Source organism: Coloeus monedula, assembly GCF_965178545.1.
Source record: "Coloeus monedula genome assembly, contig: HAP1_SCAFFOLD_290, whole genome shotgun sequence".
Taxonomy (NCBI): Eukaryota; Metazoa; Chordata; class Aves; order Passeriformes; family Corvidae; genus Coloeus; species Coloeus monedula.
The window spans coordinates 80,552-151,105 of record NW_028120648.1 but is presented as its reverse complement, the minus strand read 5'-3'; the positions used below and the strand labels follow the sequence as shown (position 1 = coordinate 151,105).

The window sequence follows — 70,554 nt, the reverse complement described above, 5'->3', positions numbered from 1 at the left end:
CGACCCCAGCCAGCCTGGGTTTTGTAGAGTAATTTTAGGGCTCCGTGTTTCTGACCAGATCTCATCTACCGTGACATGTGACAGAGCCCAGTGAGTGGAAGGCTCCAGCCCACAGATCCCCAAGAAAATCTAAGATTTCCTTGCTGCTCATGCAGTTTTTTCAGACTGTTTGTCAAAAGTTATTGGTGGCTATTTTTTAAATGAAAGGAGTAGAGGGAACATAGCTTTGAGGCATATTGGGCTAGCATATTGTTCAGACTCTGTACAGGGACAATAAAGCTTTTAGGATCTTTTGATTGACATATATAATGAAGGTAGCTGTCAAACCTTTGTGCAGCAATTTTATTTCATATTGACAAGCTATTTCACTGGCCAGGGTTTTGCATAAAAGGAATCATTCACATTGTTATGGTGCTGCTATTTACAGAGCCTAGAGGACAGTGGCATCACTACAATATAAAGATTAATATTCAAATTTCTTTTGAAATACATAACTCTGTATGCAACCTATCCTACGTGCACATCTTCATACAGGGAGAAAGGCATTGTTCTGCAGAGAGAAGGGGGCCTGGAGCTGCTGGGGGTTGTTGTTCATTCACTGAATCATCATGTAGCCTTTGAAAAGCCACTTAGTCACTCTGCAGTTGAATGTTTCTCTCTGGGGAGCAGAGAACAAAGCCTCAACACAAACTGCCATCACTGTTACCAGTCAGTGGCAGAGCTCACAGAGCCAGCATGGGGTCAAGGGGCTGCTCTGAGCAGCCCTTGTGTGCACAAAGCCCAGGACAGCTGTGCTCCTCCCAAAGAAGCTTCTTTCTCCTGCCAAAGCAGTGGCAGGGTCAGCTTGGGCTACCTAAGACAGCAGTTGCTGCTTGCCCACTACCTTTCTTTGATTATGAACAATAACTTGCCAAGAAATCACTAGCCTCAGAGAAAACAGGCAGAAAGCAAACGAGAGGGCAAAGCAAAACATAAAGGAGAGGGGGGAAAAAAAAAATACACATAAGCAAGGATGACTCTCGCACTATTTGCTATGCAGTCAAGCCCACAAGTGGGTTGTGTATCTGAAGGTGGAAATACAAAGACGTGTCCTGTTCCCTGGGGAAAGGTAAGCAACTTCTCAAATGATCTTTAGAGGCTATTATCAGTCTCGCACTAGCACTGACATACTCTGTGCCCAAAGCCACAGCATGCACACACTGTATCCATAAAAAGAGATATTCATAGCTCTGCAGCTCATAGAAGTGCTGTGCCCGTGCTCTGGTACCAGTATTATTTAAAACAAAACAAAAAAAAGTTTGAGTTGCAAGTGAGGGCATGGAAGAACTTGCACGGCAAGAATTTGGAAAGAGCATGGTAATCCAGCTTGGTCAATGGGCACACAATTTTTTAAGAGTGTACCAGGTTTGTTTGTTCAGTCATTCCTATATTCATTTTCAAGTCCAGAGACAGCAGCTTCATGTCTAGCCCCAAAATAACAGCACTGTCTGAGACAAAATCAGCTTGGTCAGGGGTACCAGAGCTTTTCCCAGCCCGTTTATGTAATAAAGCATTATATACAACTGTTGGAAAACATACCAGTTTAAAAATCTTTTATCTATGACTTTAGCCGGGTTTGCTCATCTTTGCCCCAGGGGAAGGGAACTGAAGCTTCTTTCCAGGGCATTGTTTCTCTAGGTGAGGCCTGATGGGCTTAGCATTTCAACAGACTGGGAGTAGCCCCAACAAGATAAAGCCATCGATGGAACATCAACAGAACCAACAGAACGTCAGTGGCCATCTAGGAACATCTACCCCAGACTCTGCCTCCGGCAAAGACTGATAAGAAATTCAAGCAATGAAGATCTAATTAATATCAGAAGCGAAGAAATCCGGATCTAATAGGAGAGCAGATACTAGGAACTACACAACTTGAGACCAATGAACACTGACCCAATTCGTTTCTATGAGTTTTGACTGCAAAAAAGATCTGAAAATTCTAGTAAAGATCATGTGTCATGGAATGATTCTCTGCACACCCGGGCTATGTGCGGATGAGATGATTTCTGTGGTACATCCTGGCCAGAGAAGAAAGTAGTGCCTTGACTCTCTAACATTAAAAATGTTGTTGGAGGGTTTTTTGTTTTTCCTGCAGTTTCAGTGACACAACCAGGAAGCAGAACAGGAGCTATATGTCCCTGTTACTTGGGTCCTAAAATACAGAGAAAGAAGACAGGGCAGAGAGCAAAGAAGAAAAACAGAGCTTTGTCCTCATTCACATGATAGCCCTGTAAGGCTTTAACCCAAAAGATGTAACTGTATAGTGAAACATCTATGGGGGACTCTCTTGCCTGGCACAGAGGGGTTCTGCAGATAGACTTCCAGGGTGGGGAAAGAGTACCAAGTCGGCAACACAAATTACTTCAGGCCAAACTCCAATACATAACTAGAGATTCCATAGATACATCCAGCCTTAAGCCCAGGAGCAATACAGGTGGAGAGAACGGAGCCTGGGTGATTAAAACTACCTATTTAAGCAGTTCAAGGTAGCTGGAAGCAGCACTGGTGCCTCTGGGTTTCTCTGTTCATTATTTAAGGTGAACATAAAAACACAGAGTGCAGGAGCCCAAGGATGTTCCTCACTGGCTTCAAGCTGGCAGTTTGCTAAAAGCAGCGCTCCTTGGTTTCCTTGGTTTGCCGACCAGCAGTGCCACCTCCCCTCCCTGCTGCCACGGTGCTCAGCCTTCCCCAGGGTTAACAAAAGGGCACGTTACTCTGCTTCGCCAGATTTCAGCTCTGAGAATTTCATTCTGAACAGTTCAGCATCTGCTTTAGCCAAAACAGTTCCGCTATTTCCAGGAATATTATTAAAGGAAAAATAAACTGCTTGGCACACGCTACCTAAATTCAGGCAACCTTTTATATGAGGATCTCTAGCTTCGGAAGGGAAATTTTGAAATCTGGCAGAGAGGTGACCTTTGTGGTAGAAATGTGTCTATCCCTATCAAAACCTACCTACCTTTGGCCAGATTACAGAGCAGGGAAATACTGCAGTTAAGGGCACAGTAACGAGTTCTGAGAACTGCAGTTACTTGCTGTTTCTGCTGTGGGCAAGAGGTCCCTGATCTCCTGCAGAGCTGCAGCTTGTGCTCACCCACTGCCTTGGCCAGTTATGGCTGCACAGGTCCTCCATGGCTGGATGACGAAATTACAGAGCCAAGGGTGAGCGGAGAGACCAGCATTCCATCTGACGCCTACATACATTCCCGTAACTTTCGGATACGGGACAGCCCCATCTGCCACACAGCCCAGGGTCAACGTCAGCATCACGAGTGCTGCGCAGGCACGAGGGCACTGCAGGAAACAAACTGCGACCAAAAAACCCAGGGCCATTACAATACATCGATGCACAGCTGGAAGAATTAATGTCAAGCAGACAATGGCATTGCAGACGTCCCCTAATAACGAAGGCTTGAATCTGCTGTCTCAGTAAAACTCTCTAAACGAGGTTTGTGTGCAGCTTATGGGGAGTTTATGAAAGAAATATAAATATAGGCCATCATTCTGCAAAGCTTCACAAACCCAAACCCTTGCATTCAGGTGCCATCTCTCGGACTTTGCTGCAAAATCAAGGCCATTCACGTTAAAAGCACAGACAAGAACATCTGCTCAAACTGATGTGTTTTAACTGTATTAGTTAATTATCCAGACAACTCTTCTTATGTCATGGAAATGCAGTTTGAACACTGGCAGATAAATGCTCTTGCATTAAAAAGGGAGAAATCAGTATTTGCTGTTGGATGTAAGCAGCCATTAGAAGAAACAGTCCCACCTTTCACCCAAGCATACCTTCTCCCCATCTTCAGCACATTATGCAGTCCTTCTGTGTATCCGTGTGTGGGATCTCAGGACTCATATCCATATACCGAGAACTGGCATGTCATCATCATCCTGGAGAATGATTTCAGTTCATTAAGTGCTGCTAGGAAAAAGATATAATTCCTCTCACCAAAAGCCTCAACAGGCTACAAAGGAAGAGTACAAGGAAAAGTTAACTTCTTTCTTCATTATATGTATGCCCTTTCCTCATGCATAAAGCAGGAGCAACACAGAACTTCTATACATACAAAGAAGTTCTATAGATAGATAGATTATATACTTCAGTACATATATGTACGTAGATAGATATAGATCTATGTATTATTATGTACATACTTCAGGTCTGGTTAAAGCACAGTGGCGAGCAGAGGGGGTCTGTGGTGCTTTCATTCCGTGAGAGAAGAAAACCGTACCTCCTGCAGAAGGCAAACTGTCCGTGCAGACTGCAGAAGGCACTCAACAAACAATTTTGGTTTGTCACTCAAGTGCTTGGTTAATGATTCACCCTGAACAACCAGGCAAGGAAGAAGCGAGCTTGTTCTCCTTCAGTGCACTGGCTGCATTAAGAAGAAAGAGCTCAATGTGGAGCCAGTGCAAGAGAGAAACTTCCCACCTGCACTGCTGCAGGAAACTCTTCCCAGGAGTATGAACTGGGATTATGTATCACAACAGCAGGTATGGCTGGAACTATGGAACCAACCCAGCCACACACGGACCTTGTGATATATTTTTCATTAGCAGAACCCAGATCCTTTACGCAGTAGTTGCTTCCCAAATGTGGAAACTGCAAGATAAAAAGCACATTTGGGTGACTTCTTGATGGGTGACTGCAGAGCCACAGGCTCATCTCAGATCTCCCACAGACCCAGCCTTGGAGTGCCTGCAAATTCCTTTTTTCCTCTTATGCTTCTGAATGGTTAAGGCAGCGTGGCGAGCCATTTTACAGGGGATTTCAAGAAAATGACACGCTTGATGTTTACATGTTTTTGCCCATGAGACAACTTTGATATGCCTTGTGAAACACATGCTTTCACAGAAATCTGAGGAGGAAAATGACATCACCAAGAATAGTAAAATCTTGTTCTGTTTGGAACAGACAATTTTAACAAGACTGTTTTAACGGGAATAGCATTTGGTAGATATTTTTAAATGTTGGCAGCAGGTTTTGCTAGACAAAATTTTATGATATCATTCCTTGGATAGATTGCTAATCTGCAAAAACCCATCATTTGAGACCCATTCTAACATTACAGAAGTCCCTTGATTTCCATGTACACAAGGTCAGGCCATTTATGAGTGTAAAGTGTCCCCAGTACTTAATTTTTCCAGGTGACACCCGGTGCCACTTGGCTGTTTGAAAGACAATTTGAGCCAGTACACTTCCACATAGGACTGCACAGAATGGCCATGTTCTTCTTCCCTTCTAAGAGTTGCATAAGCAGATATAAATGTTTCTGTGTTCAATAACTAAAATTAAGATTCCCTTTGCTTGTAGCCTCCTTCGAGAATGTCACTATTCTGTTTGAGAAACCACATCCTGCTCTGCATCCTATGTGGATTCATTCTGTCAATCCAGGGAGATCAAGTTCAGCAGCCTCCCCAGGACTGCTGATAATCTCCTGAAAGTCCACAGTAAACATTTCTTTACACACTGGATCAGATCTGATGAACTATACAACTTCACACCAGCCAGGAAAGTGTGTGGGACTGACTTTTTAACCAATGCAGACGTGGGGGTACACTTACAGGCCAACTATAATTTTCCCTAGAGAATGCTGAGCATATATTTTTTCCACTCAGAGCTATTGTTCCATGTTTTCCCAGGACTTCAGAGTGTGTCCAGCAGTGACTGGAACCCCCATGCAGTAAACCCACTCAGGCTTACCAGGAAGCTTCTGTGGGAGCCTCAAGTTTCGGTGCAGCTCAGAAGCTGCACGCGCCTAAAGCATCTCCACGGGAACACGAAGCTTCCCTCGTGCATTTCATTTCTTTATCCGAAATATTCTTCCCACTCAGCCACAACCTAGAAAGGAAAAAAAAGGAAAAGAAGGAAGATCAATTAATTTTGACATAAGGAGTCTTGACTATCCCAACACACTGCAAGGTGAAAAAACATCCCTGCCCCTCTAACAAATCCCCCTGATACTGTCTCCATCAAGTATCAATTATTTAAACGCTGTATTAAGGAGAGTAAAGACACAATGCTTGGAATTCTCAACAACGGCTCAGCTTGGCTACTCCAAGCACTTTCCCACCTGGGGAGCTGAGCAGTTCCAGATTTAAACACCACATTTAATACAAATCTGACAGCAATTTGATTTGATTTGGCTGCCAGCATCGGAGCTGCTTCCACACAGACACACGAGGCTGCTCCGAGCTGCCATTTCATCGGCGCCTGGGGACAGGAACAGCACCCGCACCGGCCACCTGGCTCAGCCCGGGCTCCATCCAGCACCCACCGAGAGCCGCTGCGAGCTGAAATCCTCCCGGCCCCTCCTGCCGGGGAAAGCCTGCCTCCGGCTCCGGCTGCCCCCAGCTCCCACCTCCCGGGGAAAGCCTGCCTCCGGCTCCGGCTGCCCCCAGCTCTCACCTCCCGGCAAACAGCAGCTCCATCCTTGGTGGCTGCTCCCGGCTGCGGGCAGCCGCCGCCCTTCGGGCAAGCCGATGGCTCGGGCAGCTCCGGTGCCCGCTCTTCCTCGATGCTTTTGCGTTTTCCTGCAGCTCCCCGGGCCGGAGGGAGCGGGGGGCGGCGGGGGCGCCGCGAGGCGGCGGCGGCGGCGCGGGGGGGGGGGGGGAACGAGAGCCCGGCACGGCACCGCGGGGCGCGGGGACCTCTCGTGGGAGAGGCGCGGCGCGCGCGGCACGGAGGTGTCCCCGCCGATGCCTGCTGGCCGGCGCCCACGCGCCTCCCGCCCGCCCCCGACGCCGCTGACCCCACAGCCCGCAGCAGCCCCAGGTGTGAGCGGCCAGGATGAGGAGGGGGCGGCTCCTGCCAGAGGCCGTTCTCCGAGGGTTCCCCGGGCACACCTGTGCAGGGAGCTGCTGGTCCAGAGGGGCAATGGGGGCATCCCGAGTGTCCCTCCAGGGACAATGGTCAGAGCATCCGGCAGGAGCTGGGGAGCAGCCGGAGGCACCTGGGCACAGAGCACTGCTCCCAGAAAATGCCCAGGGAAAACCCCTCGTGCCAAGGGGCAGCACCTGAGCAGGCAGGGCAGCATGTGGGGTCCCAGGGAAACATTCCACTTTCCCCTTTCATCTTGGCAGCCCTTCCCCAGTGCCCCCCCCCCAAAAAGGGGGGTTATGAGGAGAAAAGGGATTTAAACGGAGGGAAAAAAACTTCCTTTTCCATAATTGTCTGTGTTTAAATTGAGGGGGAATCCCCTTCCTCTGCAATTTTAAGGGCATCAGTTGAAGAAAACCCTGACTTTTCCATGCTCTTAGGGGTATCACTTGACAGGGAATCCCCATTTTCCATTATTCTCCAGTTTAAATAGAAGGGGAAAACCTTGACAATGCTATTTTATTGATTGGAATTGAGCATAACTCCCCCATTTTCATCATCCCAAGGTTTAAATTGAGGGGAAAGCCCGGTTGTCCCTCCTTTATAAGGATTTGAATTGAGGGAGAAATCCCCCTTTTTCCATCACTGGAGAGACCTGAAGCAAGGAAAACCCCTCTTTTTCCAGTATTTTAGGGGATTCAGAGGAGAGAACCCATTTATTGCTATGGCATCTATTTAAGTAGAGACAAACACTCCCTAGTCTCTCATTTTAAGGGGTCCAATTGAAGGAAGCTCCCCCTTTTTCAGCATTTTAAGAATTTAAATCTGTACTTCAGGGCACTTCTAGCTGTGTACTGGCACCTAATCTCTCACAAGGGAGCAAGCCCAGCACTCACAAAACCTTCCTGCTGCCAGAGAGCCCATTATTTTTTCAGTTTTATTTATAATGAATACATCCCTAATTAGAGACCCCAACAGGAGTTACACCATGTATATTATTACTATTCTTCTCCACCCTCCATAGTCCTGTGACTCAATAGTCACTAATGAACAATTACAGAACTTAACAAGGAATCATGCAACTCATCTGTCTACGCTGCCAAAACAAGAAGCTTTTTTACCCTTTCAGTGGATGCAGCTGTAGTAAAACAGAAGGCATCTACAGAGCCCTTTAGTCACCTGGAATTTAAGGCAGAACAGCCAAACAGCTGCAGCTCCTCCCAGTGCTTTTATCCCTTCTGGTAAAATTGCCTCCTCCCTTTTCCCGGGCATTGTGGGAACGAGAGGCGGGCCCGGCCAGGGGTATATTAACCCCAGCCCTGGGTAAAAAGAGGCCCATTCTTTCTGTGGGGTTAGTTGGGTTGAGGGTGTCTTTTTATTTCCATGAAGGGGGGGGGGGGGTCATTCAGGTTTTCTCAGCTTTCTTTCAACAGGTGCTTTTGGCATCTAAAGCAATAGAGGCTTTGAAGACACTGTGAAGAAGATAGCATTGAGTGCATAGTTCATGATTTTTGGATCGAGTGTTCAAGGTTGTTAAGGTGCTTGGTGCTTTTTGTATTTTTTTTTCTTTGCCTTGTTTTTCTTAGAAGCACTGCAATTTCCTGAAATTCCAGATTGTGTCAGTATTACACTCCAAATTTTTCAGCAGGTTCATTGTGCTGCAAGAGGGAGCTACCCTGGGTCAGAGATGACATCGGAGATGGAGGCTTCTGATAGGTAAGTTAAAGACTGCAAGTATGAGTGGGAGCGGGAGCAGGGTCCCAGTTAGTAGCTGACTTGTTAGGATTTGGCTTGTATGCCACTACACCGGTGCATTGATTTTGGTTTTCTTTGTCATAGCTGACTAAGAGGCCAACCTGGTGATCCCAGTGCCTTTGGAGATGGCTGAGGTGGACTCCTTTGCATCCAGTGTGGATTCTCATCACTGGTCATCTGAAAGCTAAGTTGGGGGCTGGGGCCCGGAGAAGGGATGATAGCAGGATAGTGGGTTGGAAATTCCTGGGAGAGATTTAAAAAGTAGTGTAGGGGAAAGGGATGCTCTCCAAGGGGCTTCTTAGGTAAGCTAAAGGGAGTAGCCCTACTTTTGACTGCAACTGTAGGGTGTGCAGTGCAGAGCAGTTCCAGTGTGTGTTGTCTTGTCTGGTGTGTGTTCTGTGTCTTTGGCTTCCCTTGGATCAGATCTCTCTGCCTTTTACCCTTAAGGGGCTCATCATAAGCATTGGCCATCATCTCTAGCTTCTTGAACTTTTGTACTTCTCGGTAGGATGCCAATATCACTTGTTCTTTTACCAGTGGGCTTGGCCACATCTTGGAATCACATCTTGAAAGCATTGAGTTAGATCTCTTTGGAGGCCTTGTTCCCGGCTGTACTGCCATCCATCCTTTCCAGCCATGAGCTGTAATGTCCTGGGGCTTGTAAGATTGTCAGGATATGGGAGCATTCTAAATGTGGCCTTGTCTCTCACAGCCATCTTGATCATTGTGACTGACAGTTCTTAGAACAGGTCACTGTTCCAGTCTTTTCTTCTGCTTCTTAGAGCCTCTTTCATCCACCATTGCCATACCATCAGTTATCTTTTTTGGCGTCGTCCCTGTCCTTGCTATCGTTCTTCTTGCCGAGAGCTTTTTTTATCATCCTCATGTCACACTGCTTGTAGTATAATGTGTTGTTTGAGTTTGTGTCTAGCCTGGAATTGCTCTGCTCTGTAGAGTAGTCCTGGGGGGGGGGGGGGGGGTTAGGTGGAGAAGAAAGGAGACTTTATAGGGAGCCTTTTGCTTTGCTCAGCCACCTGAGCCACGCCTCGGATGGAGTGACTGTGGCCAGTCTGTGTGGTGTTCAGTGGAGATGTGGGAGTGGTGCAGTGGTGTCTTGCAGTTTCATAGTAGTTTGTCCTAAGGCCGACTACTGTGGGATCCTAGGCAGTTTGCTTTGAGGAATGAGAACTTGGGAAAGGCTAAGCTTTCCCTGTCTGTCTGGGTAACTTTTGACAAATAATTCTTTTGCAGAGGGAGAGCATGTAAACCTGATATGAATGGAGGAGACCAGAGGAGCACAGCAGCGAGGTGGGTCAGTGCCTGAAGTCCAAGCTACGGCCTGACTTTGGGCTCTATGTTTACCTCACTGTTGGGATTTTCATTTTGAAGATGCGAAGCACTTGGCACAGCAGGGTATTGGCACTGGGGGGACCATGAGCTGGATGAGTATTGATTCCAGCACAGAACTGGATGCTACTGGAGTTGTTGTATTAGTGATGAAACTATAAGTAGCCTTTGATTTTTTTTTTTTGTGTTTTACAGGTGGTCTGCAGCATTCAAATTGCTACTCCAACATGACAGACACCCTTGCAGAAAGAGGTCACAGTCAAGCACTTTCAGGTGGAACCTATCTCGGCAATGCAACCCTTTTGGACACTACATGGGCATGTGCCTTTCCATTTTGTTTTGCCCCTTCTCCCCTGGGAAGGTTGGTCATCATTCAGCTTTTCAGGGGTGGTGTTTCATTTTGGTTATGTTGCAGGGCTGTTCTTTGTCTTTGTTTTTAGGAAGTAAACCTGGATATCAGCAGTCAAGGTCAAGTGAGTGAGGTAAGCAGTGACCAGTGGACGCAACCAGTTATTGCTTGGGTGCCAAATTCTGGGGCAGCTCAAAGCATGCATTGTCTGAGCATCCATTTGTGTGTTTTAGGTGGCCCACTTGTATTATGCCTACAGGGGCTGAACCCCCCTCATGGACCAGCTGATGGAGCCAGTTTATCACCCTTGAGCTGCCTGTCCCTGTGAGCCTTCCAGAAGTATTACAGGGCTCTGCAATGAAGCCTGTACCTTTTCTGTTTGAAGGTGCCATCTGGGCAGCCTTTGGCAATGGCTGAGGAGTTGTGGCGAGTCGGGGAGGGAGGGAGGAGCGAGGGTCCCCTCAAGTTTCAGCAATGCCACATCACCTTGTCTCCCCTTAACCCAGGGATACCCTGCGACGTCGGCCTCGGAGTGTGGCCACAGAGTATGAGCCAAGGACCGGGGCGTTCTCAGGAGCCGGTGAGTAGTGGAATTGTTGGGTTTTGGCTGATGTGCTGCTGAGTTCAGGCACTGATGTTTGGTTTTCTTTATTGTAGTAGACTGAGAGAGAACAGCCCTCTGAGGGCAGGAACTTCCCAGATGATGAGGTGGCCTTGTTTTGCACCTGATGAGGATTTGCATCCCTGGATATCTGAGAGCTAAGTCGAGGGCTACACCTCAGGGAGGGGGATGAGAGTGGGGTGCTGGGTCAGGACTTGGTGGGAGGGATCTTTGAATTAGCTTTGGAGATGGGGATGTCCACGAGAGGGGCCCTTAGGCCACGTAAAGGCAAAGTCTCACTGTTGATCGCAATGCTGAGGTGTGCACGGCAGAGCAGTCCTGGTGCGTGTTGTGTCACTTGTCTATTGTGTGTTCTGTGTGTCTATTGTGGGCATCTTGTGTCACATGTCTTTTGCCTTACCCCTTTGAGGGGCTTATCAGAAATGCTGGGCATCATCCTCAGCAGCTCCTTTGCGTTCCTTGGCCCGACGCTGGTACCCTTGAACCTTTGACTTGCAAGCTCGGACATGCATCGGAATCGCATCTCTCTTTAGCACTATTGAGTCAGACACCTTTTACAGTCTTGTTCTGAGCTGTATTGACAGCTGTGCACCGCAACGATCCCTTATAACAGATTAGGACTTGGGAGAATGTGAGGATAGGTAGAGGATTCCAACCGTACGATTCTCGGGCATCCATCTTTGCAGTGCTTGGCATAAGTCCTTCTGTTAGGGTCTTTTTCTGCCAGAGTTCTTTGAGCCTCATCGGCCTCATCTAGGTCATGTCATTGGTAATTCTTCTTGCTGAGACTTTCCTCTCCTTGTTGCATCCCCTTGTTTGTCATCTCCTGTGTCACAGGTGTCTGTGTGTTTGGCCTGGGGCTGCTTTGCCCTGCTACATAGTCTGGGTGTAGGTGTAATAGGATAAGTCCTAGGGACTTGACATTTGTAATGTAGGGATTAGTTGGACTCAAGATGGTATTTCTAGATTAACACAAAATGTCTGGAGCTGCTAAGTTACGATGCAGTACTTTGACTTTTGTCATAACTTTCTTTCAGATGCAGATGGATTGAATCTGTGGCAGAGTGCCCCATACCAGGTGAGGTGGTTCCCACAGGAAGGTCAGTCACCGTTTGTCTTTGCAGGGCAAGTGTAAATGGTGACTATGTTACAGCTTTGTTCTTCATCTTTATTTGTAGGAAGTAATGCTGAAGATCAGTGGTCAAGGTCGATGGAGCAAGGTGAGCGGTGACTGGTGGCCAGAATGAGTTGTTACTGCTTGGGTATCAGTTTCTGGTGCAGCTCTAAGCATCCGTTTTTGTTTGTGCATTTTAGGTGGTCCACTGGGAAGGTGTCCCGGCCCTGGGATGCTGGAGGCCAGGTGGGTGCAAGCTTAAGCTATAGGTGTGGTGTACTTGAGTTGGAGCGGGGAGGCTGTGGTTTCAGTCTCTCAGCATGTTTTTTTGCTTTGCTTCTCTGCAGGTGCTGCTGCTGCCCTGGGCATGCCAAGGGACAGAGGCGAGCAGGTGAGTTGGCATTTAGGTGGGGCGACTGATAGGTGAGAGGTACGTGGCAGCATGCGAAGCGTGTCCCTTTTCGCTTTGCGGGTATCGTCCGGGCCACCTCCGGAGTCGGATGGAGATTTGAGGTGAGCCTGGGCCAGTGGTGCAGAGGGAGCCCAGCCCGTGCATTTATTCTTCTGGAGGGCAATAGTCGCAGTTTCTGTTTTGTTGTCTTAGGTACTACAAGCAGGTGCAGAGCCTAAGTTTGGAAACGGCTGGTGAGCGATGAGCCTCAGCAGTTATGAGGGAGAGAGGCATTGTGCAAGGGGTCACTTCTGGGACGTGTCATCACAGTCTGAATTTTGTCATTATTCTCCATCTTTTGCAGCCACCCAAGTGGGCTGTGGGCCATGTATTGACATCCACGGTGCTGAAGCATTCTTTTCTGTTGAGGATGGATTTCGTCTGCTGGTCTTCAGAGAGCTAAGTGTGGGGACTGTTGGTTGGGAGAAGGCAAAAACCTTTGGAATCACAGGAGGCAATTTGAAGTTAACTGAGAGGAGAGGGCTGTAGTGGGCCAGGCCCCTTGGAGGTTAAGGGAGAGAGGGTTTCTCTTCAGCATCACTCGAGCCTTTGCCGGGCCGGGCAGTTCCAACCCATCTCCATGTTCTCGTGAGCTTTGCATCATTGGATTTTGAGTCTCGATGTCATTGTCCATCTTTTCACCTGAGGAGCCTGCCTTCGGGTCTGGCACGATTGCCATGGTCTAAAGTTTGCCTACTCTTCAGTGTAGCCATGCTTTTGAGCACTTTTGAGCATAGCAAGCACGTGGACATCTTGCATCTTGGCCATTTGTGGGTCGGTCATGTTTTGTGATGTCACTTCAGCCTTTGGCAGCAGAATCCTTCTCTAGGGATCCCTTTGTATCAGCTGGCAGTCGTTGCCTCCTTCTCTAGGCCTACTGCACTTCTTGAGCATCCTCTTACCAGCTTTGGCACTAACTTCTCATAAGGAGTTTACCTTTCACTGTCACGTACTACTGCCGTAGAGCCTTCTTTCCTTTGGCGTCATCAGCCTCTGGCTCATCTTGCACTAGCAATCTTGGGTCCATCAGGTAAAACTGCTGGGCAGTTTCAGTTTGTGTCTATGTTATGTGGTCTGTGTCCGTTGTCTTCAGTGTCATAGGGCTTTGTGATGTCTCAATGCTTTACAGGCATCGTTATGGGCCATATTGGCAGCAGGAGCACTTGCATACTTTCCTGGATTGGGCTTATTCTGGCATCTTTAATGGTTTTGCTTTTTGAGACCAGAAGAAGTACACAAGGTGTTCCTATCCATCTTCCTTCTCAGTTTTGGTAGTATCTTTTTTTTCATGTGCTGTTCCCTTGGACTTCTGTATGAAGTGTACTAGACCCTCCTCACTACAGTAGTTTTGTAGCTTCTGTCGCCTCAAAGCATCCTGGTCTCAAAAATTTATCTTCTGAAGCGTTATCTCAAGTCTTCATGTCATCTTTGCTTATATTTGATGCACTGTGTGTCCATGTGCCACTTATGCTTGGAGCTGCCCTGCCCTGGCACATTCAGTCCTGGCTAGTTTGAACAGTTTTAGAACTCTCCTCTCCTGTCTATGGGCTTTTGGGTAGAAAGTTTATGGGGCTGGTGTGGGGATAACTCCTAGGTGTCAGCTACTTGCAGACTGCCTCATGCTGTCTTGCAGGTCCCTGAGGCAAATTTTGATCCCTATGGTCACTGATGCTACCAATTTTCCCAGGATCTACTGTTCCACATCAAGGAGCAGCAGATGGAAGAAGATGTTAAAGCATCTTCTTTAGGGGGGAGTGTTTCTAGTAAGGGCTGCAGTCAGCGTGTAAACTGAAGAAGGGGTGTCTGAGAGTGTGTCTGTCTGTGTGTGTTGACTGGCTCTAACCTTATATGTGTGTTGTTTTTTGCCTTTCAGGTTCTTCAGTTCATTTTAAAATTTAGAATACGAAGAACCCAGCTGGTCCTGCCCATGCTGTGGGGTCAGTCAGAGGGACACAGGGTTCCTCTTCTCCTTTCTGCTGGGATGAACTGCCTAGGGAATACCATTTCTGACAGCCCAGTCCTACCTGTGTCCTTTGGAAAAGGGCAGAGGTGAAGAGGCGACTGCCAGAGTTCCTTGGGGATGATGGAGTTGTGGTGTTTGGCTGTGCCCAGAGGGGCAGGTTGGGCATTATTTGTGTGTCTGAGGACTGGGGAGCCGAGCTCTCAGTGCATTCCCAGCTCTCCCAGGGGTGGGAGCAGGTGCAAGGCTGGGTGACAGCCTCTGGTCGGGGCAGGCCCTGGCCCCGGCACGGACACGAGGTGGTTTGGGGACACTTGGGGAGCAATGGGAGGAAAATGAGGGATGGTGCTGGGCAGAGCGATCGGCCTGTGCTCGTGTCAGCGCAGCTGTGCAGGGCGCTGGGATCTGGGTAAAACACCAGCTCTCCTGGTGTTCAGGAATGCAAGGTCTGAGGGACTGGATTTACCTAGGGCTTTTCAGGAACAAGGGGAAATGTGGTGCCAGAGCTGTGCCCTATCAGGTTGTGTTTCCCTTTGGGGACAGGGAGTCTCTGGGCTGAGGTGAGATTGCTGTGTGAGTGGCAGGGAACAGGGAGCTCAGAATTGCAGGCACTGATGGAATAATTGTCTTAGGTCTGTTTGGTTTGTGTTGGTGAAAACTGGGATTTGGGCTGGAGAGGTGCTCTTGGGAACAATGGATAGAGTACATTTGCTCCATGGATGTGTCAGGAAGGACAGAGAAGGGGAGTATTTATAACCTGTTCTCAGTATTTCATGCAAATTTGGGGTGGAGCAGCAATGCAGGTGGGTGGGTTTGGCCTGGGCCTGTCAGGACTAACCACAAAGAATCCAGCCAAGCCCCTGACCCCTCAAGGCATCTGTGAAACACTTCCACAGCAACCCAAGTCAGAAATCCAGTGATTAGGGAGGTAAAATTATAGGTAATTGCCTATGATCTGTGGGGAATTTCCTTTGGAATTATCAATCAAGGCAGGGCCTATCTTTCAGCTCTTTTCCTGGTGTGCAGTTTGCTCTCTGGTTTAAATGAGTTTGTGTGCTCCTGTTAACAAGCAGTGTGTTTTCACCCTGAAATTTGGGGTGATAGGCCTTCTTTAGCGTTTTTCCCACAACTGAATCATCCCTTCCATGAGTAGTCCATGTTGTTCTACACAGCTGCTTTGGCCGTGGGTCAGAGAGAGAGAAGGGAAATGACTTTTTAGGGCATTGAAATTTCTCCAGGCAGGAGTGGGAGGTCGTCTTCCCCCTCCCCAGAGCCCTGCAGGCGCATGGGAGTAGCTCAGTGCCAGCGCAGCTCTCTGAGCAATAACAACGCTTGGGAGGTTTGAGTGTTGATAGCAGCTCTCCTGTCTCCTGGTAGCAGTCCTAGGCGGAGGAGGGGAAAAAAGGAACTTGTGTTATTCATGGAAAACTTTCTGCTGTTTCTTGTGCAGTGTTTTAGATCTTTGTATGATTTACTATCCAGTGTCTGTAGGTAGAGAATGACTTATTGGAGGTAAAAATTGAGATAATCACTAATGGAAATGTTAGGGAAAACTTTTGAAGTGAACTTGAGGTGACCTGTAATGGAGAGCATGAAGATTTTGAAGTAAACTATAGCAATCAGTTGTGCACAGGTAGGGAAACCTTTGGGGGTAAAATACAAGGTCACCTCTAGGTGAGGGAATGAACACTTTTTGAGGTAAACTGAGTGAATCAGTTGTGGAAGTATTAGTAAATTCTGGGGGTGAAACTTGATGTAACCTCCATGGTAGAAAATAAATCAATCTTTTGATGTAAAAAGGAAGTAATCAGTGTTGGAGAGGCAGGGAGATTGAGAGTAAACTTGAGTCTGTAGTCCAGAGAATGAACATACTGAAGTTAAATGGAGGTAGTAACTTGCAGACAGGGAAAAAATGTGGGGGTCAAGTCTGAGGTAATCTCTAGGGGAGACAACATTTTTGAGGTAAACTGAGGCAGTCACTAGGTGACAGGTTGGCAAAGTTTTGGGGGGTAGAAATTAAAATGACCTGTTGGGCAGAGAATGGACATACTGAGGTGAATATCAGGTAATAAGTAGTGGACAAGTAGCAATAATTTTGGAGGTGAAAGCTGGGGTGATGTGTGGCAGGGAGAGCGTACATCCTGAGGTAAAGTGAGACAGTACTGGAAAGATAGTGAAATATTTCAGGGTAAAACTTGATGAAATCTCCAGGATAGAAAGAGAATATTTATAGGTCAAAAAGAGTAAATAGTTAGTGGGCAGGTAGGGAAAATACTGGGGGTAAAACCTGAGGTTATCTCTAGGGGGAGAGAATGAACATAGTGAGGTAAAAATCAGGCAATGACTAGTGAATGTTAGGGCAATTTTGGGGGGGTAAAACTGGAGCTAATCTCCAGAGTAGTGAATGAATACTTTCTTGTAAAAAAGAAGAAATCAGAAGTGCACAGACAGGGACAGCTTGGAGGGAAAATCTGAAGCAATCCCCAGGGAAGAGAATGAACAGCATGAGGTAAACTGAGGTAGTCACTTGCAGAGACACAGTGAAAATTTTGGGGATAGACACTGAGACATTCTGGAGGACAGAGAAAATTACTTTTTGGGGTAAAAATGGGATGATGGGTAGGGCAAAGCTTGTGGGAAAAACTTGAAATAATCTGTAGGAAAGAGCATGAGCATTTTGATGGAAAAATGAGATATTTATTCTTTGCTTCCCTTTGGGATAACTTAATCTGCACCCTTCCATGAGCAATTCCTTGGCTTCTCCTGGAGAAAACCCCCATGGCAGAGGCAGTGTGCAAAGGAGCCCAGAGCTGTGCTTGGAGCAGAGAGTGCTGAGAGCTGCGTGTGCCTCTGCTGCCCCAGGCTGGCAATATCCCCATGGAACAGACTGGGCAAATGGGATTAGAGGAAGCACAATCCCTTCCTGGAAGAGGTTTTCTCCTGTGCAGATCAGGCACAGGGCAGGAAGGGAACTTTGGAGATCAGCTGCTTTCCCCCAGAAAGCATCACTCACACCAGCATGGATGACATGACCTGTGCCTAGTGCTCATGATGCACCTGGCCAGAATCAAGAGCAAAGGTTGGTTTGGGTGTGAGCACTTGAAATAACTTTGAAAGAGAAGCAATCACCTTTTGCTTCTTCTTTCTTTCTTGCAGATGCTGCGATTGCCTCTGGGCACATGTGCTGAGCTCTCCCTGCAGGGAACTGTCAGCCCTGAATGCTTGTGCAATAACTGCAGCTGCCCAGGCAGACACAGGAAACTATTCCACACATTAAATTGCCATGACCCAAGGCACTCCTGGAGAGAGAGTGTAGAGAGTTACAGCACTGATCCTGCTCCCTGCTTTCCCAGTAGTGCATGAACATGATTTCATCCTGATCCTGAGAGCTCCAAGGACAGTAACAACTGAGGTGCCACTGATGCTGCCACTTTTCTGATGGGCCTGGCCCAGAACCATAGCCCAGCAGGGGTCTGTGGGAGCAGTTCAGTTCCCCCTCCCTTCCTGCACTCTGGGCAGTTCCAGGAGCCATCTGATCCCTTTCCAAGGTTGCCACCACAGCCTAAGCTCCCCCCCCCCCCCCCCACTGGGCCATGATGGCATCTGCGTTCCCAGAGCCAGCGAACGGCTCCGGCCCTCGCGCCACTGCCGCACATCAGGCCCGGCTAGGGGAGCTGAACTAAAGCCTGGAACTCTCAAGGGTAAACTGGCACCACAACCACAAACCTCCCTCAGTTGAGAGTAAAGAGGTGTCCCTGTATTTACACACGTCCAGGAACAATACTCCTCTAGAGCAGTCGTGGATTTACTTTTTTATCAGTTGAACTGGCACTGCTGCCACCTGATGCCATTAAATTCTCCATCCCCACAATCCCTGGTTACCCTTGGCTGTGGGGTTTTTGCTGTCCCACAGTGAGTTAGGAGGGATCTCTGGCCAGCCTTGTTGCCCAAGAGCATTCAAAATCCTAATCCTCACTTCTCTGACTACTGAATACCTTAAACGCCACTCTGCGTTGTGCAAAAAAGTGCCTTGGTCCCCCTGGGAACTGCACATCTCTAACAGCTGTTCTCAGTTATTCCAACTGAGTAAAATAATTATTAAGGAAAAGAGGAACCAGTTAAACCTAACAACTTTTGCCTGATGTTTTCCTCAGGAATGAGTTAGGAGCGCAGTAGCAAGGCCTTCAGACAGGCACAGTGTCTGATATAAACTATATCTGGGCACACATAAAAAATAGGTTATAGATAAATAGATAGCTATATGCCCTAATATATAATACATATTTATATTACAGAGTTATGTAAGGCATAAATATCTGCCCTACATATAACCAAAACCTCTAAATTACCCCCTGACCCCTGATGCTAGGAATGTAACATTTTTAGGGATCCTAAAATCAAACAGATGCAGGAAAATAAACCATGATTTTATGCCATTAATTCCAAGATGTTTTCCTGGATGTGTGCTGCTGCGTCTGTTTTTCTGTAAGATCTTGTGCCTTATCCCTGAAGTGCACTCAGAATTGTCAGGATCATGAAATCCATTTGGGATTTTACTGTTGCTGCAGTATCCAGTGAGATGAGTTTTTTCAAAATTATTTCTCTTGGACCGAGCACATCTCCTCAAGTTCGTTCTCACTTTCTGCATCCTGGAAATGCAAAAAGGGAAAAGATCAATGTACAGCTCAAGTGAAACAAATAAAAAGCATCATTTCCCTTCTTTCTCTCCAACCCCAAATCAGTTTTTAAGCATATCATGGAATCCTGGAATGGTTTGGGTTGGAAGGAGTCTTGAAGCTCATCCAGTTCCACTCGCTTCCACTGGGCCAGGCTGCTCCAAGCCCCGTCCAAGCGTGAGTCTGAAAAACCCCAAACAAGTCCCAGATCTAGACAGCCCACTGGAAGAAAACCCAAAATTAATTAGAACAGCAGAGCCTGGCTTCAGTCTGGCACTTCTCCTTGACAGCACGCAGAGCTGGACGGAGTGGTCAGGGCACACTCGAGGGCAAACTGGGAGAAATCACGGCGGGGTCTGCCCTGGGATGGAGACCCAGCGCCGTCCCGCTCGCCCCCCCTCCGGCCCCAGGGTGGGTCGGTCCCCGCAGCGCGCGCCCCTTCGGCCGGGCTCGCCCACTCTCCGTGAAGAGGGGCGGGAGAGGGGGCTAAGCAGAAGCTGCGGAGACAGGATCCCCTCATGCCGCTTCTCACCGTTGAAGTCCCCGGTGTCGGCCACCACCGTGGTGTGGTGCTTGAGCTGGTCCAGCGCCGACTCCACCTTCTGCCGCTTCACGGGGGACACCGACACGTCCGCGGCTCCGGGGGACTCGCGCGCCCAGGAGGGACGGTACGTGCCCGAAGGCCACCGGCCCGCGCGCTCCCGCCGCCCGCCGCCAATCCCAGCCTGGCTGGGCGGCAGCGGCCAATCAGGAGCGCGGACAGGAGACGGACGAGGCCGGGAGGAGCCGAGGCGGGGCAGCGGGAGGGAGAGCGATTCTGATTGGCTGGTTCGTGAGGGCCGGGCGGGGGTTCGCCTTGGCGACCGTGACGCCGCCATCGTCCCCGACGGAGCGTATCGGGGGAGTCTCCTGGCCCCGAGATCTCTCGGGCCCGGAACCTCCTGTCCCCGGAGTCTCCGTGTCGCCAGAACCCCCGGCAGTCTTCCCCGCGGCCGGTACGGCGCCCGACCCGCCCCTGAGCCACCCGTCCCTCGTGGCCGCGCGGGGCCCGGGCGCGGCCGGTGCCGCAAGGTGGCGGCGGGCAGCCCCTGAGGGAGGCGGCCGTGAGGGAAGGCTCGGGGCCGCGTCGGTGGTGCCCCGCTGCAGGAGCTGAGCGCTCTGGGCTCCCTTCCCCGCCGTTGTGGCAAGGTTCGAAATGGCTTATCGAGTGCAGCTCCAGGCGCTGAGAGAGCCCTCGGCCCAGTAAGGCAGGTGTTTTGGGCTCGTGGTTCGCCTGAACTTTATTTAGGCTGTAAAAGAGGTGATCTTGTTAGTGTGGGCCCACTTGGAAATTGTACTCTCCAAAACATCTACAGAAGGAATTACCAGTTATTTCAGCTGGGTAATTTAATTGTTAAGGAAAAGAGAAGACAAACTTTTGCTTCTGGAAACAGGATGGCTCTTGGCTGGAAATGTTGGAGAATCCGTGTAACAGGCTCCTAGTCATGGGGTTATGCTGTTCCCTCTTTCTGTATGGTTCCACTTGGGACAGCTGCCACAGTCGTTCCCCTTCCAGAGAGGCAAGAATGTGCTTTTGTGCAGCCTTCTCATGCTTTGCCCCTATTCTTAAGACACAGCTATCCAGGCCGTAACATCCTTCCTGTTGAATGTCAGTCCCCAAACCCAAAAGGAAATGTGTGGTTTCAGACATTCTGCTGAGTTTCTGAGACTCTCAGTGACAAACCATTATGAAAACCCAGTGAAAGAGACGGAGATGGAGTTATAACTTGACTATTTTAATAAATCTTGTACAGTGCATGGTTATATATATCATTGTCTCCTTCGCTCAGTTACATCAATGTACAGTACTTTATAGCAGTGTCTGCAGGCAGTACAAACAGAACAGATGCACAGCTCAGTCGCGTGGAAATTTGTAAAAGTGGCCTCTGCAATAAGGTCTACTGAGCTATTTGTTTTAGGAAGTGCTCCTGTGGCTCCCGGCTTTACAGAGCTGTCATGTACACTCCTGTTAAAATCCCAGATAACTGTAATTCCCTGTGATTTGCTTTCCTCTACACCCCAGGACTAGAAGATGGTGTGTTTCCTAGCTCAACATTCGTTTTTATTTTCATTTTAGAAACTTTTTCGCCTCCCGTGCTTGCCATCCTGCCTCCCATCTCCACCCTAATCCGGAGCCAGGGCTTCTCAGGAGGATTGTCCTCTTCATCCCTCCCTGACAAGGTGAGTGCCCTTCTCAGATCCTAGCAGGGCTGTGACTAAACCCAGGATCCTCCCCTGCCTGCACCCTAATTCTGCTGGTGAGAGCAGTGTCCTGTTTCAAATGAAGAAAACAGATTATCCATTGGAGACGCTTAAGAATGAAGCCAAAACTAAGGTGCACTGGTGTTCTCAGTTTTAGACGTGAGCTCCCCAGATGCTGTTTTAAAGCTTTTTCCATTAAATGTGCAATGACAGGCACAAATTTGGACCAAGACTCAGCATGTGCTGAGAGAGAAAACCCAGCTGTCCCTGGGCTGTGGGCAGCTCTGGAGCTCTGTGTGCTTCACTGCTTTGCAATCAGATTGGTCTGTCAGTCAAACAGAGCTAGAAATGCAATGTGCCAAACTTGCTGTGGACAGGAACTACGCTGCTTGCTTGAGTTTTGAAATGGTGAGTAAATTTTGGAAGCATAATCACTTAATTCTGCTTCTAGGGAGAGGGATTTTCCTCACCCCTATTTACAGATTGCTATATACAAATGCACATAACTTTATGAAGGAAAACGGGAAGTAAAGAGCAACACCCTGTGCTAAATTAGAGGGGTTTTTTTCTTGTGGCCATTTAATTTGTGTTAAACCTGCCTTTCCCAGTGTGCTTTGGGGTTTCAGCTATTTGGGAATCATTTCAGCTGACTTTTTGCAGTGAAAATGTGAAGATGGGGACAAGTGACCAACACCCTGGGAAGGGCTGTGGGTGTGCCTGGGTCGGGAGCAAACGGTCAGGGCTTATCTTCTCCTGGTTTGAGGCCCGGTTTGGCAACACCACCACAACATTCCAGTGCAGGATCCGTGCCCCAGGGAAGGGCTGCACAGCTGCCCCGAGCCCCAGCCTCTGCATCAGCAGCGGTGGGCGGGTGGAACTCACCTATTTCCAGATTCAAATCCCTTTGTTTGTCACTCCTGCTCATTTCTAGGCACTGAAAGCTCATTTCAGCTGTTCAGAGATAGCACTAGCTGGTCCATGGATTTAAGGAAGCAGCCAGACTTTGGGAATGTGTGTTGCCATTCTAGCCTTGTCCAACGAGGGGGCACAGGGGGACAGGACAAGGACAGGCAGTTGTCACCGGCCCTGTGCTCGTGGGCTGCAGGGGACACCTGCACTGAGGAGGAAATGGAAATGGAAATAGAAAGGGTTAGGTTGCCCAGAGAGGTCATGACTCACCATTCCTGGAAGTGTCCGAGGCCAGGTTGGACAAGATTTGGAACAACTTGGGCTTGTGACAGGCATTCCTGCCCATGGCAGGGGGGTGGAATGGGATGAGCTTTAATGTCCTTTCCTTAAACCCAAACCATTGCAGGGTTCTAAAGCCTTATTCCTCTGGTCCAGGCTCCAAGCCTTGAGGCTGGCCTCTCTTGTGCTGTGTGCCACGCCTGCTCTGCCAGGGGAGAGTGGGGAGCAGGGGACAGCCCTCGGAGAAAAGCTTTGGGGGTCTTTTTTTGCTTGAAGCCAGCCCTTGTACATCCAGCCCCGTGTGAATCCTGCTCTGATCGCATGCACGGAAAATTTCAGTATAAAATATATAGTTATAAAAAAAATACTTCATGCAAAATTAAAACACCTTTCCCAGTGGGACATGGTCTTATTGTCAACCCTTCCCAACAGTGTTCAAGGAATTGTCACTCTGATGGCAGCTGGACCCCAAGGGGAGCTCTGCTGCATCTGGCCTGGGCCAGGAATCATTGCTTTCATTCCCTTTTTTTCTGCACTACTTAGGGCTAAGAGCTGAAATAAAGCAGAGAGACTTTAATTTGCAGAATCAATCCTTTCCTGGCGGCGCTTCGTGATTTCTTGGAGCTCCGACTCCCCTCTGCTTTTCTGGAATGGAAACAAAACAGGCAGTTTGGATTTGAACTTCAAGCTGCAGTTAAGTGACAGTATTTAATTAATGCTGTAAAAGTAGAGCTAGTTTCACAGAGATAAGTGATATCAGTAAAAAGCAGATTAATTAGTGGAAACAGGGGGATCTTACAGATTTGCTCAAAAGACACTTCGGAATTTTTACGTGTGTTTTATTGCTGGTGTAGGTTTGGTTGCATTTTTTTTCCCCACAATTGTATTTTTTAAAATGCCTGTTTAATGAGCTATCTGACGCTGCTGGTACAGCCCCCATTCCAGCAGGAATTATCCAGAAAAATGCTTACCTCCAGCTGGTTTTTCTCCACTGTGATCTTGCTGTAGACTCTATTTCCCTCATCACCGCACACCTTCTTCAGCTCCTCTCTGTTGAGGGAGAAGAGCTGAGCTCCAGTGAGGATGCCCAGGTGTTCCACGGTCCTGGGGAGACACAAAGTAGGGAGGTGACGATTGTGCTGCACGTGGCCTCGTGCCAGAGGTGAGGAGTTGGAGATGGGAGGCCAGGAGCTGCAGTGGGACCATATCACGGGGCCCTGGGGCTGTTCCAAGGTGGCAGCTGCAATTCCAGTAGCATTTCAGGCCTTGGATTTAGTTAGTTAACTGTTTATCTCCAAGAAAATATTTATACCAGAGAAAGGGAGTGACTTTGGGCTCTGAACATTCTGGTTATAGAGCCTGGATTGAACAGGGTTGAAATCTAATTTGCAACACAGGCTCTGTAAGTAAATCCAAGTGGCTTGTCCCAGGTGAGATGGTGCCGGTGGCCTCCCCCGCTCCTTCTCCAGGGAAGGACGAGCATTGCACGTGGCAATAGGGCAAATCTTACTCTTTGCTGAATGACTTGGCCTCCAGCCAGGCTTTGACTTCTTCAGTGCTGGATTCAAAGGTGAGGGGCACGAAAACTTCCTGAGGCTTTTCCACTTTGAAATTCCTGTGGGGAGGCTGAATTTTATTGTTTGTGATCTTCTTTAGCAGCTCGTCGTTCAGCTCATCCGTTTGGTGAATAAGTTCTGTAGAAACAAGTAGGGAATGAAAGCAAGTCTTCAGTCAAAAATGCCATTAAATGTTTGTGGGGAAACTGTAAGGCAAATGGGGATGTGGCTCAACATTCTTATTTAAATTCAGCCCAGAAAAGTGATTCCCATTTTCCTGTGCCCCTGTGTTGCCATTTATTTTGCTCCCATCACCCCTTGGCTGTTGCCTGATGTGGAAGCACAGTTCTGTGAGAATCTACAATTGGAGGTTTGGAATTGAGACCTTTTCAGTCCTCTCTGCTGCTTCTAGTCACTAATTTGCTGATCGCAGAGCTCCAGGTTTTGCTCCGCAACAGAACAGAAGCGGCAGGAAGCACAAACTGGGAATGAGCAACACACTCATGATGGGATGAGCTTGAAGGTCCCTTCCAGCCCAGGGCATCCTGTGCTTCTGTGAAAACTCCAGTGACTCTTCATCCAGTATCGCTTTCCCCATGAAACTCCTGAAGACTGTGGAGAATAACTCAGTGATACGAACAGATTTGTGTCCTTGTATTGTGGGGCTTCCTGTCGTCCCAGAAGGGCTCCTGCTTCCAGGAGTGGACAGGGTGGGATAAGGGGTGAGGTGAGCAGGGCCCCTGATCTCTCTCCTGCTCTGTGAGCCCCACAGCATGTGCAGGGTGAGGGAGTGATGCGGATCTCCTGTTTGGCCGGGAACTCTGTGGAACCACATGAAGGAAGCGGCCAGGCGGGCACTGTGTGTGTGCCGGGAGATGAGCAAAAGGAAGTGAGAGAAAGGGATTGACCTGAGCTGTTCCTTAGACACACTTAAACATTTTGGAAGAGAAAGGAAACTCTCTCCTTGGGAGGAGGAGGAGGAAGTTAGAACTGGAGGAAGGAGGCATGGGGTGATCACTTATTGCCCTGCTCGGCCCGGGCCGCCCGAGAGCCCCGGCGGTGTCACAAGCCCCAGGGCTGCTCTCTTGGCTCTTGTCCTGCCTGGAATGGCCTCCAGACACAGTGCTGCTCCATTGCTGTGATCAGTAAAAGGTGCAGGGGAGCCCCTTGGGCAGGTCTGGTCCCCCGAGCGCCCAAACCCAGGGGAGCCCAGAGTGGGACACACACGTGCGTTCTTTGGCGTCCTGTGCAGAGTGGCGCGACAACATCTCACTGCCCCACTTATCCCCGGCGTAGCTGGCAGGCAGCTTGTGGGTTGGGCTGGATGGGCCATAGCCCCTGGGGCTCAGGTCTCCTTTGTACCTCTGGTTAGACTGGTTAGAAAGGGAAAGAAAAGTAAGAATTTTTTTTGGTCGTTTTTAATTTTCTTAAGCTTTCTGCCTCACACCCACGGAGGGACAAACTGCCGTGTTCTCCTTGTGCTGATGTGGGGCTGGGGAGACCTCAGGTGGAGCTGCATGGAAGAAGTTAATTTCTGGGAATGAAGAACCCAAAGCAAAGTCTGAAGTTTGCGCAAGGGAATTCCTAGTTGTGCCAAACGTGTTCGATCTCATTGGAAGGCAGAGCCTCACTGCTCCGTAGCTGGGATGTGAAGCGGGACCACTGCCAAGGGCCTGGAGCGGACTGGAAAGTTTTTTGACGTTTTGATTAAACTAGCAGGGATTTATCCAGAAGCCTGCTGGGCCGCCTTAGGCTTTGCCCAAACGCTGCAATACCAAAATGGGGAAGCAATTCCATGCTTCCCTAGGGTGTTTAGAACACTCCAGCTCCACATTTCTGCAGTGCAAGTTGCAGTATTCAGTTAATTCTCACTTAGATGGTGTTTCCATCTGCCTCCACTCCAGTAACGTGTTCCTGGTGCTGAACTGAACTGGCTGAGGGAAGTGTCCATCTTTAATTTAACCCCCAAGAAAAATCTTGATGTGGAAAAATATGGAAAGCAGGAGGCTGGTGCACAAATAGGAAGGATAGGCCTTATTTGGGAAGACGATCGTAGCAAAATGTGAGTTTTATCATAGGAGACTCAGGAATCTCCTGGCTTTGTCTACTTCTGAAGGTCTGTCCTGATTGGTGCATAGTATCCTAAGAAATCAGGGAGGTCTAATGACAACATTATTCCCAGAGGCAGATTGTGCCCTGCAGCTGATACCAGTCAGGTATTACCTGACTACAGACCTGTTTGAGCTCTTCCAGTTTCACCACATCCAGGATATTGTATGGAACATAACCGGCCTGCCCACTCCGGTTGAGCAACTTCCACCACTGCTTATTATCTTCCAACACCTGAGAGAGGGACAAAAATAAATCTGCTGTGGGAAAATGGGATTTCAGGCATAAACAACCAGGATATAGCGGGGCCGAACCATCCGAAAGGTGAAGTTGCCAGAAGGACATCACTGAGGCCAGGAGCTCTAATCAGATCTGTTGCTCTCAGATGCAATCCAGGACTGAAACTTTTCCTGGAAAGCATCAGAATTTATCGTAAGGATGAACAGGAGAGCACCTCTGCGTGCTGAAGAACTCATAGTTCCTACATAATGTCCCTGTTTCTCCAGCCCTTTTTTTCCTAATGACTGAGTTTCTGATGTCTTTTTGCATTAAAATAAATAATTAAATAAATAAAAAGCCACATTTTGCAGAGAAACCTTTTCCTCAGGTCACAGATCAGTGTCAGCCCAAGTCACGTCCCACCTTGTCCAGCTGCCAACAGTGCTGCAGTAAGAGAAAGGTTATGAGAAAGGTGCTTTTCAGAGAAAACAAATCCTCGTGGAGGAGGAAGTGGTGATAAGGAACCGACCCAGCGGGGGATGAGCAGGGCTCTAGAGCGAGTTGTTGTCCTCCCTCCTCACTGTGGTTAAAATGGGACCGATGTCTTTGAGCTGAGGAAATGACACAACACAGCACAGGCAGCCTGCTCCAGCTTTGGGTTTGAGCAAAGCTTTGTGTCACTGCTGAGATACCACCAGGGAAAATGGAGTTGGTGCTTGTTGCTATCCCGAGCTCTCTCCTGCCCCTGGGGGACACACCTTTTCCAGGAACGGTCACGTACCTCCAGGATTTCATCCTTCAGCACCGAGAGCTCATTGGCGTTTCGCGCGGTGAAATCGTAGCGGATTTTGGCAAATCTCTTGGGCACAGCCACCCCCTGGGCCTCGAAATTCCTGCAGAAGAGAAGTGGCCTGAAGTTCATTAACCTGAGCTAGACTGTTGGAAGGACTCTGTGTGGAAGCTGGAATTGTATTAGAGGATCATCATAAACTAAAAATATATGTGACAATGTGGCCAGATTGCAATGAATCTAAAGACAGGACAGGGTTGGCTCGAGCTCACAGAGCTGCTGCCTCCAGTGTAAACTAACCGCCTCGTGAAAGCAAATGGTTTTTCACAGACATTATTCAAATAAAAGGGGAAAGGGGAAAAAAAACCCAACCAAGAAAAAAGGAAGGTTCCCATTAGCAAAAAAAGCCTACATGAAAAAGTGAGGTTGTGAGCTATGGCCGAAGGGCGGAGTTTGGTGCTGATTCTCAATCAATTCAGCAAATGACAGTGCATTGATGCAACTGTTTTTTTAGTCAAATTTAGTCCTGATTCTTCACAGTAATTTGCCTCAAGAAAATGAGCCCCATATCCTTTGGTGAGTTCCCTGTTGGCTGAGGCCCAGACCTTCGGGCCGTGACTTCTCAACATACTTGCAGTGAGACTGGCTCCCTCTTAATTGCTTCTTTTTGAAGTATGGTTTGTCACTATCATCCTGCTGAAGATGAACAGGGCTGGTGTCTCATCTTCATATATTCTTCCCCCTCGTCCCCTCTCCTTCTTTTCCCCTTTTTCACCTCTAAATAAATTTCTTCAAGGCGATTTAACCCTGGGATAGTCTAATCCACTTTAGTCCTTCGTGGTCCACCCTCAGATAGATGTGTTGGCACAGAAGAAGTAAGGGTGTTCTCTTAGGATCTGATACTGTAATAAAGGGAAGAGAAAGATGAAAAAGGCATTTAATGTTTGTCTGTTTTCTCTCCATGTCATTTCGTGAACATGTACTCACACTTGGCCAAGAGTAGTGCATTCAGACACTGAATATGAGTATTGAAGAGGGGACTGAGAAGGAAGAAGCTTAGTGTTCTGCAATAGGAATTATGCTTTGGGGATTTTACGAATTGTTTCCCTCTTTTTCACCATCATGCTCTTCTTGCACACTTCCTTGTCTTTTGCTATTGAGCGAAAGTCTGGAGGCTCAGAAAGCCCAAGTTTCATCTGAGAAAGATTTCCTGTGTCAGAGAGAACGGAAGGGATTCTGTTTCCATCCTTTCATGCCAGGAAGGATGAACTGCCTGTATCAGGAGGTGCCGAATTGGTTCTGGGTGCTGCTGTAGCTCACAGAATTGCAAGACCCAGTGCTGCAGGAGTTCAAATAACAGACCAGTGGAAAGGCTCAGGGGCCACAAGCTGTGCTGCATCTCTCATGGACTTGCAAGGAACCTCTCCTTTGGTGTCTGTGCAAGTGCTGGCTGATGTGGGCACTAGGATTGCTCTTTTAATCAGGCAGCTCCAGTACCTTTCAGAAAAGAATTTTCATGGCACATCATGAGCCATTAATCTCTTGACTAACCATAACATTTCCTTACTCCTTGGTTTTACAGCATTACTCAAACACTGACATTTGTCATTTCACCAGCCATCTCCCTTGACCTCTAGCATCAGGCACTTGCAGGGGGAAGGATCTGGTCTCACAAATATTTTCATACTCTGATCTCTGTGATTTATTAACCATGAAGTTTTGCCTTCAGAACTCAAGATGCCATTTCAAATAATTTCATGTGCAAAAGTCGAGTTATTGGGCAAAAGGGATCCTTGATAGCTGGGTACAAAGGACAGCAGGACTGCTGTTGCTGTTTTCTTTTCAACTACTGTGCTTGCTGTGTGACCTTGAGGAAATAGGTTCACTGCAGCTTTATGGTTCCGTTTTTGCATAGGGAAAATAAGGGCAGTGATAATTGCTTTCAGTTGTAAAACACTTCAAGATTTATGGAATATGAATGATTCTTACTAAGTGAAAAGTGTTGCAAAGCTGGCTTAGTTGCACACTGTGCTAACAAAATCCCATATCAGCCTATTGACCCCAGCCTGAAACACTCATTAAAGTTTATGGGACATTTTGGTGGATGAGTTGAGGCAGTTGTTCTGCTGGAAATATCATACTGAAAGCACTTTTAAATCCATCATCCGCTTTGACTTTTTTCTCTATTAAAACTAAACACAACTGCTTGCTCTTTCCAGTTTTCTTAGTTTAGTTTTTGATGGGTAAGTACTCACTGTTAACTCAGCTTGTACCCCCATGGCATCTGAGACATTACAGTTCATTCTAGTCATAGCATAAACACACAATAGCTGTTGTACTGAGACAAAAAGAGTTATAAAACATGTAAGATATCCAATGGACTGGTATTAACTATCAAGTTGCATGGTCACTTTTGAATGTCAAATGTTCTTTTTATGGATACTGCATTAATTTAATTTGTGCTTAAACGTTAGCTAGGCTAGACATTGGTGTCTGAAAAGTTTACATATTTTTCCAATGTCAAAATGTGTAAATTTAGTATTAAAGAAACAAAACATATTTACTTGTACTAGAGGAAAAATACTTTCGTAGCAAAGAAATTAACTGAGGTGCTCTTTAGAAATAGGTCTGGCTTGCTTACAGAATTGTTGCTTATGCAGTAAAGCAGATCTACAGATGTTTTCTTTTTTTCTTCCAGATAAAACTTGGATTGTTTGAAAAGTGGGGAGATATTTCACCATAGTACAAAAGAAGATACAGAAGAGGAGAGCAGAATGAGAGCTTTGCAAGTGCCACATGCCTGCAGCCTGCTGTCTTTAGCGATGCTGTTCCTTCCAGTCACTGGAACGTCAAAACAAAATATCCCAAGACTGAAGCTTTCCTATAAAGGTAAACTTTTCAGTAGTTTTTCTGATTCTGCCACTTTCGTTTCGATGTGATACTGCCAGCAGTTCTTTTTGTATTACTAACCAGGAAATACATAATAGAAGCCTTAAAGATGGATGAATTCTGCCTCGGGGCAGTATTAAAATCTGGGTTTTTTGTTGTGTCGGGGCACATGTTTCTGAAGTATAAATGTCTTTTAAAAGTATTATTTCTGTTTGCTCCAAGAGGATGTTAACAGACTATACATAAATTAGAGGGGAGTGGTCCTTGAAAGGCTCTGAGGTGCATTGGAGACATTCCTGTGTGGCTGGTGCGGATGATGTGACACATGGAGGACATTCACACCTTCCTACAGCATCAGAGAAAGTTGAGAGCGCTGACTCAAGTGTTTCAAGGGGACTGACATTTATTTTTGTAATAATTCTTTTTCTATCACTAAGTGGGTATGTTAAACTCTTCATATGTGGTTTTCTTTCTCCTTGCCTCTTTGGATCACAAAAGCGTGATTCTCTGCAGAATTTCTTAGTCTTGTGTGTAGTTCTTGTTAAGAATGGTACCGTCTGAGGGATTTCAACACAGACATATTTATGTATTAATGGCCAATTTTTTAAAGAAGGTGGATTTCTTTTTGCTTTGAATGTACAGTACACCTCCACAGGCACAGAGATGTGTCACTGACACTTCCTTCTTTAGTGAAAACAAATGCTCTCCAGTTAGTTATGTTTCAGCTATGTCAGCCCCTTGCCCTTAGGGGAGCTATTTCTGCTCTGTTTTTCAAACTTATGTCTTCCTATGCATTGCAGAGTTACACTCAGGATGGTGTGATGGGACAGGCTGTAGAGCCTTCATCGGGGCTTATGATATGTTTATCATGAGTTTAACACCCAGAGAAATGTATTGAGTAAGCAGAATGACATGCTATTTATTTACAAGCTTCTCTTTTGCTAGATTTGCATGCCACTGTGCATGCTATTCCACTGTGTATATAAATGTGTTTGGATGTGTTTGTGCGAGAGAGACAGAGGAAGCAAGATCAAGGGATCTTGACAACATTTTTATAAATTCAGGGAACAGTTGCACTCCCTGAAGCCAATGCATACAGAAACTGAAAGAGCTGACATGAGTTATGAAAGTTAGCAGTAAAACCCTCCTGACATACAGCCAGCCTTCTCACAGCTAGGCCTTTTGAGCTAATTCCCAAAAGCAGCATATACCATATGGCCATGGCATTTACTGTGGATTTGACACTCACGATTAGTGAATCCCTCTCAACTTCAAAAGCAGATAGCCTTTGGCAAAATCCTGATGGATGCCTTTGGCAGGTAAAGAGGGGGAGAAAGAAAAATTAGTGAGGTCAACACAGGGGAAAAAAAATGGCTGAAATCTTAGTTTAAAATAGTGGCAGAGACCTGCTGGGAACAGTTGGGAAAATGCCTGAGCTCGTTTAAAAAGACAGTGAGCAGATGATTGATATTTAGGCCCTGACCCAAACTTTTCTTAGCAACTTTATAAACCTTTCAGTTTGGCTTGAGGGATACCGTTTCCTGTCCAAACTTATTCACCTATATCCCTGTAGGGGGGGAAAATCAACAACAGATACAGATGCAAAACAGCACGTAAATCTTAGTTTTGAGAGCTGTGATGGAACTGAAAAGTCAGAAGAAAGAGAATTACCAGAATTTATTGTGCCTTGTCTTACTTTCTTGGGGGGTTGGAAGGTGTATATTTTTCCACATGGAACAAGAAATAATTTAATGCTGTTTTTTCACATTTATGTATTGTAAATGATTCCAGTATAGCTTATCATAATTAAACTATATTTTGCATGTTGACAACAGAATATCAGATGTACTGAATATTTAATATAGTTGTGAGAATTAAGCCCACCTTCCTCCCCCCAAATCTTTCAGACAAAACAATTCCAAGGTTTCTGAGAATAAGATGTAGGAGAAATGAACTGTTTTGCCAGTTCTCATAAAATTGTTAGTCATGTCACTGACAAGTCCTGGCATCTCTGTTCTTTGGAATTCATACTTGAACTATCATGAAGAGGAGAATACAGGGCTCTTTTCCTTCTTTATGGAAAACAGATGAGAACTGGCCACATCAGGCAGTTCCAAAAACCTGGTCACATGTGTCTTTGAAGGGAAGGTTTCATCTCCTTTCAGGTGCAATGTGCTTATGGCATAGCTCCATCTTCCCAGAAGAGCTGAGCATTTGCTGGGGCAGGAGAGCTGGAAGTAAGCGGGACTTTGCTCTGCAGTTACTGAATCTCCCAGTTGCATCAATCAGTGCTGGATGGAGGAAGAGGGAGAGGGTAGGGTGGTTAAAGATGTGTCTATAACTGCAGGAGTGCTTCAATAAACCACAGCATGTCAAAGCTCCTTTGTGTTCAAACAGCAATTGAAATTTTAGACCTTCTCTGAATGGCAGTTATAGGTTTCCTTCTTCTCAAGGTTGTCATCTTAACGAATGGGAATCTGTGCAGGAAATGTTAAGATATTCCAGTGAGTGATGTTGGGATCAATGTAAAGTCATACAATGGATTTCCTTTATTGTTTGTCCCAGTCTAAAGATGTGTTCTAAAAAATTGTGCATGTATAAAACTAAAACTACACACAAATCAATTAAAATATGTTGTAGTACAGAATCAAAGTCATATATTTTCCACCTGTGTTAACCGAATACACTATGATCTTTAATCACATATCTCATCCTTTCACATTTTCCCTGATCCATTAGTTGAAAAATTCTCTTATTCACTCAGACTTAACGTTTAGATACTCGTTCATGTCATTACTATCCCAGAAATTGTCACTCCTCTTGTGATGTTTTTAGGGTGCTCTCACTCCATATACCTTACTTATTCTGTGTATCTTAGATACTTCTACAAGATTGAGGTGCTTTTACTATTACAGCTTTAATATTAGGAGAAGGTAACAAACTGTCTTCTAATAGAAGATTATGATCTTTAGAAAACCAGGGGATGATTTTGAGTAATATTCCATATTTTGACTCTCTTTGCCTAGTACTGCTTTCAGTCTAAGACCAACAGTGTGTATTTATCACTCATTTTCATGTAGCTGGAGATAACCTGTGACCTTCATCCAAACTGCAGAACTCCACAAGCACAGAAGTGATATTCAGCTTCCCTAAGCAGCACGTCCTTGTTGTCTGCTGCCTCATTTAACATCCTCATTCCAACCTCTAGAGCAGATGCAGAAGGTTTTCATATACCAGTGTAATTCATTAATGTCATTTTCAGGACAGCATCAGTTCTGTTACTAAAGAATGGAAGGCTCAGTGTCCTAATTCATGTATGTTTAATTCATACAGTGTAGACAGTCTTGTTTCTGTTTGATCTTCTGAGTAATAATTTTTCCTAATTCATTGGGAGGTCCTTCCATAAATATCGTGTGTGTGTCTTTTTAGATTTTACTTCATAGGGAGAAGTAAAGAATAGCCAGACCAGAAGGTTGATTGCCTTCTGAGAAAAAGAAGAAAAAAAAGCAAATTTTTCTCAATTTGTGGCTATCCTAAAATTTTCTGCCGAAAGAGAGAATCCTAATTGCAAATTTAACCCTATTGATTTGATTTACTTGGCTGCTTTTCATGGACATTTTAGTAAGTGTAGTCTGTGTTCTCAGTGAATGCATTTATATTACAAAAGTGTGCACCCTAGTTTCTTGGCTGGGGGGCATGCCCTAGCCCAGATTTGGACATTGTCACCAGTGACATCCACAAACATCTATCATTCCCGTGTGGGAATGTGGCCATTCCCCAGAGCAAGCCATGCTTACTGGGAATGTGGCCATTCCCCAGAGCAAGCCATGCTTACTGTGACAGCGGTGACTTGGTCAGAGGACCAGGAATCCTGCATTGTGACACAGTACAGAGGAATAAGCAGGACTGAAGGCAACGTTTGGCTTTTAAAGCAGGATTTACTTAGCACTGTTAAAAACGACTATGGTAGTAATTTACATCTAATAAACAAAAGCATTATTCTCAGCTGATTTGTTTTTCTCCATATAGAATGAATTAAGATGCAGTCTCATTCTCACTGAAGTCATGGCAAGAGTTTTTCCACTGAAGTAAATTGAAGCAAGATCAAATTCACGCTCCTCACTTTTTTCATCTTACCTAAATAAACTAAAGACAGGTAGTTCTTTCTCCTCTGCTGAAGGATGACAGTGCTAAATCATCAGCTCCACATGGAAATTAGCCATGTTTAAGGATTGTTTAGTTTCACGCAGTGTTTTGCGCACAGGATTTTCTTCCCCCAGAGTGATCCATTCTTAAAACATGGTGAAAAAGCAAACAGAGAACATTTTGGTGCCAGGAATTCTTTTGAAAATTTGACTGGGTGAATGCATTTCCTTAATGTTCAAAAATTATCCTTTGACCATGCTATTTAACAGTGTCAAGCATTCTGTTCTCTATATTGTTTTTGCTTTAAACCTGTTTCATTTTAGAACTGATGAGATGCTTAACTGTTGCATCAGAGCAGTTAGTTTGTTCAGTTTCAGTACAGCTGGCTTATTTCCATGTCATGCATCATTTAATTATACATATAAAACATAGTTAAAATTGTACAGCTCCATGAGCCTCACTTAAACTGTCTGTGGCACTGCAGTAATCCCAGTACCCTGACGGGGTGTTGCACAGCTGTGACTGGTTGGAATGTGGTAAACTGGTGATGTGTAAGAGAGCCTAGAAGTGAGCTTGCATTTTGCAGCTGTGCTTGCTCTACTGGAAGAGGAAGTTAAACCAGAAAAAAACTGCTCTTGTGGCAATATCAGCATCTGTAAATCTGAATGCTTAATGAAAATCAAGGAAAATGTGCTGAGTGAGGAAGTGGTGCTTTTCCCTTGTTTGTCATTTATTAATTTTTGGTGGTTTGTTATTTCTCAGAAAAATCTATCTCAGATTCCTCTGTGGAAAAACATGAAGTGTTTATGTGAGAGTGAAGATCCTAGTATTGGATGATTGTCTAGATATGCAAAAGACTTTGCCTGTTTTGTCTCAAAAATGCTTTCTGGAGGCAGTGATCATTGAGACTTAAAATGTACCCTAGCTTGGGGTACATTTGGATGGATGGGCACTGCTGTCCATGTGTATATGCTGTCGACTGAGTATAAACTTGAAGGCATTTATTACATCTTAGTAATGGGAAAAGCAGCAAATTTCTTACAGACATTTTTTTCCTTTTTTAAGCTAGTGAACTTGAAGGTCAGATTCAACTATATGTTGCATTTTCTGTCATATAATTATCATATCTATAATGTCCTGAAGAGCAGCCTCCAGTCAGTGACATCAACAGTTTACACAGCAGTTGAACTAAGAATAACCTTGGAGAACTGACCCATGTCAACCTCTTATGAGTGTAAACTGTAGTTCACAACAGTTTCTGTTTTTTCATGATCACAGAAGGGCCTCAGTTGGATAAAAGAAGAATTGTGTTCAAAAAATACAAAACTATTCTGCTGAATGTTCACTTTACTGTATCTCAGAAGAGGAGAGGAAACAAAACTGAAAGAGTAATACTTAATAAAGTATTTTTGCTCCCTTATAAAAAGAAGGACAGGACAACATCAAAAACAGCTTCCCTAGAAGAATGCAGGGAAGATACATGATAAGTGGCATCAGCTTGGAAGAGGGATCAAAACTCTTTCTTTGATTGCTTTTACTAATGACATCTGTTTAAGCAAATCCAATTCAGAGCAGTTTCAGAAATCCCAAACTTGTTCTCTTTCTGAGCACTATTTGGAGGGCATGATCTGCCTGACATCAGTGTCTGTCTAGCAGTGGACATCTGTGGTCACTATGCAGGTGCTCGATTCACATCCTGTTTCCTTTTCCTCCCTCCCCATTTCTGCAGTTCCATTTATAGGTGAGTTCCCCAAAGAAGAGCTGAGGAACATAGGGGATGACTCTTCCGTACTCACAGTCCTTTGGAGATAAATACACAGAGATAGCAGAAAGAGTCAGAATTTCCTTTAATAAACCAGCGCAATATCAGACAGGAAGGGCCAGGAAGTGTCCAAGAGCTAGAGCATTACACAGATGGGCTGGGAGGGCTGGGAATGTTCAGCCTGGAGAAGAGGAGGCTCTGGAGAGCCCTTAGAGCCTTTTCCAGTGCCTAAAGGCGCCCCAAGAGAGCTGGAGAGGGACTTGAAGAGCCTGGAGTGAAAGGACAAGGAGGAATGGCTTCCCGCTGCCAGAGGGTGGGTTTAGATGGGATATTGGGAAGAAATCCTTCCCTGTGAAGGTGCTGAGGCCCTGGCACAGGTTGCCCAGAGAAGCTGTGGCTGCCCCTGGATCCCTGGCAGTGTCCAAGGCCAGGCTGGACAGAGCTTGAAGCAACCTGGGATAGTGAAAGGTGTCTCTGGCCATGGCAGGGGGTTGGAACGGGATAATCTTTAAGGTCCCTTCCCACCCAATCCCTTCTGTGATTCCATGATTCCAGCATCTCTACACACATGGAGAGCCAAAGCGCAGTGCAGCATCTTTGGCACCTGATCCTTAAGGTCACTTTGCTGGGCTGATGTTGGGAAACAAGACCTATGGATGGACTGATGAAGTCAGTCAATATTTTTGCCTCCTGCGGTGGAAAACACCTGCGATTCCTTTCCTTGCAGAGCTGCTGGGGGTTAAACAGCAGACAGTGCTTATGGGAATAACCCCTCAGCTGATCTTTGTCTTCCCTTGGTGGTTATTAACAGTGGCAGGGAGTTGTCTCCAGGATGCCCAAACGTCCCAGTGTCACTGTACGTGTCCGTGTGCGTTCATGAGGTTCCGAGGCGGGAGCCAAAGCTCCGGGCGTGCGGATCCATTACCTATTTCCATGTGGAGTGATGTTCTGTTTGAAGGCATCCCCGACCTGTGTCTGCTCAGCCGTCTGACCACGCTTGAGTGAGGAGTTCCAGTAAGGATATCCATTGGCTGAGGAGAGCTGGAAAGGCAGACATGGAGTCAGTGTTACCAGGAAAGGGGAAAGCTGATCGGAGAAAAGGAGAGGGATAGTGGTAGATGAGTCATGGTCTGGCAGATTTTGGTCAAGGTGTTCTCCAGGGAAGCCTGTGTCCCTGGAGCTCAGTTACGCTGTAGGGTGCTGTTGCCTTGGATTGGGAGAGGCTCATTATTGCTGCCCTTTTCCAGCCTCATTTGCTTTCTGTATTTAACTGGGGCAACCGGATCCAACTGAGTTTTGAGCCAACTACTTGTTGCATGCCACCACTACCCCTGCAGCTCCATTTCTCCGGAAAAGGGGGAGGGAGAGTGAAGAGACAGGGACACAGGACTAACCTTCCTCTTGCAAGTGTCCAATGTCTATTTCCCAGGGAGCTCCACGGAAGATTTCTGTGGGTGGTTCCCAGCCGTTGTGGAATTTGGGGATGTAGGTGGGGATGTTCGTGTCTCGGGGCCACTCGGCTCTAGGACAGAAAATGGGAATATGAGGTGACATTCACGAAGAATGTGTCTTTCAGGGCATCCCCTGAAAGAAGAAGCAGGAGCATCAGGGAATCCAAGCATCCCGTCTGCATGGGGAGCCTGGGGAGATGGCAGCTCTGTCCTTACCTGGATCTGGTCCATGTCTCCCCCAGGGAATCCCAGAGGTTTATCTCTTTGGGTGTCAGGTGTCCTCTCAGGAAATCGGTGGTGTCTTTAGAAAGCAGTGGGCTGAGGACAGACGGGGCCAGCTCGGGGCCACCGCAGCTGTTGATGATCTGGGTCACACACAAACCACACAAAGAGAAGAGAACTTGCAGGAAACGGTCAAAATGTCAAACCAGGGACACACAGATGAGCAGGAAGCGAAGACAAAGCTGATCCTTGGATCAGCACAGTCACTGCAAGAAACATCAACCTAAGTCTTTGAAGGAGACTGGACAGTTCAAGGGAACATGAGATTTTTTTGGATTGGAGTCAAAGGAAGAGCTGATCTACAAATGAGCTGTTGTTACAGACGAGTGAAGTGTCAGAAGCTGACACTTCAAAAAATGGAAAGTATCTTGCTATTCCTTTGTGGCTCCTTTTCCAAGTTGGGATTTCTGCTTCCAAGCATTTTCAGTGCAAATACTGAACCGTATTTGCCTGAAGGTGAGACCAGACAGATTCCCAGTGGGGATTCCAGCTGGCTGCCCCTTTTGTTCACAGTAATGCCTTATTGACCCGGTGGAAGGATTCATATTTGCTGGGATTCCTGTATTTACTTCAAGCTTCAAACCGGATCAGAGGCCAGGAACAACCGGCATCACTTCTGGAAGTTCCTGAGAAAGCTGTGGCCAGGTATGAGCAGTTTTCCAACCCTGTTGCACAATCTATCTACTTGTAAGTGTGAACTAGAAATAAAAGGAGTTCCCAGTGAGACCTGGGAATAAGATTTACCAGTTCCAGCGGCCTGAAGAGGAAATGCACCAACTCTGAAGCACGGGGGTTTTGGATGTGCTTCCTTAGTTTGGCCTGAAAAGAGAACGTAAACACAGTTTAACCCTAACCTGAGTGTGCCTTCTCTTTTCTGTCACATGGGGCGAGTGTTGTGGACTGATGAGAAGAGTAAGGGATGGAGGAGTAGGAATCATTCATTTTTATTTTGTGTCCATTTCTAATTCCCAGTGAATTTCAGGCGGGGGGGAATACCCTCTCTGTTAAATCAGTGCCTTTAAAGCTAATTTGAACAGACACAGAACACCTTGGCTTATTTTGAAAGTCCTAGTGAGGAAGGGCCAGGATTGCTGGTGCTTCTGCCTCTTGCAGGGTTGAGAATCCCACTAGTTCCATGGATGAAAACAACAGGATAGGTGTTCTGAGGGTCCCCTGGCAAACTGCTGACAAGGGAAAGTCTCCACCAAGGTCTTGCCTGGGGCACCCGGAGCTGCCCTGGCCACTGAAAGGCTCCAAATCCAGTGGTATTTGAGGTGAGCTGTGGCAGAATGGAGGAGCAAACACTTGGGATTGATTTACTGCAAGAACTGGGTTTCAGTAACAGCAATCAGCTGAGCTGTGGTGAGAAACCTCTCCAGTTTGTGCTCCCATTCAGCTCCTTCTCCTGTCCTGGACTCCTGGCACTGTTGCCATGGGAGACAGGCTCCCCGCTCCTACCGAAATGCAAAGCATTTGAAATGCCGGAGATGAAACATTAATGTGGAGTGGGAAGTGCGAAACAACTGCTGGCAGCAGGGTGACCCAGTGAACGGGCACTTCCCAGGGACTCGGCAGCCCCATGGTGAGGAACGTGGCAGGACCCCACCACAGTGTCCCAGCTCTGCTGCGTGCTCCACCCTGGGCTCTTGCCAGGAGATCAGCTGCTCCTTCTGATTCTGAGCAGGCACAAATTAGCCATATTTGCTTCTCAAAGAAAAGGCTGGAGCTTGGTATCCTGCTTTAAGGTTGTTTACAGTCTCTTGGTTTTCCTTATTAATAACTGCCCAGGAAGGAGCTTGTAGGATGTGTTCGCTGGACAAGTTTGGTCACAACTGACAGAATTCCTGCTGCAGTGGTGAGGCAGGGACTGAGCCTGGTTCACTGTCCCCAGAGCTCAGGTAGTACAGGACAGTCAGGCCAGTAAAGCCCCTGCTCAGGGCTGGGAACGAGATCCTGGCCAGCTTTCCCTCTCTGCCCCTCTCTGCAGTCCTGCTGGCCTATGTCATGCCCTGGGGCCACTCTGCCGTTGCTCAAATGGCCAAAATCCACTCATCCAGGAGTGGGAAAGGGAGGGAGGGCACAGGAATTCATCTTAGGTGGTGAGGCCTGGAAATTTTCAAGGCAACAAATTGATCTTTGGATAATTACAGCAGAGCAGAGAACACGGTGCCATGGGCTCTGGCAGGGCTGTGCTCAGCTCTTTGTTCTCTCCCAGGTCCAAAAGTGTGACCAGTTCCAGCAGCAGCAGCAGCAGCAGCAGTGACAGCTCAGCCAGCGACTCCTCTGACAGCCAGGACTCCTCTACCTCCTCCGAGGACAGTGACAGTGAGGACAGCTCCTCCTCTGTTGAGAGTCTTTCTGAAGAATGGCTAAAAAGCAAAGGTCATGATAACACAGCAGGCTTAGTAAAGATGCAGACACTGAGTCCTTGAGCAAGAGGTTGCATAGATAACAGAATGTGCATTCAGATAAGTAAGAAGACAGAAACCATATGGAAGAGGAAGATAAGACCACCGTGTTTACAGATCCCACGGAATAGCTCCCACCAATGAGGAGCTCGACTTTTGCAATATGTATGAGCTAATTAAAGGTACTATAAGTGTAGTTTTGAAAAATAAATCGAGACTTGCTGAACATGATGCCTTGAGTGCTTGTCTCCCGCGACTCCACCCAACACTCCTCCTCCTCCCCCTCCTCCTCCTCCAGCAGCTCTTCCTCCTCCTCCGACTTCGACTCGGATCCGAGCTCCTCCAGCAGCAGCAGCAGCAGCAGCTCTGAGGATGAGCCCCCAAAGAAGAAGAAGAAGAAATAGCTGGGGAGCTGCAGGACTGGTGTGGAGTGGGGGACAAGCCCCTCCCAGGGGCTGGAGCACACGGCTGCCAAACATTCAATGGTCAACATTTCTACTGCTCACACTTTCCAAGTGTTTTGCCTAGTTGTTCCTAGGACATGGAAGGTATTAAATGGCTTCCTGAGATGTACTGAGAGAGTATTTTTGTGCTTTATCCTTTTATGGAAGATTTTACTTTTTTAGTTCCAAGAAAAATTAAAAAAAAATCTATCATCAGATTCGTTTCCATGAGCTGAAGTCCAGTAACCTGGATGCTTACATGCTGGAAAGCAGAAGCTTTTTATTGCAGGTTATGTTGTGCATTGTGTGCTGTTCCTCTGTTAATGACAGCTTCACTTCCATTGAGAAAATCCTCTCCAACTGTTAAAAGCAGAAGTTTTTCAGCGCTGCTGTGGAGCTGTGGCAGTGTTGAAGCTGAATGCACAACGTGTCCCACACAGAGCCTCCCATCTCATCAGCTGGTGCCAAATGGATTCTGTGCTGCTGAGCTTGTGTTCCAATGGCTTTTCCTGATGCTTCCAGGTCCAGTCTTAAGTGCACCATCCAGCTGAGCTGTGTTGGTTTGTTACTGATCAATGGAGTGCTTGTCCTGCCCGCAGGCTCTGGGCTTTTCACTCCCCTGTGGCCTTGGCTCGTGCGTTGGAAGTGTTTGCTGAGACACAGAGTGTTGGTGGTGGGAAGCAGCAGCTCAGTGACTTGGGGCTGCTGCTGCTTTAGGAGTTTCATCTTTGTGCCTTTTTTTTGTCAATTCGGTGTGCCCCAGTGAGACAAGGGCTGCAGTGGGTGTTCTGCAGAGCTCCAGCATAATATTGCCACGCAGCAAAAGCAGAGAAATAATAACAGCCACAACTGGGCACTGTTCTCACTGGATGCTCAGTAAAAAAGAGACTCCTTGAAATAAAGGGCTCAAAGGAAAGTGTTTCCCTTTGCATGTGTGAAATGCAGGATTGCCGAGTGACAGTCTGCAGAAATTCAGTCATTCTTTGTTTGTGGGAACTGCCCTGGAGAAGGAAGTGAATGCAAAAGCCCCACAAGCCCTACAAAAGCAGATGCAGACAGGCTGCAGAGCAGGGATTGCTGGATGCAGAGTGGGAATTCGTTGTTCTTCTGGTGCATTGAAGCAGTTGCCATTAGGATTTTATTTGGTGATGCAGTCTCCTGAATTTCTTCTTGTCGGAGTGCCCTTTGTGGGGAGGGGGCATCACTTGTGGAAGAATTCTCAAGTATCTTGGTTTAGGTAGAATACAGTAACTAAAGTATTTTTAATAATTTTTATGGAAAAAGTAGTGCGTAGACTTCCTTTGGAATAAACTGTACTTCTTTAAATGTTTGTGCGTGTCTGTGTGCACTCCTGTGTTTTACAGAACACGCTGCAGACTGTAAATAAAACTACCAGAAAGGTGTTGAAGTCTTGTGGACTGAATGTACCATTTAATGGGAAAGGGAATAAATTATTAAGCAGCAGTTGCTAAGTGGATGCTTCCTGCAAATATCTGAAATCTTTGTGGTGTTTGTGTGCAGGTTTCAGCTGGAGTTGCCCTGGCATTGCCTCCCAGAGGGGCAGGATTGCTCCCCAGGAAGTTCTCCAGCCAGAAGTCCCTCTGGATCCAGATTATTTTTTAAAAAAAGTTTAGTTTGTCTTGGCTTTTTCTTTTTTTCCTGCCCTTTCTGGTTTGTCTCTCCCTGTTCTTCTTTTACAGAGGAACCCCTCCCCAGCCTGGCCAGAGCCGCAGCCTCCTTCATGTGCCGCTGCCTCACTCGCTGCTGCTGGTGCTGGCTCAGGAATGTGCTCAAAGCCCGGCTAAGCAGGAATTGTTCCGGGCCTGCTCTGTTGAATCGCTGCCGCCGCGAGCAAAGCTGCCCCTGCTCCTTGAGGGGAGCGCTCGCTGCAGCCCGGCAGGAAAAGAGCCCAGGAAAAGCCGCGCCCTTTGCAGGAGAAGCGCTGGGAGCAGAGGGGAGAGCGGGAAAAGGCAGCGAGAGCAGCTGGGCGGGCGGGGCGGCATCAGCGCTGATCCCTCCGCGGGCAGGAGCGCATCACAAATAGTCCCTCCGGGAGATCACTCCGCGGGCGGGCGCCATCACCGCTAATACAAGTATTTATAAATTCAAAAGAACTCATTAACACAGAAGAAAGCAAGTATGCTTCATGCTGGGTGGGAAACACAGGGTCTAAGGGATAAGAATTTTAAAGTTGTTTATTTTATTTATTTTTTTTTTTTTTTATTTTATGAGAGAACTACATATCCCATGGCACCCACAGAGTTCAGGACGGGTAGAGAGGATGAAACAAACTTTAAAGAGAACCTTAACTGAATTAATAATTGAAACTCAAATGTCATGGGGTATGTAGTTCTCTCATAAAATTAAAAAAAATTAATATAAAATAAACAACTTTAAAATTCTTATTTTATTATTATTCCATGTTCTTCTCCCCCTCCTGGATGAGGAATAGGGGTCGGTATTTGCGGCTGTGCACTGTAAGGAAATAAACGAGGAGTGGCTGAACCTGCCATCGCAGGTGGCTGTGATCTGGACACTGGAGGAGAGGGTGCAGTGGATCTGGGTAGGGTACTGCCAGCATGCGGGATGGGTGAGGGGTGGGGACCCAGTGCTGCAACCTCTGGAGGCAGATAATCTGCACGTTCTCTGAGTCGGAAATAAAGGTGACGAACAAAGTCATCCGAAAGCTGAAAGCGACGGTGGAAAAATGAGGGATCAGATGCCTGTTGTGGATTTCGAAGCTGTGAAGAAGGCATATGAGAAGTTGGAGTTGTATTGGTTGTTGTAAAAAAAGGAGATGAAGCTTGGGAAGATAGAGGAATGCTTTCTGAAGCTGTGCTGGTCACTATATCCTTCTCACTGAAGTGTTGAGCAGGCATTTGAGGATGAAAAAGTCCCATAAAATCAGCTGAATGTCCCTGAGAAGTTCGAGAAGAATGTGCATGAAATGGAATGTCTCGATGCGAGACGTCACTATTAATAACACGTGCTTGGTCCTGTTGTGATGGAAGAGGTGTCCACGTATAGTTGAGAAAGTCCTCTTTCTGTTCTGGAGATAAAATCGTATTTGTTTCGCTGAAATGGCACGGGAAACATGGTTCAGCATCGTGTGATTGTTGTGATAATCCTCTGAGTGGTGTTATCAGAGTGATGATAGGGGGTACATGCCGTGGTGACACGGCAGCTGTTGAAATGTCTCTGCTGTGTGTCCACGGCTGTGGCTGCGGTGCAGACGGGGGCTGTGTGGACACAGAGCTGGTAGGAGGTGTAGCTGCCGAAAGCTCCTAGGATGGAACTGCAGTAGCCGAACGAATTGCACTGCTGGCTGGAGGTGCTGTGCTTATCGTGGCAGCTGAAGCGTCCGTGTGTGGCTGGAGGTGCCGGGCGGGCGGCCGGGACCGTGGGCGGGACCGGGCTGGCCTGGGAAGCGCTGGTGCCGGGCAGCGGGGCCGGGGCTGGGCTGGAAGCGGGGCCGGGGCTGGGCTGGCAGCGGGGCCGGGGCGGGGCTGGCAGCGGGGCCGGGGCTGGGCTGGCAGCGGGGGCGGGGCTGGCAGCGGGGCCGGGGCTGGGCTGGCAGCGGGGGCGGGGCGGGGCTGGGCTGGAAGCGGGGCCGGGGCTGGGCTGGCAGCGGGAGCGGGGCGGGGCTGGAAGCGGGGCCGGGGCTGGGCTGGAAGCGGGGGCGGGGCGGGGCTGGGCTGGAAGCGGGGCCGGGGCTGGGCTGGAAGCGGGGGCGGGGCTGGGCTGGAAGCGGGGCCGGGGCGGGGCTGGAAGCGGGGCCGGGGCTGGGCTGGCAGCGGGGGCGGGGCTGGAAGCGGGGCCGGGGCGGGGCTGGAAGCGGGGCCGGGGCTGGGCTGGCAGCGGGGCCGGGGCTGGGCTGGAAGCGGGGCCGGGGCTGGGCTGGCAGCGGGGCCGGGGCTGGGCTGGCAGCGGGGCCGGGGCTGACGTCCCGGGCAGGGCCGGGGCCGGGCCAGGAGCGGCTCGAGCCGCGAGCGGCGTTGCCGGGGTAACCGGCACTGAGGAGGGGCGGCCGATGCCGCGCCGCGCAGGCGTGGAAGTGAGGGCTCCCGAAGGCGGAAGTAAGGCCGGGATGGAAGCGGCGGGAGTGATGACGTCAGCAGCAGGCGCCGCCGTTCAAACGCGGAAGCGGCCGCGAACCCAGGCCGCATGGGGATAGCGGGAGGGCCCGATGGAAGCTCCGGGACCGCCCCTGGCCGCGCGCATGGCTCATCTGATGGGAGGACCCCAGGCTCGGGAGGTAGGGACCTGCCTCTGCCTTGCGCCGTAACAGATGGATCGGGCGAGATGGAAACCGAGAAATATTCTCGGCACTCTCGGTTCCTACACTCAGGTGTATTCCTAGTTCCTGACATTCCTTTAAAACTACCGAATTCTTCTCTCAGGTCCCTGGCAAATGGGGCTTTGCAGCCTGGGGGAGTTCTTGCAAAACGGGGTCTAGTGAAGTGCTCTGCAGGAGTGGTTGTGCACCTGAGCGGTCATTAATTGTCTCCTCTAATGAGGGAAACGTGATTAAACTCCCGGTGCTGTGCTGCTGTTGTGTGTCGGCCTCGAGGTGTGAGACAGTCCCTGTGTCACACTGGAGTTGCTTAGTGGCTGGACTGGGACTGGGACAGGTCTTGTTGGTCAGGAACAAAAGGGAAAATTTATCTTTTGGCTTGCTTAATATCTTGGCTTTATTAATGTATCAATGTCAATTGTTGTCATTTGCTGCCTCCTGCACAGTGTGTGTGCAGCTCTGTGTGAGAGCAGACTCTCCCCTGTTGGGGAGTGAGACAATCCTGGAATATCCTGAGCTGGAAGGGGCCCACAGGGATCACCCAGTCCCACCCCCGTCCCTGCCCAGACCCCCCAACAGCCCCAGCCTGGGCATCCCTGGCAGCGCTGTCCAAACGCTCCTGGAGCTCTGGCAGCCTCGGGGCCGTGCCCATTCCCTGGGGAGCCTGGGCAGTGCCCAGCAGCCTCTGGGGGAAGAGCCTTTCCCTGATCTCAGCGTGAGCCTGCCCTGGCCCAGCTCCAGCTGCTCCCTGGGTCCTGTCTGTGTCCCAGGGAGCGGAGATCAGAGCTGTAGCCCCCGATGTGTTCTGACCTCACACTTCTCTACCAGAACAAACCCAGTGCCCTCAGCAGCTCTTTCATGGTCCTTCCACACCCTTCCCCATCCCCATGTCCCTTCTTTGGATGCTGTCAGCTTTGTATCTTTTGTATACTGTGGCGCCCAAAAGTGCCCCCAGGACTCCAGTACAGTTTAACAGCAATGAAAGAAAACAGTGGATTTCAACTTTGATCTCAAAAGCTGTCTCAGGCCCCTGATACTGCCTCGAAATGTCTTTGCAGTTCTTGCTTTATGACTTGTGTCAAACACGGAGAGAGTGAGACTGAGCCCCTGGGGTCAGGTTCTGTGTGAGAAGCCACACAGCAAGCCAGAAATCTTTGCTCCAGATCACCAGAAATTTACAGTATTGAGGGCGGAAATACTGAGAGTTGAGTCTTGGGAGCTGAGCCAGGAAAGCAGCACCTCTGCCATGGGCAGATTTGGCATGTGGAGAGAGCTCGAGCAGCTTGCAAGAGGTCCCAGCAATGTGTGTGTGGAGCTGGGAGGAGCATGAGTTGCAGTGTCGTGTTTGGAGTCCCCCTGGGTGAGGATGTAGGAATAGACTGGAGTTTTTGGTGACTGAGGTTTCTTTTCTGTGGCAATAATTGTTCTTGGCCACATCATTTTGGTTTGTTACTCGCCTGTGGTTTGTTCTACAGGCCTGTTTCCTTTCTCTCCTACTATGGTGTCTCAGTTATCTTCAGCAGAGGCTCAGCAATAACTAAACTTGAGCTTAGATACTTAAACTTCAGTTCAGAGTAGATACATGGAAGAAATCTTTCCGTGTGAGGGTGGGCAGGCCCTGGCACAGGGTGCCCAGAGCAGCTGTGGCTGCCCCTGGATCCCTGGCAGTGTCCAAGGCCAGGCTGGACACTGGGGCTTGGAGCAGCCTGGGACAGTGGAAGGTGTCCCTGCCCTTGGCAGGGGTGGCACTGGATGGGCTTTAAGGTCCCTTCCCACCAAGGCCTCGTCTTCCTTTGCCTTCAGTGTCTGCCTCAGAGTTTGTACCCAAACCAAAGTGAGGTTGGTGTCACCTTCTCTAAACTGGGAGAACAGATCACTCCAAGCTGTGGGGAGATGGAGAGGCTGTAGGATGGAGAGGGTGCAGCCCTGCAGACGCCGAGCTGTGGGGTTGCTGCTTTCAACAGCCTCGTTGTTGCTGCGGACACAGCTCAAGGTGGGTCTGAGAGAGACAAACTCTGCTTTTGGGGGTTTGTGTTGATGAGGAGGGGAGGGGAGGTCGCTGCTCTGCTTCTTGTAACTGCTGTGGCAGAGCCAGGAGCCCAAGGCAGGACAAGGGCAAAGCAAACCTCTCCGAGCTCTTGGGTTCTCTTCATTCCCAGATATTCTGATTCCTGCCCAAGTCCAAGTTCATTGTGCTGTGCAGGATGCAAGTTTAATCAGGTTTTAGTGCTGGTTTAGCTGAGTGTTTCTAGGGCTTGAGGATGAAGCCAAATGCTCTGCACTGAAAAAGTGATGGATGTTCAGCACGAGATTCTCTTCAGGAACTGGCACGAAAAGTGGTTGCTGAAGCTGAGGGAGGAGCAATTCACAGCTTGGCTGGAAGAGGGAGAAGTGCTCACTGCTGGTCTGTCACTTCATCCTCATGAGTGAGTCTGGGAGCTCCCGAGATCGGCCAGGCTGCAATTTCAGATAGTTTAGATGGGCTGGCCTTGAAAAAATCATATTTTGGTGCCTGGAGCAAAAGCTGAAGGTGGCAGGAAGTGGCAGCAGTGGCAGGGAACTGAAGTGACACCACCCTGAGCTCAGAACTAATTTTGGTTGTGACCTTGAGCAGTCCCTGGGCCACACCAGAGCTTTTTGTGTCACCTGCTTTGGGAGGTTCTTCCTTGCCCGTGGAGAAGTTGGGTCTGGCACAGGTCTGCTGTGGAGCAACTGTGCCACCACCTTTAAAGAGCCACCCTGGAGGTGTCAGTGAGCCCCTCAGTGCCTGCCCAGCCTAGAGCAGGGCTGGGAGGGCAGGGGGCTCAGGGAGTGCTCATTCCTGGTGGTGTTGGAGCTCTGAGCCCAGCCCTGAGCTGGGTTTGTGGCTCTGAGGGCATGGGGAGTGTCCGGAGCAGGCCTGGCCTGGGCAGAGTAGGAACTCCTGGAGTAACTCCTGAGTAAGCCACACCTTCCACGCGAGAGGGAGGCACTCCCAGAGTCAGGCGCTGTCTCCTCAGAGGTGCTTTGGGGTTTAATTCTGTTCTCACAGTGACTCCTCTCACCTGGGAACCCCGTGGTTACCTACAGAGGGTCTGAGGCCTTAGGGATGTAAATATGGACAGGAGGGGTTGGAATCTGCCTATCAGGGAATCTTCCCCTTGCCCAGAGGAGAGTGTGCAGAACTCTTCTGTGTGATGATAATGTTTTCATACTTTAGGTGTGAAAATAAAAAATGGGAGAAATCTCGTTTTTCTGGCAGCACGCAAAGAACTTTCTTCTGTGTCACCGCTAAAACTCTGTGAGGGGATGAATACCTGGGAATCTGAAAGAGACATAGCTGGAAAGCATCAATATGAATGGATTTTTCTGCTTCTTTTTGCACTTGAAAGAAAGGTGAAAGTTACAGGCTGAGTCAAGCTTTTACCCTTTATTTCAATCAATTCAGTTATTGCTAAATATGGCTACACACAGGTAGCCCAGGTGACAGAGCTGCCTCCAGCTGCTCCTTGGCCCCAGTGTCCCACGCGGGATGCTTGAGTTATCCACTGAGAGCCCCCTTGAGACTGGAGCACAGGTAAATCTGCCTGTCTGAAGGGCAGGATTGTGTCCTAAGTCCCTCCTCATTCCTTCCTTTCCTCAGGCCCCACCATTGTGGCTTGGGTGGCAGTGGCACATTGGAAAGGCCTGGGGGTGCCAGCTGGGGTGAGAGCTCGGGGTGCCAGCCCAGGCCCCACCAGCACTTGGCCCACACTGGGGCACAAATTGAGAGATGAACTCTTGGAAGCTTGTCCTGAGGAGGATGAGTGGTACCTGCTGGCGAAATTCGGTGCTTTTGCAGAGCTGTGATAAACCCCAAAGTCTTAGACTGCCAACCTACAGCCTCTGCACCGTCACATTCCCCAGTTGCATTTTGTATTGGAATTTTACCTGCTCCCACCTGCGTCCTCCTGCTGGCAGTGCCAGCAGCCCACGTGCTGCCTCTCCTGAGAGCAAGTTCCTGCCTGTTTCCTCTCCCAGCCCCAGCTCTTGCTTCCCTCTGGCAGAGGCAGCTTTAGGTGCAATATCCTGATGTTTCTGCAAGTGGGTTTTGGAATAAACCTACACACGGGATGTTCACGGGTTGCTGCTATGGATTCTGTGAAAGGTGATCAGGAAAAGCAAGTTCAGAGTTACTATGGGGATTCTCTGATTCCTGCCCATCTCACGGAGCTGCTCAGGGTGAAACTACTACTCCCATGCTTTTTATTTTGCTCCTCTTAGTGCTGGTTTTTCCCCAGGTAAGTCAGTGCTGGAGCAGCCCTTGTGGGTTTATCTGTGATGAGCAGTGGTTGTGTCTGCACACGGAGATAGCAGATTCCAGCTGTAGTGTGCAAATGTCGGTGCTTTGTGCCTTAGTGCACAGCCACACTTGTCAGCTGACAGGGCTGATGCGATGAGAAAACCTCGCACTCTCCAATAACCTGAGCACAGGAACTTCCTGCGTTGTTACATTTAACCAAAGCTCTGATAAAAAATACTACATTAATTTTTCTAATGGAGACCAGATTCCGCATTATCATCATTTACGTTTTTGGATAGTCTTTGATTGACTCTGGTGGGAAGGGAGGTGAATCAGTATCTTGTACTTTAGGGAAAGATCTAGGGGAGAATTGAATTGTACTTCCTTGGAATTCACATCACCCGCCCTTAGTCGGAGATGTTGATCTTGAGAACAACAAGCAGAGAACAGCCCAGGAAGGGCTGAACGTGACAAAACAGTGCAGAGCATACAGAAATCCTCTTTGCTGTGTTCATCATTCTGTCTTCATCTTGGATTGTTTCCACCCTTCTCCTCCACCTGGAAGTCACAAGCATCCTGCAGTGGCAGGTACTCTGGGTTCTTCTGCCAGGAGTAGTCTAAGAACAGCTTTTGCTGGGAGCAGCTCTGACCTTGCTGAAATCACTGCTGAAACCTCCCCTGACTCTTGCAGTGCCAGAATTTCAGGGTGCCAGTGGTGAGGCAGGGACTGAGCCTGGTTCATTGTCCCCAGAGCTCGGGTAGTACAGGACAGTCAGGCCAGTAAAGCCCCTGCTCAGGGCTGGGAACGAGATCCTGGCCGGCTTTCCCTCTCTGCCCCTCTCTGCAGTCCTGCTGGGCTATGTCATGCTACTATGTTACAGCATTGTTCCATGTCTTTTTTTTTTTTTTTGGAAGTAATGCCGGATATTGGCAGTCAGGGGCGATGGAGCGAGGTGAGCAGTGACCGGTGGACAGAATGAGTTGTTACGGCCTCAGTCTCAATTTTTGGAGCAGCTCTAAGCATCCGTTGTTGTTTGTGTGTTTTAGGTGGTCCACTTGCAGGATGTCCTGGCCCTGGATGCTGGAGCGTGCAAGCCTAAGGTATAGGTGTGGTGTACTTCAGTCGGAGCAGGGAGGCTGTGGTTTCACAGTCTCTCAGCATGTTTTGTGTGTTTTTGCTTTGCTTCTCTGCAGGTGCTGCTGCTGCCCTGGGCATGCCAAGGGACAGAGGCGAGCAGGTGAGTTGGCATTTAGGTGGGGTGGCTGATAGGCCAGCGGTCTATGGCAGCGTGCTGAGCGTGTCCCTTTTCATTGTGCAGGTTTGTCCTGGCCACCTCCAGAGTCAGATCAGGATTTGAGGTGAGCCGGGGCAGTGGTGTGGAGTAGCCAGGGGATGCTCTTCTGGAGGGCAACAGTGACGTTTTCTGTTTTGTTGTCTTAGGTACCGTGAGCAGGTGTGGAGCTGAAGTTTGGAGAGAGCAGGTAAGCGCTGAGCCTCGGCAGTTTCGAGGGAGGGGGCCTTGCGGAAGGGGTCTCTTTTGGCGTGTGTTGTCAGAGGCTGAATTTTCTCCTTGTTCTCCATCTTTCGCAGCTGCCAAAGCGGACCATGGGGAACGTGTTGACATCTGAGGTGCTGATGCATTTTTTCTGCCAAGGATGGATTTTGTCCGTTTGTCTTCAGAAAGCTAAGTGTTGGGAGCGGTGGTTGGGAGAAGGGAAAGGCCTTTGGAGTTCCAGGAGGCAATTGGAAGTTAGCTTAGAGGAGAGGGCTGTTGTGGGAGGGCCCCTTGGAAGTAAAGGGAGAGGGTTTCTCCTCAGCATCACCTGAGCCTTTGCTGGGCAGGGCAGTTCCCACCCATCTCTGTCATCGGCCTTTGAGTCTCGACATCATCGTGGATCTTTTTGCCCGAGGAGCTCGCCTTCGGGTCTGGCACGATCGCCACGGTCTCCATTTCACCTACTCGCTGGCGTAGCCGCCCGCGGGCATCTTGGCCACTTGCTGGATGGTCAAAGGTAAGGGATCAAAGCTCGGGTTGTCAAGGAATGGGTCAAGGGGTCAAAGGTCAGGGGATAAAAGGTCAAGGCTCGGGCTCAGGATTAGAGGTTCCAGCATGATTTTCCGTGGTGGTTCCCAGTGTGGGGACACGGGGTGTGGGGTCAGTGGCGCCGGGGGCGGGCAGGAGCCCCGTGGGCAGTGGCCGGCAGCGGCGGGGACGCCTCCGTACGGTCGCGCCCCTCCACTGCCAGCAGAAGCCCCCCTGCGCCGTGCGGTGCCCGGCCCCACTCCTTGCCCTCCCCGCCGCTGCCTTCCCGCACTCCCACCGCACCCCCTGCTCCCCTCCAGCCCAGGGAAATGCAGGAAAACACAAAATCATTGAGGTGGAACAGTCACCAGAGCTGCCCGAGCCATCCCCCCGCCTGAAGGCGGCAGCTGCCCAGAGCCAGGGGCACCCAGCAGGATGCAGCTCCCCTTTCCCAGGAGCTGGAGGCAGGGTTTCCCAGGCAGGGGGAGCAGGGAGAATTTCAGCTCCCAGCAGCTCTCTGTGAGTGCTGGATGGACTCTGGGCTGAGCCAGGTGGGAGGTGTGGGTGGTGTTCATGTCCCCAGGAGCTGCTCAAATCCACCTTAAACTCCTGGAATGGTCTGTGCTGGCAAGAACCTTACAGACCATCCTGTTCAGCCCCTTGCCATGGTCAGGGACACCTTCCTGGGGTGTCTGTGCCAGAGTGGTGGAATGGGCAGGACTTTCTCCCTGAGCCCAGTCCCGGGCAAGATTGGGGTTCCCATGGGAAGAAGCCTGTGAGCTGCATTTCCGGAGCTGGGAGCCTCCATGCCCGGGAGTGTTTCCAGTACTGTTCTTTGGCTTTTTCCATAACTGGGCATGATGTTTCTCCCCAGAGTAAGGTGGTTTTCCCTGGATTGTTGGGGTAAGACACTGGCTGTTTGACAGCTCTGTTGTCTCTTTGTCCTGAATGGAAGAGTGAGGAACGGGGGATGCTCCCGACTGTCCCAGGGATGTGGGAACAGCCCAGTTCCAGTGAGGAATGTGACGCCCAACTCGTGGCGTGTGCCCTGAGATGGTCTTTGCTGTTGTTTTGTCCTTAGAGCCTGTTGGAGTGCTGGCCTGGATTTGGGAGGAGCCAAGTAGCCTGGAGCAGTGAGGTTTTTCCTGTCAGAAATCCATGCTGGGGATGTTTTCTCTGGCTGTCCCAAGGGGAAGGAACAGCTCTGGAGTTTTTGCAGCCACAGGCTGGGGATGCATCCCCTGAAAACCAGTTCAGGATCGTTCATCTGACTCTGTCCCTGACCTGTGACTTCCAGGGAGCCTTCTGGTCTTCTGGATATTCCCAGGAGAGGATATTCCACCACCTGACTTTTAAGCCAGGAATTCCAAACCCAGTAAGTCGGTCACATTCTATGGGAGCTGCCCCAATGGTGGGATGGCAGAGGGCACACCCCACGCTGCTGTTTGGGACATTCCTGACTGGAACGGGAGCCAGCTGGGCATTTTGGAGCACTGAGGCCACCAGGGCAGCCTTGAGTGGCATTCCCAGGCAATGCTGAGGCATCCCATGCCTGTGGCAACACATGCCTGATGTGGAGCAGAGAGAGGAAGGGAGAAATTCTGAGTTGATGGGAGGAATGGAATTGGGCTTTCCAGAATGGAATTGGTATAGGTGCTGATGGTATCATGGAATCATGGGGTGGCTTGGAAGGGACACAAAGACCCTCTGGGCTCTGTTATCCCATCCCGTGGCAAAGAACACGTCCAAAACTGCCTCCTCACCCCCATGGAATGGCAGTGGGTGTTGGGAGCTCTGGCTGGAGCACCTGGAGACCAGGTAAGAATAGCAATGGCATTGTTTTGGCTGCTGCTGGATGTGGTTTTCTCTTGTCAAGATGTTCCTCTGATTGATGTTTTCACAGTAGCTTGCTAGGCCTCATTTGAGGATAATTCCAAGAATTTGGAAGTCGTTGGAAAAGAATGAGGAAAAAAGGTGAACCTGATCCATTTCTAGTAATTCTGAACTTCTCTTGCAGCACCGTTCCAGGGGAAAGCTGGTGAAAGGATAAAGATGCAGAGGAACAAGTGTTGTAAACCCCCTTGCCTCCCTGACAAAGCAAACCTTTCTGCAATCCCAGTAAATCTCTTGGAGAAACTGTGGGATCATAAGGTTTCCTAGGAAAGGAAAACTAAGGACAGAGATGAGGAAATAGGCTTCCAATTAACAATGATTTGATGGAGGTAGGAATGATTCTTGTATGTTTGATGCACCCCTTTTTATTCCTGGGATAATTTTAAATGATTTCTTTAAAAAATCATTTCGATTTGGGAATTCAGATTAGAGAGGAAACGATGCAAAATAAATGCAGGGAGAGATCGCAGAATCATCCTGGAATGGCGGAATAATTTGGGTGGGAAGGGACCTTAAGGATCACCTCATTCCATCCACAGGGTGCTCCAAGCTGCGGCCAGCCTGGCCTTGAACACTTCCAGGGATGGGGCAGCCACGATTTCCCTGGGTTTACGGGCACAAGAGGAAATTTCCAGCAGGAACTGAGGGGTTTCCCTTGCTCTGCCTGGCCCTAGCAGGGCTTTGGGAGGCAGAGGCTGTGGGAACAGGAGCTTTGTCCACTGCCTTGGAGGAGTCTCTGATGTCCCAAAACCCAGCAGAGCAAGTGGTTGTGGTTTAACATCCCGTTCAAAGGAGATGCCAGGCCAGGAACGGGAATGGACTGCAGAGCAGGGATGGTGGCCAGCAGAGGGGTGACTGTCCAGGGGGTCCCAGCAGTCCATCCCTGCTGCCCAGGTTTGGGATGAGCAGGCTGGTGAGTGTCCCTGTGCTTGCTCTGCAGGATGAGGAAGCCAGGCCTGCTGAGGAGGAAGATGAGGAGGTGTGGGAGGATGGAGACAACGGCCACCAAAGGCTGGGGAAGGCACAGATCCAGGTAGGAGACGTTGCCTTGCGAGGAGAGGGACTTGTCTGTCCCGTTGGAATTTGGGGCGTGAGGCCAGTGGAACAAAGGCTTTGATTCCATTTTCTTGCTCGGGTTTTCACGTGCCTTAAGAGAGCTTTGTGAAAATGTCATTATCCCTGATTGAGTCTCTGAAAAACAGGGATTGAACCTTTCAGAAGGGGCCCAACCCTGCCTGCATGTATCCAAGTGCAGCCCCCACTCCCTGTTTTTGTGTACAGCTGGGATGAGACCTCAGCTGCTGTTACTTGCCAGCTCACAAGTTGTGTAGCTCAGAGCCTCAGCCATGAAGGGCCAGGCTGTGTTTAAAACAGCCCAAGGTGCCAGAGAGCTGAAGTAATTTCCTAGCAGGTAACTTGACTTGGAAGCTGCATTCTAAAATTTGTCCGCATTTAATTGATGTCCCACATGGAGACACCTAAAGAAGCAGAGGTGGGGTGTTCCTAAGAAAAGAGCATCTAAATTCTTTGGTGGTAGAGGGCTTAAAGTCTGAGTGAGGTGCCTTTAGGACACTTCCATTCCAGTATCTGAATAGAATTTAAATGAAGTAGCCAAATCCTGACAAGCTTGTATGAACTCCAAAGCCTCTGCAAGTGGTTTACAGCCAGGGAAGGAGATAAGAGTCTGGAGTCTCTTCCCCAAAACCTGGCTCCTGGTTTCTTTGGCCAGGCATAGGAATAATTGTGTATTCCCTGGGGCTCTCCTTATGGGGAGAGGTTTACTTATGTGCCCTGGGTTTATTCAGTGCATCTTCAAAGTGATGGAAACTGATTGCATTGAAATGCCAGGGGTGCCAAATGTTTTCCCCAGCCAGAGCTCGGAGCCAGCCCAGTGGGAAGGGGTTTAGTGGCCATTTTCCCACTCCCTCGGGGCAGCAGCACTGGAGCACTCACACCCACCCGTGCCTGAGGTGCCAAGTACTGGCAGGAGGCAAAGCCAGGGACTGGGCAGGAGGAGCTTGCAGTGCTCCTGGAATCGCAGAGCTGGAGCTGTGGGTTAGAACTGCCAGGAGCTGCTGCCTCACTCAAACCTTGTTTAAAGCTCAGCATCCCTCCTGCTCCCTTGGAATGATTGTTGCTTCTGTTGTTGCTCTTTCCCAATCCATTATGATTATTATTGTAAATTCCCACTCCATTTCTTCCATAGCCCTTTGCTTCCCAGAGGTGGTGCTTTAGGCAAGCCCCTCCAGCCTGGGAAGGGGCTTTTGGCTCCAGACTCAGTCCCAGTCCCCATGAGCAGCTGGAGCTGTGCTGTCCCCAGCAGGTGCCTTTCCTTCCTTCCCTGCTGCACTTTGGCTTTTTGAGGGCTCTCTAGGGGGCTGAGGGAGAAGTTCTTTGTCATTCCAGGGCAGCATAAGCCCTGATCCCACTCAAAGCAGGAGGAATCATTCCATCCTTGGTTTTGGATACACCTTTGGTGTTCTCTCTCTTTTGCTGACACTGTGTGGTGAAGCAGCAGCTCCCTGGAATAACTTTTATTTGTAAAACAGTGAATTCCCTGCTGGAATCCCAGTCCCAGCCCCCCAGATCAAGGTGCAGTTTAAGGCCTTACACCCTGACCAGGACAAGTTCCTGTCCTTAGACATGGAAAACAGGGGAAAACTCAGACTGGATTGGAGCCAGCATCCAGAATGGGGAGAGTGAGGCAGCGTGCTTGGCCCAGGCTGGGGCTGGTACAGGGGGTGTTCCCCATAGGATGACACCTGTTTGGAGCAGATGCTTCTCTTCCTTTGTCCAAAGTCCAATGGCAAAGGAGTGAAGAACCCACAAGTGGGGCCTGGAAGGAAAACAGTTCTGTTAAAATTAGGCAAAGAATACACTAAGAAAAAATGGACATCCTTTTTAGGTATGAAAGTAAGTAGGGGAAAAATGTTGAAAAAGAGCTCTTTTATTTGGTGCCACCTCTCATTTTTTTATGGATAAAACCTTCTAGTGAGCAATCAGAACAGGAGTGGGAAAGCCAGGAGCCTTTGACTTCCACAGTGGACTTAATTGCCATGCTTAATTTCAACAATTTCTTCTCTCTCTCAGGCCAGGAAAACCCACTTAACTTGTCCCATCTTTGCCAAAAGCTTTGGTGTTTGAGCAGCCAAACCCAATGGGCTCTGGCCCCACCAGCCTGTACTGGAGGGCCCCTGGTCCTGCCCATGGTGTGGGATGAATCCCCAATTGTCCCCAGAGGGGGCTGCCCTGGTCCCTGCAGTGCCCAGCACCTGAGACACACAGAGAGCCCTGTCCAAAGGGGCTCCTTGTCAGGAATGTGGCAGCAGCCCCAGGAGCAGGCTGGAGGTGAGAACTGGGGCTGTGTTTGAGACTGACCAGGTCAGCTCAGTGTTTACCTGTGGGGGGAGTTTGGCCCCCCATGCTGAGTTGAAGCTGGATCAGGGTGACAGATGCTGCATTTTGGGCACCCTGAGAGTTTCTCTCCCCCTTGGAGATTTCCTGCAGGGATGGGGCAGGGCAGGGAGCAGAATTAACCCTGCACCTCCCTTGGGCACTGCTGGCCTTTGTCTCTCTGCTGTGCCATCAGCCTGTGGGAATTTGCTGCTGCCGCTCCCACCCCACCTGGGGGCTGCGTGCTCCTGGCAGCCCTTCCCAGCCCCACACCCGAGCTCCAGCGCTGCCTCCAGGCTGTGTTGGGAGAGTTTGCTGGGAATGTGCCTCATCCCTGGGAGTATCCTTTCCTTCCAGAGTGGCTGGATGGAGCTTCTGGGCTTGTCAGCTTCAGTGTTTGCTTGCAAAAGTCACTGCAGGGAAGAATGACAAGGAGGTTTGTCAGAGTGCTGCTGTCAGACCCCACCTGCCAGTCTGTGCTTTGGCTTGGAGGTTGTTGTGTATTGGCCCTGCAGGGAATGAATGTCCCCTTCCCACCTCAGCCCAGCAGATCCCAAGGGCTCTTCCTGGAGTACTTACTCTTTGCTTCCCTTTGGGATAACTTAATCTGCACCCTTCCATGAGCAATTCCTTGGCTTCTCCTGGAGAAAACCCCATGGCAGAGGCAGTCTGCAAAGGAGCCCCGAGCTGTGCTTGGAGCAGGGAGTGCTGAGAGCTGCGTGTGCCTCTGCTGCCCCAGGCTGGCAATATCCCCATGGAACAGACTGGGCAAATGGCATTAGAGGGAGCACAATCCCTTCCTGGAAGAGGTTTTCTCCTGTGCAGATCAGGCACAGGGCAGGAAGGGAACTTTGGAGATCAGCTGCTTTCCCCCAGAAAGCATCACTCACACCAGCATGGATGACATGACCTGTGCCCAGCGCTCACCATGCACCCGGCCAGAATCAAGAGCAAAGGTGGGTTTGGGTGTGAGCACTTGAAATAACTTTGAAAGAGAAGCAATCACCTTTTGCTGCTTCTCTCTTTCTTGCAGATGCTGGGATTGCCTCTGGGCACATGTGCTGAGCTCTCCCTGCAGGGAACTGTCAGGCCTTAACAGCTGTGAGGTTGTGTTCTTCTCAGTGGGGAACTGGAAATAATTATTAATTAATTGCAGAAATGTTTTCTGAACCTTTCCCCTTTCCTGGTAGATCTTCTCTCTCTGCCTCTGAATTTACAGCTGTTCCCTGGTGTCATTGGCCCTGCCTGAATTCCTTGCAGCTCCTCACTGGGAAAACCTGGGATGACTTTGAGGGGACAGAGGAGACATTTTCAGCTGAAAACCTGGGGTGACTGAGAGGGGACACAAGAATTGTTTGTGTAGGAAAATGGGAGGTGATGTCAAGCAGAGCAAGGTGGCATTTTTGAGGGAAAAGCTGAGGTGATGTTTAGGGGAAAGAATGCACATTTTTGGGGCAGAAAAGAGTTAATATTGTACAGGAAGGAAAAACTGGGGGGTAAAACTTGATGTAATCTGTAGGGGACAGAATGAATATTTTGGAGCAAAAATGAGGTACTCAGTAATAGACAAAGAAGGAAAATTTTGGAGGCCAAACTTGACAAAGTCTCAAGAGCAGAGAATGAACACTTGGAGGGAAAAAGGAGGTGATGAATACTGAGCATGTGGGGAAAATTTGGGGGCTAAATCTGAGCTAATCTCTAGGGGAGAGCATGAACACACTGAGGTAACATGAGGGAATCAGTTGTGGGCAGATAGGGAAACTTGTGTAAAAATAATATTAAATAAGCTGTAGAAAGAACATTTTGAGGTAAAAATGAGGTAAGCAGTAGTAGACAGATGGAAAACTTTGGGGGTAAATCTTGATAGAAGCTACATGGTAGAAAGGAAATAAATATTGAAGGAAGAATGAGGGAATCAGTAGTGGACAGGTAGGGGAATTTTGGGGGGTCAAACTTGAAATGATCTAAAGGTTGAGAATGAATCTTTTTTGGTAAAAATGAGGTAATAAGTTGTGGACAGTTCAGGAAAATTTTGGGGGTTAAACTTGAGGTAATCTCTAGGGAGAGTGTGACCACTGACATGAACTGAGGCAATCACTGGGGCTAGGCAAGGAAATTTGGGGTGTAAAACTTGGGAAGATCTGTAGGGCAAAGAATGAACATATTGAGGAAGCAATGAGGTGATCAGTAGTCAAGATGAGGTAGAATGTGGGGGGCAAACCCTGAGGTAATTATGTAGGAACCATAAGTGGTTTTGAGAAAAAATCTGACCTAATTTGTAGGGGACAGAATGAACATTTTGGGGGTAAGACAGACATAACCTGCGTGGTTTGGGTTTTAAAATCTAGTCAGTGCACAGGGGACAAAATAGACATTTTGGTAATAAAATCCGAGTTCATCTGTAGAAGAAAGAACTCATGTTTTGAGGTAAAAAGGAGGTGATCAGAACTGGGCAGGTAGGGAAAACTGAGGGGGGTAAAATGTGAGGTCATCTCTAGGAGAGAGCAGGAGCATCCTGAGGTAAACTGAGGGAATTGCTGTGGACAGGTGGGTAAATCTGGCAGGTAAAACTTGAGGGAATCTCCATGGTAGAAAATGAGTATTTGGAGGTAAAAATAAAGTACTCAGTCAGTGGTGGAGATGTACGGAAAATGTTGGAGGTAAAATCTGAGGTGATCTGTAGCAGAGAGAATGCACTTGATGGGGTAAACTGAGGTAATCACTTATGGACAGGTAGGGAAGTTCAGAGGGGTAAAAATTGAAAGCATCTGTAGGGCAAAGAATGAAAAGATTGAGGTGGAAATGAGGAAAGAGGTAGTGGACAGGTGGGGAAAGTTTTGGGGGCAAATCTTGTGGTAATCTCCAGAGCAGAGAAAGAATGCTTCCTTGTAAAAAATGAGGAACTCAGAAGGAGGCAGATGGGGACATTTTGGGGGTAAAATCTCAGGTCATCTCAAGGTGAGGGAAGGACTATTTGGAGGTCAACTCAGCACTCACTGTGTCTTCCTTCCTTGGCATCAGCTGGCAGGGAAGGGAGAAGAGGCCTCAGGCTGGAGAGGGGCAGGAGAAAGGCACTGTGGGCAAAGGCACCTCCCTGGCATCCCCAGGGTACCTGTGGGGAACACAGTGGACACTTTGGGAGCAAAGGGAGGTGATGGCATTGTCCCTTTGGGGGATGCTGGCATTTAGATCATTCCATCCATTTGCCTGCTGACATTTCCCAGCCCAGGGGCTTTGGCTGCCAGGGCAGCACAAAGATTGTTCCCTGGGTGGTGGGCAGATTTGGGGGTTGGCTTTGCTAGTTCAGATGAATTCTACCCAAAGCCCTGAATTCCCTGCTGAATTGCCACTGGCATAGCCTCCCAGCGCCTCCTGGAGCATGGATATTCCCATGCAGAGCTGCCTATTTAACACCAGCTGTGTCAGGACCCAGCAGAGCTTCCAGGGAAGCTCAGCAGGGTCAGGGCAAGGACAGCTTCATGTTCCATAGAATTTGCTGTTTGTAACCCTCATCCCCCAGCCCCCCCCCCCCCCCCCAATGTCCCTGGGGGCACCTGACAGAGTTCCCTGGAATTCAGCTGCCTGCACCCCCCGAGCTGGGGCTCCAGGTGATATTTGAAAGCAGGAACAGGCACTGGCTGGACACGCTCCCAGCCCGTGCTGAGGCAGCCCCTGTGCCCACGGGAGGACTTCTCTCCCTGCAGGAGTTGATTTCATTCCAGAGCCTCAGGAGTGGCCTCTGCAAGTTCTTTTCCCTCAGGAAAGGGATGCACATCCCTGCCTTCAGGGCACCTGCAGTGGGAGCCACCTGGGAAAGCTTTCCATCAGTTGTGCAGTTCCAGCTGGCTCCCCAAAAACTCCCAACTCAATCCAAAGAGATTTCTCTGACTCTGACCTTTCATTTGAAGGCATCTCTGAGGGCATTGCTTAGCATTTCATTGCTGTGGGGGAAGCTTGCCTTGGCTTTAACACTGCTGAGGGATGATGGCCTCAGGCTGGAAGGGAAGGCATTTTGGGTGGCTGGGACATAGCTGGCAGGTGTGTGGGAGGTCAGCACTGGGAATTGCTGTCTGAGCCCCTCTGCAAACAGCCCATTCTGACATTCCCCAGTGCCAGCTGTTCCTTGGGGCATTTTTGGGGTGTCAGTGGGGTCTGTCGGGACTGAAGCATCTCTGGGTGCCTGTTCAGAGCAGCCCCTGGCCGAGGGGCCGCGGGCAGCCCTTTATCCATGTCCATCCCAGTGCTGCCCGGGCAGCCCAGTGCCCGTTCCGGGGATGTGTGTTTGGCACACTGCGTGCCACGGGCAAGACACTGCAGGCACAGCTCCTCTCTGCAAATCCAAAGCACAAGAGCTGCTGCTTCCCTTCCTGGGCCTCCTGGTCTTCTCCTTCCCCCCATTCCCTGCCAGCTGGGACACACGGAAGGAGCACCAAGGAACACTCCTGGCAGTGAGCAGGAGTCGCTGAGAGCTCTGTGCAGCTCTGGGCCACAAAAGCTGGCCCGGCCTCAGCAGCCCCTGGGATTTTGGGCTGTGAACACTCACCTGTGGGAAAGGCCCCTCTGCAGGCAGGAGCAGCCCTGACCCTCTCCAGAAGAGCTTTGGCCGTGGACCAAGTGAACCCTCAGGACTTGCCTTGCTCATTTCTCCCTGGAAAGGGCCATGGAACAAGCACCTTTACAGCTGTTGGGTAAATCCTGGAAAGGGCAGGAAATCAGGGTTATGGGAAGAGTTCAGTGCTGTCACACAACTGCTCACCTGTGTTGTTGCATGATCAGGTGCTGGCCATGGAGCTCTGCCCTATGGCAATTACAGGGGCTGGTGTGGCAAGCAGCATTAGCATAAAAGAAGGAGTTGTATTTGCATAGGAATGATCTTGCTGGCATTTGGCATTCCTATCCCAGGCAGGACATTGCCAGGAGCTGAGATTGGCTTGGCTGGAGCAGGGTGCTGAGAGTGCCCAGGTGTGGGTTCAGTGGCCAGAGGAGCCATTCACATAAGGGTTCGACTTGGTGGTCCTTGTGTACCCATTGCCACTCAGGATCTCCTGTGCTCTGGAAATAAAGAAGAAACATTTTTCCCTGGCCTTTTAAAGCCAGAGGTTTTTGCAGTGGAGCGTGCAAGCCGCAGAGAAAGCGGGGGGGGAGGAAGGAGAGCATCAGGTCTCAAGCGGCAGTTGTGGGATGAGCGGCTCAAGCAGCAGCGAGCCCCGGCGAGGCCCCGGTCCCGCAGCGGGCGCAGTCAGAGCAGGAGCGGCAGCAGCGGCCTCGGCGCCAGCGGCCGGGCCGGGGGAGCGGCTCGTCCCGCTGCAGCCGCGCTGGTTGGGCGGGGCCGCGGCGGGCGGGAGGCCCCCGGGGGAGCGGCCCGGGGCAGGGGGAGGCGGGCGCTGCCGTGCGCAGGGGGTGCGGCGACCTCGGCAGTGCCGGGGCTGGGGGAGCTCCGCGTCCCCGCGGGGGCTGCGGGCGGGGCCGGGCCGGGAGCGCCGGCGCTCCGGTTGCGCCAGGGGGCGCCCCACAGGGCGGGCGGCGCTGAGGGAGCGGCGGCCTCGGGGGGGGCCGGGGCGGGCACGGGCGGTCCCCGCGGCCCGGCCGCTTCCAGGCGCGATCCAGTGCCTGCTGCGGGGAAGCGCCGCCCTCCCGGCGGGCCCGGCACCGGCACGGCCCCGGCTCCCCACGGCCGCAGCGGGAGCGTAGCCGGAGCTCCGGCGGGAGCCCAGCCCCGCGCTGGCCGCAGCCGGAGCGGCAGCGCCGGGCTCGGCACCAGCGCCAATCCCGGAGCGGCACTTGCCAGCCGCGGCGATCCCGATGCCTAATGCCATCCCCCATCCCACCTCAGTTCTCCGAGCCTGGCAGCCGCACCCCGCCCGCCGAGAGACAAGCGGCTCGGCCCGGGACCCCCAACAGACACCGACAGGACCCAGCCCCGAATCCCAGGGCCCGGGTCCCGTTCCCACCTCAGCGCCTCGGGCTCGGCGCAGCGCCGGGAGTAGCCCCCGGTGCCGGGCTCCGCACAGCGCTCCGAACGACGGTCCCGCCACAGCCCGGGAGGAGCAGGATGAGCATCCACCGCACAAAGCGGAGCGGGCGCGGATCCGCCGGCATTTACGGGCGCGGGCGGGGCGGGGCGGGCCCGGCACAGGTGTGAAGGGCGGGGTCCGCACAGGTGCGCGGGGCCCCAGAGCAGCTGCGCGGGGCGGGGCCGAGGGGATTTAAGCCTCGGGAATCGGCGCCGCCGCCATTTGCTCCCTCGGCGCTCCGTGGGAACGGTTGTGGCCGGACCGGGCTCTAGATCTCTGTATTTCCATATTTCTATGTCTCTGTAGTTCTTTTCCTTTATATTTGTGTTAGTTTGTCTTCTTCTAACCCTTCTCCGTTCTCCCCCCTCTGCCTCCCCTCCCCCACCCCCTACACCCCCCCCCTACCCCCCCCCCCCTCTCCCCCCTAGCCCTCCCCTCCCTCCCCCCCCGGCCCGGTCCCCCCCATCCCCCCTCCCTGTCCCCCTACACACCCCAACCCTGCCCTACCCCTCCACCCTCTCTCCCCTTCTCCACCGTTCCTTCGCCCCCATCCCGGGTCCCCCCTGCCCCCTCACCCTGCTCCCCTTCCCCTCGCAGTTCCCCCCACCTGCCCTCAATCCTCCCCCTCCGTCTCCCACCTTTCCTTCCCCCTCCACCTCCCCCTGTTCCTCTTCCCTCGTTTCCCCTCTGCACCTTGACCCCCCACTTGTGCTCCGTCCTCGTCTTCCCCCCGCCTCCTTTCCTGTCCCCCCATCCCACCTCTCCCTGCACACCCCGAACCCCCCACCTGCGCTCCTTCTTTGACCCCCTCTGCTCCCTTATTCCCATCCTCTGTCCCGTCTTTCCCCCGCAGCCGCGGGGCACGGGGCGCCGGAGAATAAAGCCCAGAGGGCCGGAGCCCGGCGCCCCTGCCCTCGCTGGAGCCCCACACGGGCCGGGCCCGCTCGGCGGGTCCCCCGTGCAGTACAAAAACAGCGCCGGGGCTCCGGCTTTCCACACATCACACTGGGGATCCCCTCCTCAGGAGGGGTTCCCGGGGGGGTGGTGGGTTTCGGGGAGGGTGGTGGGTTGGGGTGGGCCCCCTCCTCAGGAGGGGGTCCCGGGGGGGTGGGTGGGTTTCAGGGAGGGTGGTGGGTTGGGGTGGGCCCCCTCCGGAGGAGGGGGTCCCGGGAGGGGGTTAGGGTGGGCCCCCTCCGGAGGAGGGGGTCGGGGGGAGGGGGGTGGGGCGGAGGGGGGACTTTCCCCCCCTCCAGTCCCCGCCCCCTCTCCCGGACCCCCTCCTCCGGACGGGGCTCACCCCAGCCCCCTCCGCGGGACCCCCTCCTCCGGACCGGGGCCTCGGGGAGGGGGGGTGGGGGGGGGGAAGCAGAGGGGGGTCACGTCACTCTGTGGCATGAACAGACATAGAGACCACAGGCCAAACCAACAGCCCCTCCCGCCCGGACCCCCCCACCCCACCCCTCCGGGGCCCCGGTCCGGAGGAGGGGGTCCGGGAGAGGGGGCGGGGACTGGAGGGGGGGAAAGTCCCCCCTCCGCCCCACCCCCCTCCCCCGGACCCCCTCCTCCGGAGGGGGCCCACCCTGACCCCCTCCCGGGACCCCCTCCTCCGGAGGGGGCCCATCCCACCCACCCCCCCAGGACCCCCTCCTAAGGAGGGGGCCCACCCCAACCCCAACCCACCACCCTCCCCGAAACCCACCACCCCCCCGGGAACCCCTCCTGAGGAGGGGGCCCACCCCAACCCCAACCCACCCCCCTCCCCGAAACCCACCCCCCTCCCCGAAACCCACCACCCCCCCGGGAACCCCTCCTGAGGAGGGGGCCCACCCCAACCCACCACCCTCCCCAAAACCCACTACCCCCCCCGGGAACCCCTCCTGAGGAGGGGATCCCCAGTGTGATGTGTGGAAAGCCGGAGCCCCGGCGCTGTTTTTGTACTGCACGGGGGACCCGCCGAGCGGGTCCCCCGTGCGAGGCTCCAGCGAGGGCAGGGGCGCCGGGCTCCGGCCCTCTGGGCTTTATTCTCCGGCGCCCCGAGCCCCGCGGCTGCGGGGGAAAGAGGGAAAGGGGAGGGATGAGATGGGGTAGGGAGAGGAGTCGGGGTGGGTTGGGGAGAACGAGGGGGGAAGGGAAAGGTCGGGTGAGGGGGAGGGATGATGGTCAGAGGAGGAGGAAGAGAGGGGAGTCGGGTTGGGGAGCGGGGTACGGAGAGGGGAGAAAGGAGGGGTGGGGGAGAAAGGAGGCGGGGGGGGTCGGGGATGCACAGGGGAGCAGGGAGAGAGGGTGGGGGGGCGCTGGGGAGAGGGCAGGCAGGGGGCTGGGAGAGACAGGGAGGGTGTGGGGGAGAGAGAAAGAAACTGGGGGGGGTAGGAAAGAGGTGATAAGCGGGGGAAGAAGGAGGAGGATAAGGGCAGGAGAAACAGGGGGAAGAAAGACGGGGAAGAAAGAGGGGGAGCGGGGGCCTCTCCCGGGCCACGCCGGGGGAGCCCGGCCCGGCCGCAGCCTCCCCGAGCTCTGAGGGAGCAAATGGCGGCAGGGGCGATTTCGGGAGCTTAAATCACCTCGGCCCCGCCCTGCGCAGCCGCCCTGGGACCCCGCGCACCTGTGCGGACCCCGCCCCGCGCACCTGAGCCGGGCCCGGCCCCGCCCCTGAAGCCGCCCCCGGCCCCGCCCGGCCCCGCTCGGCCCCGCCCCAGAGCCCCGGCCCCGCCCGGCCCCGGGGCTCGCCCTGCCCGGCACGGGGGCGGCTCCATCGCTCGGGGCCCCGCCCCTCTCTCCCGGGCCGGGCCCGCCCCGCGCACCGGGGCCGCACCGGGGCCGCTCCCGGGACCCTCCCCTCCGCTGACAGACACCGCCCCGCTCGCTCCCGCTCCTTGCCACGCTCGGCAGCCACCGAGGCCGCCGCCCTCTCGGCTCAGCCGCCACCGGGCGGCAGCAGCGCCGCCCAGCTCAGCCCGGGGGCAGGCACAGAGCACAGGGAAAAGCCGGCTCCGGGCGCTCTGCAGCTCCTGCAGCCCGAGCGTCTCGGCTCCTGGGGCCAGGCGCTTGCTGCTTTCCTTCCTACAGAAAAACGCCGGCTCGTTATTCTCAAAACCTGCGGATCTCTATTCCCAGCTTCTTATATTGCTGTATGCGACAGAGTAGAGAGAGAGGGCTGGCTCATTTCAAAATGAATTTACATCTAAATCAGTAGCATTTGCCTATAGATGTAAAAATGAAGAACTTAACACGATTTAGTATTCTGCACACATCCCTCGCTGGGAGGAATGGTAAAAAGTTAAAAACAAATGAAACTTTAAAAGTAGAAAGTTAGAAACAAAGTTACAACGGCAGAAATTTAGAAACAAACAAAGAGGTAAAATACAAGAAACGAACACGTTTCTAAAGGTAGAAAGTTAAAAACAAACAAAGTTAGAAACAAACAAACAAAAAAATTAGAAACAAACAAAATTAGAAAGGTAGAAATTTAGAAACAAAGTCAGAAAGGCAAGTGTTGAGCCTTTGACAGGGTACCCCTCCTTCTCGGACCAGGGTGAAAGAGCAGAGGAGGCTGCTGTTCTGCTAAGTTCTTTATTTCACGGTCTCACAGCTGTCTTGAAGGCAGAGTTCGAATGGGGTTACATGATACAGCCAAGCAGCAGCAGCAGGCAAAACCAGCTTCTTCTATATGCTCCATACACTATAATTTTTCTTATAGAAGTGTGGATTCCATTTGTTCATTGACCAGTAAGATTAACACACGATTCTAGTTTTCCTTAAACTCATCCCGGTCTAATTCTAACAGTCGTAAGCCTCACACAAGTGTCATCTGCCCTTGTTCCATAAGGAATCCCTCTACAGACAGGGAGTTGTCACCGGCCCCGTGCTCATGGGCTGCAGGGGACACCTGCACTGAGGAGGAAATGGAAATGGGAAAGAGGGAAATGCAACCGGAGGGGACGCACCTCTGGCACCACACCTCCTCTTGTTCCTGCTGTCCTGGAAAGCCCCAAGTAAATCCAGTGCCTCAGACCTTGCATCCCTGAACGCCAGGAGAGCTGGAGTTTTACCCAGATCCCAGTGCGCTGCACGGCTGCGCTGACACGAGCACAGGCCGATCGCTCCGCCCAGCACCATCCCTCATTCTCCTCCCATTGCTCCCCAAGCGTCCCCAAACCACCCCAGCGTGTCTGTGCCGGGGCCAGGGCCTGCCCCGAGCCCGACCAGAGGCTGTCACCCAGCCCTGCACCAGCTCCCACCACTGGGAGAGCTGGGAATGCACTGAGAGCTCGGCTCCCCGGGCTCCCCAGCACCCAAACCGGTCCTCAGACACACAAAAATGCCCAACCTGCCCCTCTGGGCACAGCCAAACACCACAATTCCATCATCCCCAAGCAACTCTGGCACTTGCCTCTTCACCTCCGCCCATTTCCAGTAGCCGGGGCTAGGACCGGGCTGTCAGAAATAGCATTCCCTAGGCAGTTCATCCCAGCGCAGAGGAGAAGAGGAGCCTGTCCCTGACCCACACCATGGGCAGGACAAGGGGGGCCCTAGCTGGCTTTGCCTACTCCAACACCAAAGCTCTTGATCCCAAAGATGGGGCGAGTTCAGTGGTTTTTCCTGTCCTGAAAGAGAGCAGAAAAGGGAAGTTAATCCCACTGTGGAATCCAAGACTCCTGCATTTCCTATTTCTGCTCTGATTGCTCACCGTGGAGTTTTAGCCATGGAAAAAAAGGAGAATGACACCATATCAAATAAAAAGTTGATTAATCCACGTAGGGGCTGTGGAGAGGATACAAAGGAGCTTTTCCATGATTTTGGGGCTTGAAGAGGGACTGAATTTCCCTCAAAGCTGGGAAGGGCCTGAGGATAATAAAGCAAAGGAGCAGCTTCATCTCTCCCTGGCAGAGAGCTCGGGGCTCCATTATGGATACAAATCAATCCCAGCAGGATTTCAAAGGGTTTCTTTAGGATGTCAGGTCCCTCTTTATCAGATCCCTGCTGGGAGTCAGGGCCTGCCTGGTCACGGGGTGCTTTGATAAGGGCTGGATTTAAATCCCAGATCTGAGAACAGACATGAAAGGTCCCTGGGTTTCTAGGGGGTTGAAAAACTCAAGCTGGATTCGCTGCAGAGCTGAAAAATCAGGGTAAGAGAGAGCAAGGAGTGGCCAGCAGGCCCAGGCTCCTGATCACGCCCCTGGGATCCATGGGATCCATAGGATCCACGGCCTCTGGCACGCTGCTCCAGCACCCTGCAGGGTGACTGACAGCCGGGCAGGGGAAGGAGCCACCAGCAGCTCTGCCATGTGCACCATCATTCACCTTGCACGTGGCCTAAACAGCCACCAAGCACTGATGGACTGACTGAGCCGAAAATATCGGAGAGATCTCAGTTTGCACTCCAAATTCCCTGCAGCCTGTTCCCTTCCTGATCCATCCCTAGAAGCAGCAAGAGTGGAATTCCTTCCATCGTTGCTCTTTCCCTCCTGTTTTCCACTCAACAAGAAAAAGAGCAGCCACGTGAACAGGAGTAAAAGCCCCAAACCCACAAAAAAGCACATTCTCAGCATCACTAATCCCTGCCAAACTGCCAGGAACCTTCCAAAACTACATCCAAGCTTGGAAACAGGGATCCAGTTGTTTGTTTAAGCAGCTATTGATCCAGTCTCTTCCAGCTAATTAAACTATTCACTATTTAAACTCATTAAACTGCTCATCCTGCTCCTGGCAGCCAGAGGCAAAGAAGAAATCGTGTCTAGATTAAATGGTGTTGGTGAATGTGCCCATCCCAGTCCTTGGAGAGGTTGGAATTGCATCCCTGTTCCTCTGCTCTCTTTTCCTTCCTTTTTCTTGGAGTGATTCCCACCCGGATTCCTCAGCTCCAGCTCTCTGAGCAGCCTCAGGGGGAGCATTTCATCCCCTTGGAGCCAACTCCATTTGTTGCATCCTTCATGCCTCAACCACCCCTAAAAGCAGGCAAGTGCTGATGGGCAGTGCAGCTGCTTCCACTTGGGAATGTTTCCAGTGGAACAGGGAGGGAATTCTGAGAAGCTTCCACCCACTGCACCTTATTGCTGGATAAGAGGTGAGGCAGCAAAGGATCAACAAAGGGAGATTTCAGCAAGACAAAGTCCAGACAAAGAGGCTGCAAGTGTGGCTGGGGCTGCTAAACTGGGAAAACTGCAAGGTCAGGCTGTGGGAACATGGATTATACTGAGGTCTGGAACTGGTGTTGGGAAGAGAGGGAGAAGGAGAAGGAGAAGGAGAAGGAGGAGAGAAAGGGCCCAAAGTAACTGCACAGTGAATTTCCTTACCATGAGCCAGGCTCATTCCCTGAGCTGACCAATATCTCCGAGCTCCCCTTCATGGCACAGCCCTGCCAGTAAAGAACAGAAGTTCCTGCTGCTCCCACTGGAATTCTGTAGCGTGCCTGGCATTCCATACGTTATGCTGCCTGAGAATTCCTGCAGCCGTCCTCGGGAAGAGCAGTTCACTGCCACAGGAGGAACAAGAGGAAAGCAGTTGCCACTCTCGGGTTCTGTGCTCTGTAAAAAGTAAAACCAGATAAAGATCAAAGCTCCATAAAGCTGGAACCATCTCCAACCTCGGGACAGCACTTCTGTGGGAAAAGCGTGGATGGGCAATTAGGAAGGAGATGATCATGCAAATGGGTAAGGGGGGGAATTAAATTCTGCTGCTTTCTGATTGAGGCCTGCTTCAATTTGCAGCCTTTATAATATCAGTTTAATGGGACTTTTTGTGCTTTAAAAAGGTTTTTATTAGCTGGGGGTTGTCCCTGCCTGGACTGAGGCACAGCACAATGAGTCTCCTGCCTCCTGAAGCCGTGTCGTTATCCCAGCATCTGAAATTAAAAACCAGCACTCTGGGAAACCTCTCTACTCTGAGGAGAAGTGTGAGGAGTGTTTGGGTCTGTGGAGAGCCTGGAACAGCTCTGAGAGACACCAAACATCCTGTGGATCCCAATAAACAGCAAAACATGCCAGCAGCTCCTTCCAACACCGCCCTTGTAGGGAACTCTGTCATCCCAGTGGGTATTTGTGGGAGTAAGGAAGAAATCCCACTAATGACCTCAGTGTGATCACCTCTGGTTCGTCTGGGGATAAATCTCCTTTATCCTTCTGGGAGAATAAAGGAATCCAATGCTGCCTTAATCCCCTGCTCCTCGGAGTCTGCATTTCCAGAATCCATCTCCTGGCCCAGCATGGGAAGGGTTGTCCAGCGCTGGAACAGCTGCCCAGAGCAGTGGTGGAGTCACCAACCCTGGAAGTGCTCATAAAATACATGGATATGGCACTTGAGTGTTCATAAAATACCTGGGTAAATACATGGGTAAATATAGGAATAAATTCATGGGTAAATACATGGATAAACATATGGATAAATATAGGGATAAATATGTAGGGATAAATATGTATGGATAAATACAGACCTTGCTTCCCTGAACACCAGGAGAGCCGGTGTTTTACCCAGATCCCAGTGCCCTGCACGGCTGCGCTGACACGAGCGCAGGCTGACCGTTCCGCCCAGCACCATCCCTCATTTTCCTCCCACGGCTCCCCAAGCGTCCCCAAACCACCCCAGCGTGTCTGTGCCGGGGCCAGGGCCTGCCCCGAGCCCGACCAGAGCCCTGCACCAGCTCCCACCCCCGGGTGAGCTGGGAATGCACTGAGAGCTCGGCTCCCCGGGCTCCCCAGCACCCAAACCGGTCCTCAGACACACAGAAATGCCCAACCTGCCCCTCTGGGCACAGCCAAACACCACAATTCCATCATCCCCAAGCAACTCTGGCACTTGCCTCTTCACCTCCGCCCATTTCCAGTAGCCGGGGCTAGGACCGGGCTGTCAAAAATAGCATTCCCTAGGCAGTTCATCCCAGCGCAGAGGAGAAGAGGAGCCTGTCCCTGACCCACACCATGGGCAGGACAAGGGGGGCCCTAGCTGGCTTTGCCTACTCCAACACCACAGCTCTTGGTCCCAAAGATGGGGCGAGTTCAGTGGTTTTTCCTGTCCTGAAAGAGAGCAGAAAAGGGAAGTTAATCCCACTGTGGAATCCAAGAC

General features: G+C 50.5%; 1 pseudogene across 1 annotated transcript; it reads right to left on the bottom strand.

Annotated features, from left to right (window-relative positions):
* Positions 1 to 23,135: 23,135 nt before the first annotated feature.
* Positions 23,136 to 38,585, bottom strand: LOC309585767 (epidermal growth factor receptor kinase substrate 8-like protein 2; annotated as a pseudogene). The gene is made up of 10 exons: positions 38,511 to 38,585; positions 37,701 to 37,849; positions 37,429 to 37,555; positions 36,959 to 37,074; positions 27,228 to 27,339; positions 26,342 to 26,461; positions 25,344 to 25,491; positions 24,073 to 24,256; positions 23,534 to 23,666; positions 23,136 to 23,207 (listed from the first exon to the last, which is right to left on the bottom strand). The product of its transcript is annotated as an epidermal growth factor receptor kinase substrate 8-like protein 2 (transcript).
* Between the last annotated feature and the right edge of the window lie 31,969 nt (positions 38,586 to 70,554).